Below are 70,671 nucleotides of genomic sequence, written 5' to 3'. Positions count from 1 at the left end.
TTCTCCTGTCACGTCAGAAACATGTTCCTGGAAAGATGAACGTCATGTATCTAACAGTTTGATGTAACTTATAAGTGTCAAGAACACAACATTTTTCATAATTATTCCAATTATGATCGAAAAACGATCTATTTTCATCGTAAACCATCAAAAACTGTACGAAAAAAGCGTATTTTTATTCATAGTTAAATGTTAAAATGGTGGCACGCTTCCTATATGTAGTTGTGGCATCGTGTACATATAGTGGTGGTGGTATAGAAAACTTGGAAAAGACTGATTATATTTTGAGTGTAACTTATTTTTGAAGCATATTTCATACCGACCGGCAAAATTACTCATAGATCAATGCATTGGCCTCATAAACCTCTCATAAACCAATGCATTTTGCAGTTGTTTATCCTTAAGGAAATCATGGTATATCTGATAAATTCATAATAAATCCAGTATATTAGCACAACATGTTGGGACAATAATAATTTTGGAGCCTTAATTTATCATGGAATGGGAACGTTTATCTTTGGAATACTCCTAAGAAGATCAAAGAACATTTCATAGAAGAACAAATATCTCCATTGTATTTATTTGGTCCCAGAGATAGAATTTGATTCCACTGCAACCCAGTTACTAGCACCTCTATGGGAGCACTTACTCTGGCGATTATAAGAATAGGATGGTTTGCTAAATGATGTTTTCGGCATTTTGAGAAGAGAAAAACATAATCAAAACACCAATGTGAGATGCGCTGAGAAAGTTAACTAACAAATCACTAACCTGTAACTCGCTAGAAATTAAAATAAACAAAACGGAAATTGTGCCGAATACTTTGTTTTCAAACAACCAGTATCGTTCGTATCAAACACGGGCTATTTGACGTGCCTGTTTTGAGTGTAAATAGTAAAACGATAAAGATGGAATGAAAATGACTGACCGCGTTCCATCGGACCTAGGTGAATAAGCTGTCAAAGGTTCGTTTGGTAGTAAGATTTTGTCATGAAATTTTTTATTTTATTGCAAAATCCTTTTTCTACGATTTCTTTCACAACATGCCTTCTGCTTTGAAGCCTTGCTCATGATCTAAATGCATACTGTGACTACTCGTGGGCTAACGAGTGCTTGTAAAGGAAATAATCTGGCAGCAATAGATCTTCTCCAAGTAGAATAAAACCAAATACTAGACATTTTTAATGGAAAAAGAAATGATTGTCACAATATGGCCTTGGTGATAAGGTACACGTTCTAGAAACAGATGTTAACAACTCGATCAGTTGAGCTATGATGGGAGAAGACCGGATATGTCCTTCATGGCGCGTGGCGAACCGAAACACTGCATGGGGGATGCAACGAAAGAAACATTGCAATTCCCCCCAGTGTTAGTTCTAGTGTTGTATTTGTTTGTTTTCTGTAGAATGCTTTAAAATTGAACAACAGATACAGTGTTCGATGAACAATGTCATGATAAAAAAACATTACACTTCAACAACATAACTACAACACCTCACGTCAAAGTCAATTTTTTATCAATTTTTAAAATAAGTCACAAGGGATTTCATACTGCGCTAGCCCTTCATTTAGTATCAGCATCTCCGAAACAAGCCATTGACAAAGCATCAGCACATCAATGAACATTTGTAAACTCAATTTTATGCGTGGTTCAGGCAGAGGCTCCAAAAATCTGGTGTAAAAACTTAACTGTTCACTAATTGGCATCTAAACGGGTACTGAGAAGAAATGCTCCTCGTTCTGATTCAAACCTGTTCGTCTACCTCGACGTCAATGCTCTACGTATAGGCTTCACGACCCGACCAGTTGTTTGTTGAGTCTGTGGGGTTGCAAGAAGATTCCAACATACACAAACCCATACTAAAGCATGTTTAAATATTTAACCAGATTGATGAGATTGACGCATGAGAGCCGAGTTTTAGAAAACCGCGAAGAACTGAAGAAAACTCCGTCCTCGTAGAGGACAATTTCCATATGAGCTATTTCAATATGCACTGGATCTTGCAGACAACCGCTTCTTTATCGAATATATGAATCAGTTAATTCTATAAAATACGAATTAAATTTATGTTTTTACATTAGCTAACATGGATCAGGTTGAGGTTGTGCAATCGTCGTTGTTCATGGCACCTGAAATTAATGCCGAATAATGTACAGTATCGAAGCTGTGAACATCGAACGAATCGACTAAGTGATACAGTTTTCGTCAGCATTTGGTTGTTTGTCTTCATTTTGCGACGTAGCTTACTTTATTTGAACAGCCTGCACCTCGCCAAGGAACAATGTTTTTTTTAAGGCGTGCTTTGCTTACGGTTGGCTCAAGACACAATTCTACGAATCTATACAGCTTGTCATCGTTTTGGTTACTTTATGTTGACAGACAATACTTTTCCAAGAAACCATTCTGTTTTTCAAAAACAGAGGGGCGTGTCCATCGGCCTTTCCAAAAATCTACTGCTATTCTCAGCCAACGTCATTGAAGGCCAACCAATTTTCACAACTGCAGCTTCTGCCGGCGTGGGATGTGCAACGAAAGACATGACATACGCATCGCTTTGCGCCGCCTAACATTGTCACGCGTCTACACGTTAATTGCTCAACCGATAAGTGGTCAGTACTTGACGCATGCTATTTCTCGACATTCGTCTAATCACGATGATGAGTCATTGAAATAAAAGCAATCACCCTGAAAGTGAACAATTATATACCAGTTTTCAGAAGATTTATGATGGTGTCCTTGTGGTGCGAGCAAACCTAATACTTTGGAATTCAGTTAGCTACTGTTTATTAACACCTTGTCGTCCGGAGTCTCCACAGTGGACCAATCACACTATATTCGGGTGATGACAGTTCTGAGGGCATCGTTAATAAGTGTCGTTCATTCTGCTGACGGAAAGTAATGAAACAACGATCATTACCGAACAAACCCTCCGGTATGAACGGTAAATTTAAATTTTGGACATTATCATGGAATAATATAAGAAATATATAAAATTCTTGTGCCACGGTGTTAGTGGTTGAACTCCTCCTAAACGGCTGAACCATTTTTAGTAAAACTTTGCACACATGTTCTTTTGGCATGAGAATAGGCTTTTAGCGATAGCTCATGTCTGGAAAATTTATATTTTTTAAATTAATTTCGATCATATATTGGTTCGCTTGCAACATATAAAGATTGTCTTTTCCTGTTTAGATGGAAACAATTCGGATCGTTAAGCAGTGTTTTCTCAAGTTAGGCGTGCTTCATCCCAAGTTTCACGTTCGATGTAAGAATGTGTAGTCAAATTGTAAGAAAAATAAAGAAAACCTTTAGGGATGGTAATCGATTGAACTATTTAGCTCACTTTCTGGAGAACCATCAGATACGAGTAAATCTTCTTGTAAATCTGTGGGAGGAGAAACACATTTGTATACGTCGCAATGAAATTGACCCTGCAAACATTTAGCGTACCTCAACGAAGTTGAACAAATCAATGGCGGAAAAGCCATCGGACAGAACGACCGGCCGCTGAGCGCAGAGCAGCACTTGCTGAAGCGTTTTCTGGTGCTTCGTCGACAGCTCGTACCAGTTGACGTGGTAAATTTCGTTGACGAGCTTATCGTTCTGGGTGGTTCAAGAAAGTGACGTGGAGTGAGCGAATGGATTTATTCTACCAGTTAGAAAGCGTGACAAACCTTAATCGAAAGATAAGTTCCCAAGGAGCAGTTGATGAAAAGCTGCATGGTGCATATAAGAACGATGGCCATTCCGGGGTACCAGGGAAACTGTGTGGATTGAGAAAGTGTACATGATTTTTATAAGTACTAAAAGCAATGGGCAGCTAACTTACCCTCACAACAATCGCCAGTGAACCGACGAGCTCAAAAATAATGCAGCCAAAATTGATAAAGAACTGTGTCTTCAACAGAATATCCATGTCGGTGACGTATCTATTTGGGAGCAGTGCGTGATCACCAGAGGGGTATTAGATGGAAACAATATGAATATTACTCACTTGGTATGTTCCAGATGCTTTTGTACGATGGCACCGATCAACTCTTCGATCTCCACATCACGCTGCCCACGTCTGTCCCCAGAATTGCACTCGACAAGCTGCGTTAGCCTGCGTAGGTAGATGATGATCAGGTCCATCTGGCCGGTAGCATTGACGATGAGAAAGAGCAGACAGCAGTCGCACGCCATCAGGCCGACGACACCCTCGAGGACTTGCAATGACTGATAGATCCAGTTAATGGCGAACCCGAGCGGACTGCGAAAGTCCAGGAAGGGTAGATAGAAACCGAACGCCAGCAACAGTTCACCCTTTACCAGCGGCATCAGGATGGCGTACGTATTGATAACGATGAACACTACCGAGAAACCAAAGGCCAGGATGCGGATGAACACCTTGCACATGGTAGCCGTGTGGAAGAGAGAGTCGTTCACCTCCGGATATCGAGGTGCCTCCTTAAAGCGGCGCATATTGTAGAGATGAAGATCGTTCAGTTCCGGACAGGTGAAGGCTTCGATCTTCGCCAATCCCTGTGATCCAAGTAGGCAAAGAAAAGGAGTGAGACTTTTTCGGACCACAGATTGTATTGGATAGGGAGGATATATAAACAAAGCCGTTAGATCTACCGAAAGAAGTTACACGAATTCGCTCCTTTAGGAATTTGGAATAACTTAAGCCGAAACATTTCGAAGTTATTGAATCGCACCTGTATGGCAATACCCAACGTTACGAAGCAGAACACGACATCCATCAGAGAACCCCACACGAGCGCGATGGAGTACACGTTGACGAGCAGGTACAGGATCAGATCCGTCACCAGAAAGATTAGCCGAGCATTCCGTCGCGTGTAGCCCGGCTTCATCCGCTCACCACCGCAGATAGCGAAGCACCGGATCAGAATATTGCACGCACTGTCGAAAAGCTCCAGCGGAGTTTTGTACTCCGCACGAAAAAGTGCCTCCTGGCGCTTCAGGTACCGGATCCAGAACTTCATCTTGAACCGGAGCAAGCCACGTTGAAACTGATCAACTCTCAGGTGGTTACAGTTTTCTTATAATGTGCAATTGTATATCCCATGTACACTTCTAGGAAGGTAGGTTTCCTTAAAGGTATTCAGCTAGCGGTTCTTAGTGAAAGAAACGGAATTGGTTATGAGGTGCTCATTAATTATAAGCGTTTCTTTTGTGCTATTAGACACCTGTTCAACCTGCAATGAATAGAATGTGGGAAAAGAATAGAAAGAGAAAGTTTAGTATGTGAGGTTAGGGAAAGTTAGGGAACTTCAAGTCATACTGATGAAATCTTTGTAAATATTAATATTTAAAAAATCAAATTAAATTAATGTCGAAATTTCAAGGAATTTGAAAACGTCTTTAAATTAGCTAAGGAAACTATTGAATTAACGATGTCAAAGATAATGCATATTTTTCCCAATGAACATTATTGAAAATTTTCTTACCGTATCATTAGAGAAAATTTGTGCAACGAATAGGTCGTCGGATACAGGTCAAATTAAGCATTGATTAATGTATTCATCATGGAAGATTTGTTTTGGTAAATTGTTTCGAACATTGTTGGTGCACGAGCTGCAAAACCGTGATTTATCATCGATTGCGAATCGGCATCAAACAACGCCATTGGCTGTGAGATTCTCCGGAGTCAATGAGAACGAGTTAACCAACCAATTCTTTGGCCATTCGTTCCGGTAGCGTCGATGATTCATTACCATCACGATCACGCTAAATGAAGCACTTAGTTATGCATCAAAATTGACGTCCACGGTTCGGTTGGCCAAGTAACCGGACCGATTACAACCCCAGACCGCGGCCTGCAACGTTCCGCATAATGATAGTAATCAGAGTTCGGGGGTTCGTTTTCGTTGGCCCTGGGTCGGACTGGTTTCCCTTTCGGCTGTCCTGGCGCTCGCAAGCATGCAAATTCCCCCTCGCCAGGCATTAGAGACGCGAAGGCAAATTTTAAAAGCTTCAATTACCACACACAAATGTAAGCTGGGAGTTTTCTTGCGCGCGCCCGTCTCGAAGAAACTCGCTTGGGCAACGCAGTTCTTACCTCGAAATCAATTTTTCATGGCATTCGTTGGATCGTTTATCATCGGACACCACCCCGAAAGTCGGCTCGAGGAGGAACGATCGTTCGAAGGAGAAATAAAGGACGGCGGTGGGCTCTTCTCGGAAGGCTGCCGAGAACTATGCTGCTCGGTCGCGTTTGAAGCGGTCCCTCGCCACCGCCCAATGCTCAAGCATTTTGTAGGTTTTCGCTCGCTTAATTGTGATGTTATTTATTGTTTATAAATTCACTTTTAACCACAGACATTACCCGGCCACGAAATGGAAACTCGGGAATTAAATTACAAGCAAAAGCAACGGGCGGTGCATCCTTACAAGTGATTCCTGGACGCGTCGAAGCGCTCGCCGGGCCGCGTTGGAGTTTTGGATGGGTTTGTTGGCAAATTAATGGCTTTCCGGAAACAAACCCAAGCGTCGCGGATCGCCACGTTGTGCTGGTGTTGTTTTAATTTTATCTTTTTTTCTTTCGAAGGTCCAACGAATCCTTGCGATGTGATCGTTACTTTTCCCAGCGTCCCGAAACCCAATCTCGCAATCGGGACTCGATTTTTGAGAGCGATAAAGATTTACGACCGATCACGATGCCGTTTTGATCTCACGAGGTGCAGCGGTGCAATTGCATTCCGGTACCGAGGAAGTATTGGCACCGCCAAGACGGATGGGCTGGCTGGGAATGGTGAAATAATTCAATTACCAAACCGAATCGCACGAACCACAGGTTCACTTCAGGGACCTGCACGCAATGTACGACGGTTGAGGGAGATTTTAAAAGTGTGATAGATTTGTCCGCCATCGCGGCGGTGCAAAGCCACGGCGAATGGCGTTCCGAACCGGTCCCGTCCGGTGTTTCGGATCGAGAGTGCGAAACATATTATTAAGAGATTTTACATTCAATTAAACAAGTTGTGATCGTAAACATTTTTATGCGCACCAAAGAACCGTGCCGAGGTGAAGATTTTTTCTTTTATGCTCATGATTTTATTTCTCTTCCTCTGTGCTCCTCGGGTGCGAAGCAGAAGTCAATGCACGCCAGGCTCTAAAGAGGAATTCATTTCTCGTACGTGCCGCGTTGGCAAACGTGTCTTGGGTGATGCGCACAGGTTACCGAGGTGGCATTTTATGACCGCAGTTTGAAGCTGAAACAAGTTTTACTAAAAAAATAAATGCCAACTGTTGCCATTTAAATTTCATTTATTTTGCTATGTTTGTAACAGTTGAAAATAATAATCATTTAACGAGTTCATAACGAAGTAAGAATGTGCTTGGGATAGTAAAACAGCAATCGCAACTCCACTGAATAGATTGACAAAAATATATAAAACGAGGAATATAAAGATTTTTTTATTACCAATTTTTTGAGGACCACGCTTGGACCCCAGGGATTCTTTCCTTGAAATCGTACAAGTCATCGATAACTAGAGCAGGGACTATAAGACGTTTAGTGAACTTTTGAGTTCTGACATGATGAAGTTAAACAGAAATAAGGCAAAAGTGTATAATTTGCAGTATAAAGGCAGATCGTTTATCAAAGATATTTAAAAGCTTTTAAAACCTATCGCTCAAATTAACTGGTTCTAATCAATCTATCAAATTGTCCACCTGTGCTAGTGTTGATAAGTCATTCAAGTTAAAAAACAACAGATCACCATCCTTTCACTTCTAAAAAGTAATAAAATTAAAGTAGTTAGCATTCTTAAAAAATCTCAAGTTCTTCCATTTCGAGGGAAACCTGAGATAAATATTCAACAATTGAATCGTTTCCGTACAGTAAACCTTTCGATGGTAGAATGTTGTAATAAACCATTCGTAACAAATGAAAAATAGACGAAATAGAGTGAAACTATTATTTTTCCGAATTCGGCTACGAGTTATAACTTATGATTTCATTCTAATTTAAAGCGGTCGACGATTATTTCTACTTAAAGCTTCAATTTTAATGAAAATTGCAATGAAATTAAAACTTGGAATAAAAATAAAGAAAAAATACCACGAATCTTTATGCTGAATTGGCGACACTTTCATGAAAGGCTCCAAATCCAACGTGAAATGTTTAGATTTTTGTGGCAGAAGCTTTCCATTTTAAATATTTACTCATGATTTTGCTTTGATTCCAATCAATTCTGCTGTAGAATCTTGGTTCGATCCGGTACCGAATGAAAGTCCTCCAACCGGCACCAAGTCCTACGCTTTTCCCGCGTGCCTATCACTTTTCCCTCTAGAAGTTGCTCCGGTCCGGCGGAAACGAAAAGCCGTATGCGAAAAGCTCCAAGTCATTGGCGACACTTCTCCGCGTTGCGGAATTCACCACCGTCTCAGCTCCGAGGGCCACCCGGTGGAGCCGATTCCTAATGACATTCTTCGTCCGACGAGCGCGATTGCTTCATTTTAGATTCTGTTTCGTCGTTTGGGGAGGGGGAGAGGATGATCCTGGCGGGACGTCCCGTGGTGGTGTGTATTAAGTTCGCGCGAAAGCTGCTTCTTTCCCTTTCCTTGCGGTGGAGAAGTCAGCACTTTCGCCCCGAAAAAAAAAAGATGGCTAGCAAAATCGGCTAGAAGGGCACGCAATACTTTCACGCCACGCGTAGCGCACGGTGTGGGGTGGAAGGTGGGCGCGGTAGCGATGGGGTTGGACGCCGACTGAGTGGGCGGAAGGCGGGCTGGTTGCGTTACATAAAGAATAATACAATAATATGGCTAATGTAGGCAGACTCGATGTCGCCTTTTAAGATCAGCAGAATTGTGCGCGCCATACGCCGGTGTTAGGGGTGAGCTCTCGAGGGCATCCTAGAAAGGGGGAGGGATGGAAAGGAGGAGCCGGTCTGATTGTCCGTCGGCCCGACGCACGCTTTCTACGTTGTTTTCTTCGCTGCTCCGTGGCTCGTGGAACTCGTGGATTCGGTCTGCCATCCAGCGTTCGCCATAAAGTTCGGCAGCTCTCGATCAAATGTAGATGAGTTGGCACCCTTCGATTGTGGGGCTCATTTTCTTTGCGGCAGTTGTGTCTTCCCTTCCCAGCCCGCTGTTTACGCGTGTCTCTTTTCCTTCGGATGGGTGGCGTGAGGAGGGAGAAGAAAAAAAATCTCCCAATCGGTAACAGACGGACTAAAGTGTCCGGTGACACGCTCGCGCGACAGCGTGACCCAGGACCAGGAGATCGGTGGGTGGGTTCGGGAAGGTGGACACCGGAACTCCGGGCGGGACTGGCAAGAGATTAAATGCCACACTATTATTGGCTGTTCGCGGCTGCTTCCTCGCTTTCTCTCGATGTCAAAGGACAATCAGGCGACGATCCGGCCCCAGGGGACGGTGGTTATGATGATGTTGATGGGAAAACAAAAACAAAAAGGCCAAACCCCGGGTCGGCCTAACGTAAGGGGCATGGGAGTTTCGTCAGCAGTTTTCTAATCAGTTCGCCGAACTATTATTTCATCGTGCTGCGAAGTGAAAACTCTCAATGATGCAACTCGTTCTAGGATGGTGTAGTTTTGGATTTTCATATTTCTTGGAAGCAGTAAGCTTTCCTTTTAATGGTATCGTGTGCATCCATGCGGATTTTCCCCCGCTCCATGAAAATCGGAATGTTCCTAAAAATAAACACTTCGGTTTAGAAGTTCTTGGAAGCACATCGGCATCATCCATCGGAACGGATGGCGCGTATAGTTTTAATTCGTGCCAAAATTCATCACTTGCTGGACACTACTTTGGCCATTCGGGGGATTTTCCAAGAATCTTTCTCTCCCGACCCAAGTGGTACCCGACGAAATGACTGTTTATTCAAATTCAATATGGCTCTCAGCAATTGCCCAAACACTCTGTCGGTGGCGGAACTTTCCGGGATTTCCATCCGCAGCGTTACTCGGACGAAGTAACTAGAAATCTCACCAGACGCTGCTGGATGATATTGTTGTTGGCCTTCCAATGACTCAACTCTAGGGCTCCGGTCGACATGCAGACGACTTTCGATGGCCGCTGAAAGTAGTTCCATGCCGTTCCGGTTTCCATTCCACCTCCTCATTCCTCCAACCAACTTCGTTCCACTATCGTTCCGTACATGTTTCAACGAGAATGAAGTGGAAAGTAACCACCCCCATCGGATGGACGCGCGGGGGTGGACAGGACAGATTCAATTCCATCGCCGCCACCAGTTTGGAGCAGCTTTCTTTTCTTCACCATCTTCTTGCATGTTGTAATGCTAATCTCCGCTGATTGTCAGCCCTGAGAACCGTCCTCGCCGAGCGCCAATGAGGGTCTTGGGATGAGAGCTACACTCTTACAACCCGGCCATTAGCAGGCAAAGCAGGGTTTGCCATGAGGGGTGGGAAGAGGTTGGCGCGAACGGTGCAGGGTTGGGGATCCCCGAGACTATCCAACGGCTTCGTTACATTGTCGCGACTGATAAATGGCACTTTTGGGAATACGCTGCGTGGCCGAAAGTGGCGAACATTCTCGGCCCGACGCGATTACTTACGCCTCACCCACACACACACACACGCGCGCGTCGTTGGTCGTCCTGCTGGAAGGACCTCATTTTTTTTCCCACCATCGCTATTTCGGTGCGGTTCGCCTACACGGTGGGTGTGTCGTGACATTTTAACAGGAAAGAAATATGCAAACTTTATTCATTTGTCGGGCTCGTGTCGGGTTCTCGGCTAGCCTTGTCTGCAGTTGCGGCCCGGCTGATTGGAGATTGGGATTTTCGGATGGCATTGTTGAGCTGGGAGATATTTTCAGCAGGGATATGTGGTTATAAGAAAAGCTCGCGCCTCATGTGAACAAATTTGAATGCATTGAATGGATTCATATAGATGGGTTAAAATGTGTACACATGGTAGAAAAACTAATTTTAATATAATTTCCAGAAATTCTTCTTTTGAAATCGTCTATTTTCGTTGACTTTCGATTAGTTTCGATCAATAATTAGATATGTTTTTTAAGTTGTTAAAAATATAGTTCAATTATAAGTATAGTATAAGTTCGTATTCATGTAGACAAATAATGTCCGATGGATCTAATAAGCAAATAAATAAGTAAAACAAATATGCTGTTTTTCCATAGTATAGAAGTGGTCACTTTTATACAAAACATAATGTTTGATTTGTACCTTGCTAAGGTATTTTTGTAAGTTCTTGCTATTTCTTTAATGTATATGATAAGGCCTTCGTATTAGATTTACATGAAGCTGCAACAGATAGTACACATGGAATTAAAGTTATTGAATACTTATTTGATGCTCCTTGACTATTGCAAAACTCTTAGTTTTGGTAACACACAGACCAAAGAGAATTCGAAACAAAGAAAATACATTTCATCATCGCTTTGGAATGAAAGGATTCATCAACATATGGTAAGAATGGAAAATTAATATTTTTATGATTTAGGGTCTACGAAATTATTTATAGCACCAGATATTCGGAAAAGTGTAAAACCAAAAGTCTGTTCAATTCTCTCTATAAACCAATATATTTTTAGCTCTTTCTATTGCGGCGAGGTTGGTCCTTGCTTGAAAACTTAAAAATTGAACCAAAAATAACATTACAGTGTTGAAAGGTAGGACAAGAAGTGGGTAGGTAGGAGAAGAACAACAACCATAAAGTGCATCTACAACCATAAAGAACGATTTGAGTTTATTCCCAATTCATTTATAAAAAATGACAAATAAGATTAAATCACTTGAAAATTGCGCCAAGTTCCTGCTAACAGCATCAAACACGTTGTGTTTATTAGCGGGGAATCGCGATCTAAATGTTATCAGATGCTAGGAAATCTTGCAATAACATTCACCATTTAGCGTTTCCCAAGAACGAGAGAGATTCGTTAAAACAAAGTTGGGTTTAAAATTACAAATTATTTCCCACGCCCCGGTTTTTCTCACCATCGCATTGTTTGCACTTTTGCTTCTTCCAGGCAGCAAGTGAATATTGCATAAAGTTGTTGAACGTGCCGTCGAAGCCCTTGAACTACTCATAATGCTTCCCCCCCCCCCCCCCCCCCCCCCCCCCCAATTCCGCCTCGCCCCGGTGGCCAGTCCTTCAGTCAGCGATGAGTAAAATCATGTAAAATTTACCACCGTTTGTGCGTTTGTATTTGTTTGACGAACGAGCGCAGGCGAAAAAGGAGGAAAAAAAATCAACAAAATGTGTGTGCAAAACAGGGAAGTTTTCCGTATTCCCGCGTGAAAAACAAGGGAAGCCCCTAGTTTATGTTATCGTGCGCTTCCCGGTCCGATTCGGATTGTTGTCCGGTGGGAGGTCGTTGGAAAGCGATGCTCGGGTGCAAAAAACCCGTTCAACCCTTCATCGGTGCTGCCCGAGTTTTCCATACCGATGGAGGCGCCCGGTTGCCATCTGGCATGGGTACACGTACGTGGGTGTCCACCGACACCACCGCCATAGCGCCGTGAAAATCCCTTCACATACGGAACGGAAGTGCACGGTGAACTTTCGACGAGCCATTCTCGCGGCCGATGAATAAATAAAATCCGCTCGGTGAAATTTAATATGCCTTTTGTTTATTTGAATATTTCATAATTAGACGCGAACGCCGGCCGAGCGGTGGTTGAAATTCGTGGAAAGTTATCAGCGACCAGCAGCTGGGGTGCTTAAGCCGAGCGGCGAAACTAGCGATCGGACTTGGGAACGGGTGTGTTTTGATACTGGAACGCTCTCAGTAATGGTAGTTCTGGGAAGCAAACTCGATTCTAGAGGAATTTTGATAGTCCTTCGAATATCGTTGGTATGAAGGTATTGTTCCGGGAAATATTATTATGAGTAAAAAGGGGGTGATTTCTTTGCCTCCATTAAAATGGTTCTGGTTGATATCCAATCAGTGATTATGTTAAATATGAGATTTCATAAGTATTTTTGAGTTTTAACACCTCGTTGAAAATAGTAAACACATCCGTCGAGTAAAAATCAAAATGGGATTATTTATTTCAACAAACATGGTTTTTCTGAAAATGGAAGATGGCTCATAAATGCTTCGTTTAATGAAGAGAGTGCACTTTACAGTCAATTGATTAGTTTATCTCATTAAGTAAATTAGTCCTCCTACATTAGAAGCTAATCTGGTGGAAATGAACGAGATTTCTTTAATGCATATGAAATATTCACATTCAAACCGGGATATTTTTCATGTTGCATCTATATTTAAAATACCCCGTTACGAATCTTACTGGGATATCCATTTCGTTGAAAACTATTACCCAAAAACACAGGCAGAATTGGTAAATATCAGTCTCGAGTACCTATTTCTGACAGTTGATTTCGGCATTGTCACGTTACTGTGAACTCCGTCCATGCTGCATAGTAACGTTGGCACCGAGGACACGCTCTGGAACGTCCTCGAGGCGAGAACGAATCGATGGCAATTAAATTATTCAACAAGATGCGCTTTCGAATTCAAATCATCATCACCATCTGCTCGAGCAGTTGGTTGAAATGCAGTTCTAGAACGATAGAGGAAAGGGTTCACAGGGGCAGGGAGTGAAGTTTCCGGCTTTCGGGAGTGGTAGTAATCGATAGCCTCGACTGCACGGTCGGTCGGGCCCGCAGCGGACAGTAAATTCTACTTTACTACCGTTCGCCGATGACAGGTGATGTGAGATATGCAGCCAAAACCGAGCATGACACGTCCGCCATGGGGCGGAGAGGAACGAAGGGAAACCTGGTGGATCCCCATCGAACGGTACTGTGTATTACTGTGGTATCAGGCGGTGACTATTGTGTTCCGTGGCCTCGTTGCAACGGCGATACATTTGGCTGGGAGGGAATACTTTACCAAACAACAAGATAGGCTGGATAACACCAGCCGGGATACGGTCGACACAGATTGGTTGCCTGTGTCTGGTGCCCACATATGGAGACTGCTCTGGCACAAATGACGGACAAATCAAATAAACGGCGACATAGACCTTGTGCCGGATTCGGTTAGGTGGAAGATTAAATTTTAACAATATTTCGTTACATTTCATAGACCTAGTCAATTTGGCCTGTCAATTTGGAGATTAATTTTTGGTACAGTTTTTAGCAGTAAGTTGTTGGGTAAAACGATCTAACGAAACCAGAAAAGATACTTCGTTGAACGAGCAGCAGTGTGACAGTTGAAAGCATAAGCTATATCCATTTTGAATCGATCCATAGAAAATAATGCTAAATAATGCGTTTATACTTATTTTCATTCTTTACTTTCAACTTACTGTTCACTTTAGAATTGTGTATAAGAACATTGAATTTTCTGTATTATGAAACCTTTCTTTTAGCTATAAGAGATTTCTGTTGTAAACGTTTATCCTTGAAATATGGTTTTTAGTAGCATATTTCTTTTAGTAGTATATTTAACATATGAGTGTAAGAAGCAATTTTGAGATAAATATTGAATTATCACAATGAAATACATACTTGACAGTGAAAAATGGACTTAAAACGTTTGGGTCACAAATGAATTACGATTATGAAATAGTTCAAACGCTGAACCAAAAAATCCTTCTTGTTCTGTATGCTGTGTATTCTGTGAGACATAAAGAACATCTTCACCAATGTTTATAGGATTTCGGATAACAAACTAGGATAATATCGATAGCAAAAAGCGTGATTTGATAATTACACTTGTTCATAGAAACATGTTTCAATTATTACACAATACTACGTCTCAATGATTTATCCAATAATTAAAATGAAATTAAATAAAATATACGTTTTAAATTGAAATCGAACCGAGTTGCAGAACTAACAGTTTCCTTAACTTTAACAGCAAAATGGAGATTCCCTTTAAGGTAGTTAACACGAGCCCCTCAAACAGATTGATATATTTTGTTTTTGGGGCAAAAGTTTCAAAAATAGAACGTGTGTGGTGTTTTGCGAGCGTAGTTGGATGAATTTATAATGACGGTGAGAGGGAACCTCCACCCGGCTCGGAAAGTTGTCCTAAGCAGGCGAAAAGACCGGAACAAACCGTCGATACGAACCGTGGGACGTACGAGATTGACCTCACGATCGGTTCGTGACATGCCGTTCGCCGAAAGGCTTCATCGTAAAAAGCTTGCAGCAAAAGCAGCGGTTTCATCGGAGTTTATTTGAAACTCGAACCCCGCAACCAAACGTTGGGCTTTCGGGCCGGTACGATTCACGAACTAATCAGCGTGGCCGTGATTGGAGGTTAGCTCGAGTGGATGCAACACGGGTCGGGCGGAAAGGACAACGGGTCGGTGGGGGGAAGCGTGCGGAAAGTCCTTGCGAAAAACGGCGAATCCCGTGTTCCCGTGGTTGGCGGAGGTAAACGGCTTTCGCGAGCGAATCCGCAACTTGAGTGTTGAAAGCCGTCCTTCCGCCCTGCCGCCCTTTTGTCACCCTTGCCTTTTCGGTTCGGTTTATTTTTCCCAGGCCGGGTGCGAATTCCTTTTTTCCCGCACACTAAGCCACAACCGCCGCGTTTCGACGCTCATAAACACGGAGCGAACACTGTCGTCACTTTGCCGGCGCTTTCGCAGCCGAAAAGTCGGTGCATCTCTGCAAACGTCACGGCATGCTCGCTCGCTGGTGGCCGAAGTGCGGACCGGAAGTGGAAAAGCCGGAAAAGCTAACAGTTCGAATTTGACTGTACAATGCATCGTATAATTGAGTTTCGAGTTTTGCACCGGAACCCGGCAGGCAGCGAAAAAGCTTCTGGCCGGTCCTATTTGACTTTAAATTTGGGTCAGTCAGAAGGCCTCACCCTGCGTGCACCGCATTCCCTTTCCCTCAACACCAACAACGATGGCGCAGTGGCGGAGGGAAACCGTTTGAATCACCGTCGACGGGGGCATGCGACCAACAGGCCTTTTCCCGGTTGCCGAAGGCCGACGAAGTCGTGCCCGGGAATGGGGCTGAACGTGGGGGAAAATACGCCGGATGTGCCGGGATCTCACTCGACGCTGGCGTCGCGGATGCTGAGGTCCAGCGAGTGTCCAGCGCCACGATGCCGGAACGTATTACGGTCCACTGCACGGACGGCTTCGGTTGGGCGTTCGGCTTCGGAGGAGCCTTGCCGGCGCTTTCGGGCGTATTCCTGTCGTTCCTAATAGTGTCAATCATGTTTCACTGTATAACCTCAGGATGGAAGACACATAACCTCTTATCTTATGAAATGACTAAATTAACCGGCGAAAACTTCCAAACAACATAGTTCCTGCTTTGAAAAATTATTTGGTTGGAAAGAAGATCCTTACGAAAAGAATGGAAAAGAATAAATCTCACCATTGATCGAACCATACGAATAAGCTTTTAATAATAAAAATGTATACCACTATGCATTCCGTCACAAAACATCTTTGCCCAGAAAACTACATCACAATAATAGAAGCGTGACATCTATTTCAAGAAAGAAAAATGCAGCATAGCAGCGGAAACGGAAGCCGTGTTTGGTGAACACGGGTGGGGAGCAAACTAGAATAAAACAAACAATAAAAGTTTGTCATCAAATTTAATGGATTCTATGAATATCTGCAATTCAATGTATCTCGCAATCGGCTGCAGCATGCATGTGCATCGAGCGTGCCACCGGTCGTGACGATGGGGTCGTCATTCTAAAACCACCCGCCCCCCCCCCCCCCCCTTCTTCACTCCACTCCCAGTTTGCTTGACGCCAACGCTTTGGCTTTTTGCGGGGGGAAAAAAAAGTATCCGAGGAAAAATCGAAAAATACCGAAATGCTGTTGGCAATCAAAACGAAAGCAGAAAACAAACAAGAAAACTCACACTTATCCCTACATAGGCCTTGCTCCAACACCGCATCGTGTCCATTACCCGCACGGACACTTATCTTGTCCCGTGTTCGAGCTGCCGGGGGGGTTTTCCCGGTCGAAAGGGGATGGGGGAATGCGAAGCGCGGTACCGGCCGGAACCGGAGAGGGATGATCGTAGTGGCAATAGTAAAACTTTTTCGCGTCCTAGTTTCGCGCGAGTTCGGGCAGAGTAAAGCGCATCAGTATGGGCCCGCTGAAGGCAGGCTGCCAGAAAGATGTATCCTTGCAGCACTTTCCGAAGCGACTCGGGTCGAGGACACGAGCTTGCGAACGCGGCTGTTTCGCACGATGAGAGCATTTTTTCTCGAGAGCGAGAGAGAGGGCGAAAAGGAAACAGAGAGAACAGCATGGTTTGAGTTTGGAAAATGGGGGGAAAATTGAAGGACCTAACTTCCCCTTCCGATGCAATTTGAGCTACAAATAGTTCGCTGAGTGCTCTTGACGAATTGAAATGAGTTACTCTTATCCTTTTTGAAGGTGTATTTAAAATAACTTCTAAGGTTATGATAGTAATCGAACAAACAAAAAAAACAACAAAAGTTATATACAGCGCATAGAAAATCAAAGCATTCATAAGTCTTACAGAGACTATGTCAAACATAACACATAAATAAATGGAGTTATTCATAACAATAAATTATTATTAAATTGAATTGTTATATACTTCAACCATTTTCAAAATTACCTAAAGCTACTAACCTGGACTTTTCGAATTGAGTTGCTAGTTATTATACAGATGCTGCTACAATTAGTGTTCCTAAATTGATCTATTACTCAGTTACTGTGCAACACAGTTATTGTTGAACGTATTTGGAAAATCCACAAAAAACCTAAGGTGTACATTTATAAACACAATTTTTGATAGGTGATTGACTTACTGACTAACAAATTATCCACATGGAAAGAACGTTTGGTATATTGACTTCTGTGAATATGCTACATACATCTAATCAAGAGATGCATCCAAACATCTCCAACATCAATGGCTTGCCAAATTGTGATTATTTACAGAGCTCATCAGCTTCGCAACCATGAGATGTCACTTCCTTCAAAATGGTTGCGGGTAGATTTGCTTGCCTCAACTTCTAACAAACTTCTAACATCAGCAAATTCGCAAAGTTTACATATTGAGTTTCTTCCCAATAATAAACAAATGGTTCGCTACGCCAATAAACTAATCTTCTCTTGGATTTCTGTTGATGTTTATTTTCAGCAGTGTATAGCCTTGGATAGCTGTATATGTGCAGTTAAAAATTCAAGTTCAGGTGTATTTCAAAGCAAGATTTTCAAAAAGTTGGTTTACGTGTCGGTTTCTCGCATCTTTAAACAGTCAACAGTTTCCGAAAGGACAATCACGCAGCACGTGGTGCTTCATTTGAACGGTTGATGCGTTTTGACAGTTGATAGAAAATTACCCACGATTGCTTTGATCCCCGGGAAAAGACGCAAAAGATCCCTTCCAGCTGATTGCCTGCGCTGACGGAAGCGGCTGACAGCTTCCAGCGTCGCTCGGGCGCCCTTGCCTGGCTGGGGGTGTCTGTTGCGTTTGCGGAGGGGTTTGTTTTGGTGTCGAGTTTTCCCGGCACTCGCCCGCATTTGACAGATCCGACGCGGACGCAGCCGCCGTACGGGCGACGGTTGGGGCGCATGTCCGGCGCAACTATTTTCATTCGCCTCTTTCGCCGTCCTCGAACGCACCAACCTTGGCCCCGAGACCGATGTGCGATGTTGATGTGCGGACTACAGGCACAGCGTTGTTTGCTCCTATCAATCCGTTAAAGGTCGCTTCTTTTGCCGTTTTTGTACCTTGTGACGTTTGCCGTTTCTAAATTGCCATTAGATTGAGTGCCCAGCAATTCCCGCAAGTGACTACGATGGATTAATTAATCGCAAAAGTCTGTGGTTTGCGTCGCTTTGGATGTGGTGAACGATGATGGCTGCATGATGGCCTCAGATGCACCAGTGCTGCAATGAAGATGCTTCGTCAAACGATACCCAAGTAGTTGAGGGAATAGAAGTGAGCCCAGTTCATCATTCAAGTAGCGAATCTATTCTTCGCAAGCTACAATAAATCCCCTGGAGGATGTGAAAGTTTCCTACAAGGCGTTTGAAGTAAGTGTCAGTGATTAGAAGACGGGAAGTTCCGCACAATATGGTATCAGTTGTTACCAGTTGTGGTGGATCGTTTTCGCTAAAGCCAGGTGCCTCACATGCAGTGTGATAAGAAAAAATTCCTCGGAAGTGAACAAAATAGACACTCCTTCCATTTCGTAGCCTCAAGGGCGACCATTTACAGTGTAGTGTCACGGTGTTATCAGTCTACCTAGCATACATTCCAACATGTCAGTACAGGTAAGTAACGTAGGAGCATCGAAGGAAAAATCCACCTTGCGCAGAAAAACCACAAAGGAACAATTTCTAACATACGATAAAACTCCCCTTAACCTTCACCCCAATAAGGGTGCAAGACTGCGTTTAGGGAAAGTGTTAAAACTATCCCCTGCACGTAAACATCTCTTTGTTATGCATTCCAGACCTTGCCTTGCATACGCACATAAGGAGATTATTGCAATGCATGTATACGCTCGTGTTGATAAGATAAACGGTGCATGATGCGTCAATACGACTATCCGCTTATCGGTATCATTCACTGGGGCAATAGCACACAAGTAGGATTGGGTAGAGCTATCGGTGCGCGGGTCTGTACAACTTTGTTAACTAGTTTAATGCCTGCACTTTCCATCTGGTTTTGGCCGGTAGTGTTGGCGCTTCCGCATTTTATCGACGTCATTCGTCCGTTTTAGCATCTTAATAGGATTATGACAGCTTTATGAGGCAATGTGGCATTTTCAATATCTGAGCGAAACTTTGACTCATTGTTATTTAGTTTTGAATTGGCTAGCATAACGTTTTGAGTTAGCTCTTACAACATAATCCTACTCGAAGCTTTTTGTACAAGATCTATTTCCTGCCTGAAGTAAATATTCTATCCAACTTTTGGATTGAAACCCGAAAAACATTATTTTGCGTCGCTAGAAGTGATAAAGCACAGGTACTGGTTTAAAGTAAAATACTCAGTAATGCTAACACACTTTTCTTTCTTAAGCATTTATCATTCTTAGCTAATGTCTCACACAAAATACCAACCTTATTGGTTGGTTCAAGTTATAACCAAATGATTCATCTACTGTACTTTCCAACGATGTTGTTTCCATTTTACTGGCATCGATTCCAGCAACGAAAAGCACATAAGCGACTTTTAACTATACGTCACGTGTAGCCAAATGAGCTACCTGGTTTGGAATCGTTTTATGACATTCAATGTTGTTTCCGCACGTTCGTAACACTGAACTATATTGCCGCATTTTAGAGGCAGCAGCGGCGGCTTGTTTAATCATCATCGGTTTACATAACCAACCAATGAGTTGGACCATGTCCAGACAGGGTTTCTGTAAACTCCGTCCCATTTCATTCCAACACGTCACCGACGGATGGATGATGAGTGAGGAAATGAAGATGATCAGTAGCACGCTTTACGGCTATCGCCAGTAGCTTCATCGTTCACTGCCATAATTCTCATCATACTCATAGATTTCATAGAAGTCGTAGTTGCCCGCTTTTGGAAGCGTTTGTGACCGCTGATTGGTAGTTAACGAGAACGGCCTGGAGGACGTTACGATTCTCATCGGCATATGCGAAATTGCTTCCGAGTCGTCGAAGGCCCGTCCGACATTATCATGGCCCCCCGATACAGCACTCTGCTTTTGCCTAATCGTTCCCAATTCGAGGTGGAGTTGGTTCTCGGTATTGAAGATAACGCGAATCGTTATCGCGACCGCACATCTGCACATTTGCCATCTACCGAGTACAAACAGCTCGCTAGGTGGTCGTGGCGGTGGCTTATGAATGGGCGCCAACGCCAACAAACTCCAACCCCTTGTTGTGACCCGCTGCGCCGCACTTACGCCGACAAATTGGAGCGCGCGCGCACATACACAATGCGATGTTGTACGCGGAAAGCGTCGTAAGCAGGAGAGCGCTGGTTAGTCGCCCTTTTCGTACACTGGCAACGTGCAGTGCGTCATCAGCTACGATCCCCAATTGTTTACAAGATGCCTGGCCCTATCTCTCTCCCTCGGGGCGGGAGATCACGCTGGCAAGATGATCACGCTCGCGGTTTAGTTCCGTGCGATTTGCGAACGTGACTAGAGGTGCTTCCGTTGGCGGTCTTGCGAGTGTTCGAGCGAGGGTTAATTTAATTCGTTGCGTGAAGTCTACGGTCTAGTAGAGCAGTGCACGAATCGAGTGAGAATTGAAATGTACAACAGCCGTGCTTGGCCGCGTTTGAGTGTTGTCTAGACTTGCTTTGGGTTTTCAGGGGAGATTGCGTTGTTTGGTTTGTTGAGGAAGTTAACTTGCGTTGCACGAAATCGAACGCACGGAAAAGGACGGCTTCCAAGTAGGTGTGCTGATGTTGGGATGGCACGCTCTACCTGCTTGCCTCGATCAGCTGTACACAATCTGACGTATGCTGTTGTTGTTTGGATGCGCTCGTTCACAGATGACCAGATACAAACAGGCGCAGTTTGCCGATGAGGACAACAGCAGCATCGGATCGATACAGATCAACGAGACGACACGCAGCCCTACGATGCACATCCGGTACCATGCGGCCCGCGGAACGTCGCTTTGGAATGCCCGGAGCAAGCTGGAGAAGGTGCTGATCCTGCTGTTGGCGTTCGCGATCGTGCTGATCGTGGTGCTGAGCAGCTTGCTGGCGAACGACACGACGCGCATTCTTCACGTACGCCCTCACGTGGGGTCGGATAAAGGTAGGCAGCAGAAGCAGAACCTATTTTTAGCTCAATGGCCGATGATCAACGGTCGCGTGCGAGGAGCGGACCATCGCTCGCTGGGAATTTACCCTTGCTTGTTTCTTTGCCCGCAGACCCCTTCGGTGTGGAGGAGCAGACGCCCTGCCTGAACCAGCACTGCATCTTTGCGGCCAGCGAAATTCTGCACTCAATCGACTGGAGCGTCGATCCATGCGATGACTTCTACGCATTCTCGTGCAACCAGTGGATCAAGAATAACCCCATTCCGGATGGGAAATCGATGTGGGGCTTGTTCGGGAAGCTCGAGCAGCAGAACCAGCTGGTGCTGAAGAACGCACTGGAGCGTCCGCTGGCCGAGTTCAAGTCGAAGGCGGAGAAGAAAGCGAAGCTCTACTACCAGTCGTGCTTGGACGAGGATGAGACCATGGAGAAGCTCGGAGCGGAACCGTTGCAGAATCTGCTGCGGCAGATTGGCGGTTGGAATGTGACGGCTAATGCTAGTGGATTCGACGTCAGCCGGTGGTCGCTTCAGAAGACGTTGCAGACGCTTCAGATCAAGTACAATATGGGTGGACTGTTTGGTTGGGCCGTCGGTGAGGATGATCGGAATTCCAGTAAGCATATCATACAGGTGAGGATGGTGCTAACGAAGAAACCACTATGGACGAGATCCTATTGATGCTTGTTTGTCTTTTTCACAGATCGATCAAGGAGGACTCACGCTTCCATCGAGAGATCACTATCTGAACAAAACCGCCAACGCAAAGATACTGACGGCTTATCTGGAGTACATGACCAAGGTGTCGGTGTTGTTGGGAGCGGATGCAACCGATGCCCGGCGGCAGATGGTGCAAGTTATCGAGTTCGAGACACTCCTGGCGAATATAACCACACCGCAGGATATGCGCCGAGACGAGGAAACGCTGTACCACCCGATGTCGCTGACCGAGCTGCAGGAGAAGGCACCGTTCATCAACTGGCAGGAGCACTTCGAGGAGGCGTTCCGGTTGGTGCGACGAAAGATAACCGAGAAGGAACGGGTGGTGGTGTACGCTCCCGAATACCTGGAGAAGCTGAACGTGTTGATGAAGGAGTACACGGCTACGGATGAAAAGAAGACGTAAGTGTGGAGTTGTCGAGTATGAACCAATCGATTAATACACTGTACTGTTTGATATTCTTTGTAGCATTTTAAATAACTATCTGGTGTGGCAGACGGTACGAACACTCACCGCTTGCCTTTCGAAGGCTTTCCGGGACGCGTACAAGGGCCTCCGGAAGGCGATGATGGGCTCGGATGGGGGCGAGGAGCTCTGGCGCTATTGCGTGTCGGACACGAGTAACGTACTGGGATTTGCCGTTGGAGCGATGTTCGTGCGGGACGTATTTCACGGTGACTCGAAACCACAGGCCGAGGACATGATCAACCAGGTGCGGGATGCGTTCAAGGATAACTTCAAGAACCTCGCTTGGATGGACTCGGAAACGAGACGGTTGGCGGTGGAGAAAGCGGACGCGATTAGCGATATGATAGGTTTCCCTGACTACATATTGTACGCGGAAGAGTTGGACCGAAAGTATCACGAGCTAAAGATCGAACCGACGAAGTACTTCGAAAACAACATCAACTATAATGTGTATAGTCTGAAGAAGAACCTGGAGAAGCTGGATCAACCGGTCAACAAGACAAAGTGGGGCATGACACCGCCGACGGTGAACGCGTACTACACGCCGACGAAGAACCAAATCGTGTTCCCGGCCGGCATCCTACAGAATCCGTTCTTTGATATTAAAAACTCGAAGAGCCTTAACTACGGAGCGATGGGTGTGGTGATGGGGCACGAGTTGACGCACGCTTTCGATGACCAGGGCCGGGAGTACGACAAGTACGGTAATCTGCATCAGTGGTGGAACAATCACACGATCGAGCTGTTTAAGAACCAGACGGAGTGCTTCAATCAGCAGTACAGCGCATACCGGATCAACGGGAAGCCCATTAACGGGAAGCAGACGATGGGCGAAAACATTGCCGACAACGGTGGTCTCAAGGCGGCTTTCCATGCGTACGTCAACAACGAGCGCACGAGCTACACCGACACCGACACCCTGCCTCTACCGGGGGTCAATATGACCCACCGGCAGCTGTTCTTCGTTTCGTTCGCCCAGGTATGGTGCTCGTCCGTCACCGATGAAACAACCACGCTGCAGATCGAAAAGGACGCACACTCCCCGCCAAAGTACCGTGTCATAGGTCCACTGTCGAACTTGCGCGAGTTCTCCGAAACGTTCAGCTGTCCGCTCGGTTCGAGAATGAACCCGTTCGAGAAGTGCGAAGTGTGGTAGGCCCCCATTGGGGAACCCTTGATTTGCTTTGCGTGAAGGGCATTGTACTACTTATTGCCAAACATGTGGCGATACAAATGAGCCCCTTTGCCATCTTTCTTTACGGTTCGGGGACTATGGGGTCGCTTGGGAAACAACATTCCCTCGGCTATTCCCGATATAGAACTTTGTGGTTTTTGTATGTTCATGATGTTGCTTGTTCGGGAACAAAACATGCGCTCTAATGTGCCAAAATATCTTTCGAACGGGCGCGAAACGGAAGTGGGCTTAGATATCAGTGCCATCTTGGACGGGTCATGCTGATTATATCAATTAAAAAAATAGCACATCTAGGCTAGTTGGAACCAACATTTCCCAATCGGTGTCGGTTTGCTGGGCAAACATGGTTGCCCCAAACTTATTGCAAAGCCGCTGGAGGTGGTAAATAGAATATCTATTTTTATTGACATTCTACGAAAGAAATCCAATGGGAAAATGCGAAACACGTGCGTGGTATGTGTTGCTAGACATTTTACGGTATTAGTTCGTTCCGCATGTCTCCTACTACTATGAAACACAAGATTTATTGATATAGAAAACAACTACTTAATGCGCATAAGGTTATTAATTGTGATTGTATCTTAACTGAGCAAAACCAAAATGTAGCAGATAAACCAAATATGAGGAGGGGGGATGCACAAGCTGGTGCAAGATATGTTCAGTGCCGTGTCAGCGCCAGACTCAACGCAACCTATCTTTCGCTCGAGAAAGGAAGACTTGATGGTAGTGGATTGTGGATGTTAGTGGGTAAGAATTCAACGTTACTGACGAATTACGATGATGTGAATTCTGATGATATAGATGAAAGTATAAACATTTTGTACGTTTAAGGGCAAACATGGACACGCACATACACTCTTACACAACCTAAACACAAATAAACAGAGAAATGAAGTACTACTTATCCTAGAATGTACAACTGTTCCATAAAGTGTGTTTTTGTTTGTCTGATATTATGGAAATTAAAATTGCATCGAGGTAAGTATAATTTTCATTAAACAACGAAGCACCGTACGGTAAAAATTTGAGAGAAGATGTTTCATTTCATAGAAAAGAGATGCAACAAACAATTATAATATATAGTTTGAAAAACAAAAAATGTAAAACTTTTTACATTGATCAAAAATCGCACTGGGGTGTTGCAAACACCTATCTACCTTGTTTGACTTTTGCTCTTACTAGTTCATGTTAATCTATTGCATTCCGCTCTACGAGTTGCACAATTGTGCCTCATAATGTTCAATAAAGCGTGACATAAAGCGGCATGAAAAACTGTGTTTTAACAAGAATAGAAGTTTATTTACCTAGATGGACATGTTATACTATGGGGTTACATATAAACGAACAACGAAAACACGATTATTTTTGTTCACTATTTATTCTCCCAACTGTTCCCCATGGGTATGTTGATTTTTTTTAATCTGGCAGTTGACAGGACAAACATATTTTCATGGATTTTATTGATATCTCACCATATATCCATAAAATAAACCATACAATTTTTGTCTAGTAATAATTTGTGTTTTGGAGTGAACCATTATTATGTTTTGTTGTAAAATGATTTGCTAGTTGATTAAATGTAAATTTTCTCTAGTTTATTTCAAGTAAGAAGTGGATGCAGTATACTTAATTATTTTACTTAATTAGTGTGTAGACAAGAATCCAAAGTGTGAAGATGAGGATGAATTTCTATCTTCGTAGGATTCTGAACAAATAATATCTGTGTTTTCGGATGTTTGCTAATTTGAATGAACTCCCAAAATCGATATCTTCCACAACACAGCTGTTCATGGAAATGATTTACTTCATGGAGTTCCAGAGTGACCGTCCCGTTATAAACTCCCCCACACGAGCTCCTCGATCCAACGAAGAAAGGGAGCCACCCTGATGAAGCGCAGTTTAGTACAAGTTCTCTGCAGGACAATGCCTACCAATCGATAGGGACCCTCGCCACCGTCCGCGCCCCGCTCCTGTACCATCACCATGGGCGCCAGCAGTTCGTCGTAGCATGGGCTGTCCGGCCGCACACGGTGATGCCCCCGGTCCAAGGCCTCAATCCCGGCGACAGAACCGTTCACGGCCGAGTAGAGAAAGATTTGGCCCAGAGCACCGTCGTCGGCACCGGCCCAAAGGCACACAAACTGACAGGTGGACAGGCTTGGAGGAAGAAATATCGTTTCAATTTTGCAGCCGGACAATGGGAAAACAAATCAATTCCGGCCGATTTGCCGAAGGTCCTCGGCGAACTACTTACGGTACCGGGCGTTCCAGCTCGATTAGTGCGAGATTGCTCTGGTCCGGCGTTTCGCGGTCGCCAGCTGCCGGCGGGTTGTTGACAAAATCCGGGTGTTGATGGAATGTCCGTATGCCGCAGTCCGTCGCGCGACCGGCCGCCTCCAGGATAATGAATTGTTTCGCCGGTGCTGCAAAGTTTTCACACGAGGACATTGAGTTCAGTTTATTTCCGAACGCCCATTGCCTCCATTTCCTTATTTTTCCAACGGAACCCGAGGCGGGGGTTCCGAAAGTGATTTATTTGGAGCTGGTCGATTTATTATGTTGCGGTTGCGAGGGAGATGCATCTACAACCTTTCCTTCCTGGAAGGATCTGCTCCACTTACCTGCGCCTTTGTTCGACGGAACGGAGCAGCTGGCCGGTGTCAGGAGAAACCGGTCACTTATCAGCACGGCAAAGCAATCAATCACCAGCCGGGGGTATCCTTGAGGAAGCTCGTCGAAGTGGCTGCGATCAGGCCTCACGACGTACGCCAGATATGAGAGGTCCTGCGAGAGGTCGTCACATTCCTTCCGATACCGACGGCACCCTAGCGAGGGGGAGAGGGGTGGATAAGTTTCAATTATTGTGCCACCAATCGTGCCAAATGGACCAACCAAGATGAAGGGAATCTTTTTAGTCCATCAAATTCGATTGATCTTGCTCACTTTGTTCGCTGACCCTTTCCATTCTTTCATCCACTCTCGAATCTTGAGTGAATGGACGTTCTCGTTCCGGGACCAATGTGGCATCGGTGTCGGTGGACAGTGTTACTCCTTCACGCTGGGTCACGTGCTCAATCCAATGGCGGTACTTTGGGATGCTGACGAATCCGGCCAAACTTTTGGTGTCGCAGCGAAAGGACTGCCCATCGGCGGTGTCCTCCTGCAGGCCCGTGAACGATACGATTCCGAACGCCGTCCAGCTGCCGTTGATGATGGCCACAAACGCACCTCCACTGTCACCGTTACAGACGTTCGTGCCTGGTCAAAAGTTTCCTTTATTTAGAGAACATTTTACAGTGAACTAAACAGGCGTCTTGAACCGAAGTTGTTGAGTAAAATGAGGGATTCTATAACAGTGATTCTTAAAAATACGATTTGTTTTGCTCATACTAGATTTTGCAACATTTTTTGGTTCAGTTTAGCCCGTTCAAAGTCATTGCTATATATTGTATCAGGATGGTTTAAAGGCGTTGGTTCTCGTGACCGGCTTTAAAATATGTTCTTAGTTAGACACTAAATATTCCTTGCCTTAATTTTTTAAACTACTCATGAGTAGAAGACACTCGATTTGTTCGGAAAATGTGTATGAGCATAGTCAAGATTGTTAAACAGTATGCCTACAAACACTACACAATATACTAAACTTACCATTTTGCCAACCAGCACAGAACATTCCATCGTACAGCACGTGAGCAAAAAGGTCCGGATCGCTTTGCAAGCAGGGTAGGAAATCGATGATCGGCATTGCACTGGCTCGAAGTGTTCTTGCAAGTAAGTGGTCCTCAGTACGGCCCCAGCCTGCCACGATTCCACGCCGCGGCAAGCTAGTTTCTCCATCCGGTAGGCAGATCGGTTGCACGAACTCACCGAACTCGACAACCGTACGGAGTGTCAGAAGAGCCACGTCATGTCGAGGAGATCCAAGTGAGTAGTTCCCATGCCGGACGATCCGCTGAACCTGATGTTCTTGAGAGTAACGCGCCAGCACGAGCAGGTCGTGCAGTCCAGCCCGAATCGTCAACTCACTAGCGGCCAGCTGAAAGCCACTGGCATCCGTTACGCAATGGGCGGCCGTTAACAAGGTCCGGTCACCCACGATAAAGCACCCACAGACGTAGGAGGCACTAGCTTGGGCTCGTTCCAGTCGGTAGAGCGCAGCATGCCACGGAAATTGTCCTGGCCAGCTGGGCTGACCGCGAACGATCGTCCCAGGGACCGCCACGAGTCGGGTTCCACAGCGAGGAGGTGGTTCCACGAGGTCGACGGTATATTGACACAGCAGAAGGCCAAGCGATAGCAGAGCGATATGTAGGAGAGATTCACTGGAACTTCTCATGATGGCACTGATCGACTTACTGATCGATCGAAGGTCGCGATGCACGAGTGGAGGAGGATGATGTGAATTATGACAACGCACGAACGCACTTTATTTGTGGGAGAATCGAGCATTTAATGGAGTAGGTGTTAAATTATTATCTTTATGTTTTAATTGAATTTAAAGTCACAAGATGCGTTGAGGAGCAGACCTTTTGAAATTAAGTTAATGTTAGAATTTTATTACCAATGAACGTTGGAACGTTTGATTAGAATTTTATCACCCGAACTGAACGTTTTAGTTCCAATTACAAATTTTATAGATTCCTTGAACTGGTCAGTCGATTGGTGGAAACACTTGTGGCATTATGCGGATGTTATTCGACACAATTAAAATGTCTACTGAACACATAATGATTTTGCTAACTTTATTGAAAGTATTTTATTGCTTTAAAGTTTACATTGGAAGATTGAGTTATTTTTCGAATAGTTGAGTTTAGTTGTTCAATTAGCGTGTAAGATATTGCTTGTTATAATTTAAGTAAGAGATTTAGTTATTTTTCTCACCATTCTAATCTCGTATTGTATCTTATGCAAAAACATGCATTGCATCAGTGATCGTTCGGGCTTAGGGAATTTTTCGTTTCTACCTTAACCTATTGGAAACAGAAAAGTTTTTACTTTGATGATAATACTGTTTACTTTCTGTTTAATAATTATTCGCAATACTCAGTTCGCTTCCATCCTCTGAACTAAACGGATGCGTATTTAATTGCTTCATCAAACAAAGTGTTGTAGGGATTGAGCCGAGATAAGATAGAAATTAAATAATTGATCGAAACAAACAAATGAATGAGTGAAATTATTCGCAAGCTAGATGGCAATGATAATTTGGAACTATAGCCTACTTGAACGGAGATAGATCTGCGTTTGGATCAAAGGAAAAAAGTATATATATTGAAACGAGAACAAACGAAGAGCAGTCTTGTAAGAGAAGTTAAATTGAGCGGATGAGATTAAGAAAGAAAGGAAGCAAGAATAATATTGTCGAACTTGGAGTTTAAAATAAAAATTTATAAATGTTTCGTGGAGATCACGACAAGTGTCAACCGGCCTGGGTCAACGCTCGGGTGTATTTAGTCCACCGAGCAATAGCAGTAGTGTTGTGCAGTGTCGAAGTGTTGTGTAGCCTGGAAGTCTGTTGTGTCGCTCGAATTAGTAGCTGTCCGGTGCCCAGCGCCTGTTTGTAGAAGCTTCTGCGTGCCATTCTTGGGTAAGTCTAAAAGTATCGTTTCATAGCTTCTGCTAAGTTCATAACATTTCATAACCTTTTGGGAACCGACCCACGAGTGCTAAGTGCCCGGATTATTTTACAAATTGTTTTGTTTTTGAAATTGCGTGGCTTAATGTTTGACGAAATTTGTTCATCTTTGCTCGTTGTCTCATGTTATCAGTATAAGTAGTAAATGTTATACGTCGTCGGACTACCAGGCTAAATATCAGGCACTGAATAGCCGAGCAAGACAGACAAGAAAGCTGAAGAAACATTAATACGGCTTTGCTGTTCAAACCAAATTTAATAATAACATTAGCAATACTCCACACTTAAACACCGTCCGCAGATGAAAGCTTTGGTTTACTGCATCGGAAGCTTAAACCAAGAACAGATGAAAGGATCGAAAAACCACTTTACCGGAACCAATCATATCCATTGTCGATCCTTGACACTGGGGGGAAATTCTGGCACACTGGTGGGGGATTTTTAAACCATCCCTCCAGGCTGTTCCCCTTCGCCTAGCTACCTTTCCACCGGGGAAATGGAAACCGATTTGTTTACCATCCCATTCGGGGCCCGTCAGTCTACGCCGGCATTCAGTTTCCTTTGGAGCGTCGTGCCACGGTTCGGTAGTTTTCTCACGTTTTTCTGATAAAGCACCACCTGATGGCCATGGTAAGAGGGGGTGGAAAAGGTGATGGTTGGAGGATGGTTTTCACTGGGAAGGAATTGCTGGAGGCCGTGATTGCCGACGCAAGCAAGCACCGGAGCTCGTTTGCGCTTGAGAAATGGGACGTGCAACAATTTGTTGTTCCTGTATGTGGCTGTGCGTGTGTGTTTGGGAAAGCAATGTGGAATGTTGTTCCTGACGTGTGGAACTCACTCGTCCCTGTTCGTACCCTTCCGCCAGCTCACAGATTTTTGTAATGCATTCCTGCAGATGCCGTTTGGCATTTGAGACGAAGCGAAGGCGTCCATATATTTGGCTTTTGGGGTTGGAAACCCGGTTCCTCGTTTGGCAAATAGCAAACCGATGAAGACCGAAGAAAAGTGGGTTGGAAACGGGTGGAATTTCATTCGGCAAGACTGAACGTGGAAGCTATCAGTGAAGATTTCCTCTTCATTAGACCAACGAACGTAACGAATATGTTACGGTTTCGGTGGACTTGTTTCCCGAAACACCTGACCTACCCTTGGACAAGTCCGAGTAAGATGGAAAAAAGGTTTGGAAAGAGAAAGGGGGAGGGAGAGATTCGAAGGGATTATCTATCAATTTCAAATTTAACTAACGAACGGGCTGCAATCAATAGTTGCTTTCGATTCGATTTATTTTTCCTCTGTCGTTATCTCTTCGACGTGGCTGTCTGCTTTTCCGCCGAGGAAAACCTGCTGTGGGATGTTTCGCTCCGTGGGTATTTTTAGCTGGCCAGTATGTTTGAAAGGCTGGTCACGGTTTGCGTCCCGGTGGTAATGTTGTAGAGCAAGTAAAGAAGATACTGCTTGAAATGTAACCGATTTGTTTCATGGATGATCAAGGGTTTGATCTGTATGGTTTAGATTCTACTGTACTTTCTTTTACCTACTTATCAAACCAAAATTTGAACCTAAATAGTGTTTCTGTAAAGATTTTGATTGTTTTTGTAGATTAAATTGTTATGAAAATCTCTGTTGATTACGATAGCACAAATTAATAAATATAAATTTATTTAAAGTATATTTAATTCAATTAAAATCAGAAATAAAAATAAATAGGTAAACAATGAAAGGAATGATAATATAAATGACAATTGCTATTACTTTTTGTTTTTTTCCATCACCTCAAATATTTTAACGTAATCAATAAAAGGAAAACTGTTCAATTTTCGCAGTCTAACTGATCCCTGTTGTCATTTTTCGTCGGTTGGCGGTTTCAATTAGCAACAAAGTTTCATTTACGCCATACAACAGCATGTTTTTATTATGTGCAACGACCAGATTTTTTTTCATAAAGAGGATTGGCAGAAGCAGTCGATCATTGCCACATAAAATAATTTAAATATTAAACTACCTAAGCCTAAATGTGGCGTATCGCGCGAAGCGAAAAACAAACCCGAAGGCCAAGGTTGTCCGTCATGGTGGCAGTAATAAATTGAAGCACTAAACATGTCCAGCCCAGGGCAAACGCGTCGGACCTACCGCAGCGCGGTTGACAATAATTTCGAAAAATCGCCCCAAGTGCAGTTTTAATGTCTCTCGTAATACTCTTGACAAGGAGAAAATAATGTGCCCGTGTTACGATGGTGATCTGGGTGATGGGCCGGTTTTTCGTTTTTTTTTGTCCACACCATTTCCCGAGCACCATCAACGATTGGGGACCAAACGGCTGTGAGACGAGAGGATGTTCGGTGATGGTGTAAATTTTATCGAAAAAGCATTCCGATACGCGCAGAAACGCATTGTCCGAGCGATCGTCCGCCGGCACCGTTGTTGGCGTCGCGTAAGAGATTTTGTATTATTATTTCCCATTAGCATTCAAATTGACCCCGGCACGCCGAGGCGCAACCGATGATGGATTACGTGGCCCGCGGAAGCTGCTGCATCTTCTCGCGATAGAATGCTTGCGTCGTAGAAGCGCGTCGAGTGAAATCCTTCAGGTGCCAGGAGTTCACCCGAGAATGGAGATGGACTGAGATGCCGAAGAAAAAACCAACGTTCCAACAGAGTGACGGAGCGAAACGCGAGGCGTTCGTGCGAAAGGATTGCGCGGAACATAAATTATAGCGCCTGTTTCGCGATGCACTTTTTCCGGACCGATGCCTTCGGGGCCGTTTCGGGTGGACGGGATGGTCCGCGGAAATTCATCATCCGATCGATTACACGCCGACAATGAGCGATCGATAGGGGAGAGGATCTTCTGACGCGAAAAGGGAGATGAAGAAAGTGGCGAGAAGTCGAGGATGCCTCTGTCAGTCTCTTAATGGACTTCGGAAGAACAATACTGCACTATGGGAATCGGAAGTTAAACTATAAGTCAAGTTAATAATTTATATTTATAATGATGTTTATTTTATGTTTGTTTTATGTTTGAAATATTAATAATTCTTTCCACCTTACAATAAGAGTGCAAATTTTCCGCTGTATTACTTTTTTCATGATGTTACTGGTTAACTTAACATTTGAAACCGCAAACAGTCCATAGCTTGTTGTATTTTTTCACTTCTCAATTCGGAACACACACAGTGCGTTGGCGAAGAGCGCTGATCGGACGCACTCGATTGTTGGCTGCGGAAAGTTTTGTTTACTGTTTTTTATCATGTTAATTTCCATGCTTGGCATGCTTTAATGAGTCTATTAGCATAATATCGTGCCGACATCATAAATTGCAGCCCGAACGAGCGGTGCAGGTTGGCTTCCGATCCGGTCGGTGCATCTTCACCGAAAGCAGGTGCGGAAAGGTGTGGCCTCTTGAATGAGGGGGCGGGCGGGCGCTAATGTAGTTGTTGTTATCCCCGACGGGATGTTGACGTTGGTCGTATCCTACGGACATTCGCCATCGCCTGTTGCGTTCGCTGGCTGCCGATGCACCGTAAGGGTATGGTAGCTTTTTTTTTTATTGGGAAATTACAACCAATTTAGCAGAATGTATTTTCTCTCTTCTACCCGAAAGCAGCGAGCAAGATAACAAAACCGAGGGACCTATTCCCTAGAGGGTGGGCTTGAGGGTGGACAGGCTTGACGGGAATTTTAATAACGGTCATAAATATGTCACGTCGAAATAGCTTCGATTTTGGAACACTTGTGTTGCAAAGGGTTCCAAAAAATATGCCCTCCTTTTGACGAGCCCTGAAATCGAATGAACTTCTTACAGATATTGTGTATTGTGAACGCGGTACAAAAAGCGAGTGGAAGGCGGCGGAATAATTTTAAAGCATTAAAACCTCATACATCAATCTCTCGAGGGATCTAAATCATACTAATAAAGCTATAATTTTCTCGTTTTTGCCAACTGATTGGAACCACCATAAAACTTGTGCTACTCTAGATTAGATATTGTCAAAATGGCACATTTTTAAAAGATTTTAATCCTTTCACGACCAAGGGAAATATTTTTCCCATCTACAAAACTCGTTAATGTTTGTTCAATTATTAACAAAACGATACTTTTGAAACGAAACATCAAAGAAAACATTATGTCAAAGGCCTCAAATGTCTTTCTGAACGAATAAACAAAAAAGAACTATTAAAATTAATTGCCCAAAAACCAAACCATTCGTGCGTTCAACCAACAACAAAAACTTAGTATTTGGCAAGTTGATGAATTTATTGTTTTTTTCATAGAAATGGCTAAGATCTTTTTTTAGAATGTGGAAATTTTTTTTGTTTGTAGTGGAAAGCAAATGAAATAAATTCCGATATCATAACTATACTGGTCATTTATTGACTTTTATGGTTCATAGGGAAAAATATTTCCCATGAAATTATAAAAAACCTACACATACTGCTAGGGTTTTTCTGGTGATATTCTCTTATTTTACACCCCAAATAGCCAAAATATTGTGTTGTATTGCCAATTTTAGGCTTGAATAGCTTACGGTCGTGAAAGGGTTAAACAGTAAATTAAGTATTTTTAAAAGTTGGCCATGGCCAAAATTTCTTTGGGTTTAAGTTATTAACTTTATGTTATTTTTAAGAAAGTGCCTTAAATGTTTCTTGCATTTTCATAGTTTGTAGTGATTGATATAAAAGTGTACAAGTTATCACATATGCCAAATGATGTAAATAATATGTTTGAACTTTTTATCCTTCAAATGTTTGTGCAATTGCAAAATAACTAAATTGAAATCTGTCAAAATCAATATTTCTTAATTTTTTTATTTATATGATTGTTTTGTTTAATGCTAATTCATTTTAAAGTGAACGCCTAGGTTAGATTAAATATTTAAAATACTAGATTTTGATTAGTAATTTTCAAATTTTGAGTACATAAAAAAGTAGGTAAATAATCTTCAACCAGATAATACAATTTTGTAATATGGAGGATAATTATTTACTTATTTGATTCCCCCTTAATCGATGACCGAGACATGTTTGAAAATCTCCTTGCTGTTGAAATTGAGGTTTCCATTAAAGAGAAAATCAACACATTAAGGATAGCTGCTTCGTTTCATTCTGCCAATACGGAATCTGGATGCATGTTTGGCTTGGAACAAAACCAGAGACAGAACAGCTGATGGGTAACTCGAACGGCCAAAGTGCAATTGCAATTGCATCGCTGCATTCGCTCGTCGCCTGCTGCCATTTCTGTTTATTTAAATATGCAAATAACGAATCGAGGGAACCAAATTTACGAAAATTGCCCCATTGCATCCCCCACAACAATAATGGAACGCTCTCTCGGCTGTGGCTGTTGGTCAGAAATGGTTCAATGTTTCTACATCGTCCGGAAAGTGGGCACATCGAAACGTCAACCGACGTGCGTGTGTCAGTGATCGCCGAAGTATGCAACCGAAGCAATCATCGGTATCGTTCTGGAGAGCGACATTCAAGATCGAGTGAGTGTGTGAAACGGGGGCAAGGCAGGGTTTGACGCCCACTTCCGGTTTGGACTCGTTGACCCCTTGATTAACCGATCCGCTTCGATCCGTTTGTCGTGGAATTGTGCGGTGTGTCCTGGATCGTGGTCTATAATTGGACCAATTGTAGGGGCCGAGAAGGATGAGGTCTCGCGGCTGGTGGCTTCCGGTTTGCGCCGTCCTGCCAGCACCATGTGCTTTCTCGCTCGGAAAATGCACCTCGCAAACGATCATTCGAAGCGTTCGCAGGGACGTCGAAAGGATACTTTTTATCTTTCATTTCCTCACTCACACGCTCCCTTTGTCACTGAATAGAAAAACGTTTCAAAAGGCCTACGGTGTGACCAAGCTGGGGCAAAATGGAAAAGCCGTTGGAACAGGGAGAACGGCGAGGACGAACCGGAGAAACCACATTCAATCCATTAAACGATGCTTCATGACGTTGGGGTTTATCGTGCGGTTGGTCGATGCCCGGAAATGTGTCCGGCTCGACTCGACGGCCCGGGATGTGTTTGTACTTCGCATGCTTTCAGCTGGTTTTCCTCCCGAAAACCCTCGCCTAATGGGGTGCCCTCACGTGGAGCACCATCGATGGGGCAGCGTTCGGTTTGCGGTCGATAGGCGATGTCAGAACAAATCGTCGGCTCTGTTTGTGATTTTGAAACGCATCTGACACGCTCTTGGGAATGGCTGCGAGCCTTCACGGCTTTTCCTCGGCTCGGTGGTGGAAAGTTAGGTTGATCTGGCTTATCCAATTTTTGTCACCGCCCCGTGACAATTACGAACCATCGTCCGGAAGGTGAAAGGGCTGCCCGCAAAGGGACACTCCCGGAATCTAATGGTTCTGTCTACGGTTTCGCTAAAGTTTTGTTTCGGTGAAAATTTAAACAATTTACATAAACCACTTTTATTCTGCACGTTGACGAAGTTTATTCCTGATGGTGGCCAATGTTTTTTAAATTACTTTTGTTATGCTTGCTCTTTAATGCCTCTTTTTTTATATTTTCATTTCTTTTGTTCACTCTAGGGTGGACAAATTGATTTTCCTTTAAAGAAAATAGAACTTAAGCAAATCATTTAAAGAACATCTTTGCTAAAAACGATGGGTCAACATGGTCGGCTTAGGAGATAAAAGGACCTAATACTAATGTACTTTAATCAAAAAAGAAGTTTTCAAGTAAAGTTTTCCAAAAAGGAGTTTAATATCATAACTGATCATTTTTATGTTGGTTTTGATAGTCTTCACCATTCTTGTTTGATGTCTTTGTATTTATAATCTTTTGACGCATCTTTATCTCTTTTCCTCATTCACAAAGAGATGAAAAAAGTTGTAACATATGAAGCGAACAGAGAAAACGAACAGAGAATAAAAGAAGAACAAAATAAGAAACGAATAACGAAATCGTTAAAATGTTTAAATCGGTAGATTCATAATATTTGACACACGGCTGGGTTGGTAACATGGTTGATGATCAAAGCTTGATTTCATAACCAAAGAATAAGAATTTAATAAAGAAGTAGAATTACAAAATCATAAACCTGGTATACTATTTTTTTTTTAAATTTTAGTAAGATCTTTTTAAGTTAGATCTTTTTCACAAGAGATTATTTCCTGATAGACAAACACATTTGCTGTGCGTTACATTTCACTGGCGAATGATTATCATTGCCCTCGTTCAATATCACTCCGCTTTTCCGAATCAAATTTTCATATGCTAGCAAATTTATTTTTCTCTTTTCATCTATGCAATACCAGTGGAGTTGTGTTTTCCATACCCCTCTATAGAGGGTGAATTTCGATTTTAATGTTCTCCGCGCTGGTCATCGAGTGAGTTGTTCCTTTCTATTTAACTGGCTCGCTGTTTTTTTCCTACTTCTTGTTTTGATGGACCGTGAACCTTCGGGCCTTTTCCTCGCGAGCCCTCGTTGGGTGGTAGAAAAACTTGATAAAAAAAAAAGAATCTGCCAGTCGGGGGAGGAAAACCCCAAATGATCAGAACCAGGCCACAAGAGCAAAAGCGACCGTCTGGTTCCCGGAGGAAGAATAAATGCTTGTCATTATTTTTAATATCGGGCCGAAAATTGAAATTTTCCTTCGATCAATCTTGCCCGGGCCGCGTTGAGGGGGTAGTGGGGACACGGTCGGCCGTGTGCGGGATTGAAATGAGAACCTTCATCACGCCAAAGGGCTATAGCGAAATGGCGATTTTTGATGGCACGAGCCCTTTTGATGTTTCCGTGCTCGGGTAATGCGCCATGTGGCTCGTGACCGGAGCAGGTGGCTTCGCGGAAAAGGGGTTTGCCAGCCGATACTCGGAAACGATGGACAAATCATCGTCCATCTGCCTAGTGAGGCTCAATTCGAGAAGCGGGGCAAATTGCTTACGTAGATAGAAATGCCATGGTCGCGTTTTAGTCGGAAGCCTTTGCTCCACTAAATTTAGAACCAAACAGTTTCGAATCTACGCAAAGGGTTCCGTCTGGGCATCCTTCGGAAGTATATGGTTTTGATGCTGGGCATGAAAAATGGCCCGAGCCTTAAAACTCTTTGCACACAGACCGATTATCTAGAAGATTAAGTGTATGTAAAACTGACCCGTGCGTTAATAGGAATCTTTTTTTGAGCAACTTTTCATGGTTAAAGCTGATGGTAGCGAATTTAAATTGACATTTTTAATATGTTTGAAACTTATTTATTATTTCTGATTATACTTTCCTCACTCAATGAGAATATAAAAGAACAGTACACTGTGGAATAGTTGTTTCTATTTAATAGTGAATGGTTTAGTTTATTTGAAAGTTTCAAATAGAGGTATCATTATTTTTTATTCTATTTGTTCTTGCTCCACTTGTGCAAAACCAACCTAGTTTGAATGCAAAAAAGATAATTATTTCGCTATAACATATAGTCAGATATGCTTTAAAGTTTTTTTACAGGCATACAAGTACTCCTCTCTATCTTTTTTCTTGAAATTCGTTTCTTTCGTACATATATAAAAGAGAATCCTGATGATCTTCATCAAACAATGTTATCTCGATTCGCATACATCTCGACTGCGCGAACACGATGCTCCAAAAGACACCAGACCGTACGCAAGATGACGAATTATGTTCTTGCCGAAAATCCTAAGTACTCGAGGCTACCATAAGGCACCGAAACAATATGCTTGCCTTACCCAAGTCGAGCCCCATAAACTTGAAAACACATCCACGTGGAGGCGAACCGATGCCGGCGGAAAGAAAAATCCACACGCCGCGACGCAATGAATCGCAAGTTGCTGCTGCTGGTACGAATCTGCTCGCTTTCATTGGCCTCGTCAGAGGCGTTTGTAACTTTCGACAATATGCTCCGGAAGACACAGGAAAGATGCGTGTATGTATGTGTGTGTGTGTGTGTGAGTGTACGGCCGAACTTCGGGTCGAGAGGAGCAAGTTTTGTGCAAAGTAACTTTTGGCAAACATTTTCATCGGTTCGGGGTACCGATAGAATGAAGTTGCAACCATCGTGGCGTGGCGAAGCGAAGGCGATAAAACCTTAAACACCCCCGGAACATGCCTTTGCTAACGCCCTTGTTAATGACCCGGAAGTTCGTTCGCAGGAAGTCAGGTTCGCATCGGTGTTGTAGTTGCTGGAAGGCACGCAGTTTACAATGTTATCGCCGTTGTTTGGGCCACTCTGCTAGATCGTAAAGTTTGTCTCACCGTTTATTGGCTGAAAGGGGGAAGATGTTCGTTTTGGACACTGGGCATGGAAGGTGCATCAAACACAAATATTCGTCTTTTAATGTTGCAATAAATAATACTTAAAATCATCCTAAGAAGATGATCATCAATTAACACTCTTTAAAAGCAGTAATTCATCGCTCTTTAAAGGTGAACCAAATGGTATCCGCCTAACCCTATAACACTCTACCATTCCAACACAAAACGGCCAACAACAAATCCGGGAGGATTGTGAAAAACCACCAGAGTGGTGCCTATAGAGTTCCACAAGTCTTCTGCTTTGGGTAATGCTGCAACAAAAAAGAAAAAAAGAAACAAGTCCAAACTCTTTCGTCCCACTAAACCCGAATGGGTGGAACGTGCTCCCGGGAAAGGGAAAGTCAGCCCGATCGTATCGCAAAACCGTATGCACACAAGGCACACCCTGCGCACCGGCACCGGCATCGTTAACAATTACGATTACGTGTGTTATCATGTTATCTGTTTGGCTAATAAGATTAAATTTAACGTAATCTCACCTAATCCTTCTGCTACTTTCGGCGCTAGGTCTGGCGCTCGAGGCGCTGGAACGGAAGTTCTAATTATTTTCTTCCCTTTAGCCTGCCACGGCTTCGGGGACTTGCGGCTACGAACCGTGTGTGTATGTGTGTGTTTGTGTAGCGGTGATTGTTGAAAAGATAGTTGGAGCAGGGTAACCATGTTGGCTGAATCTGGTTCCGCTGGCGGATGCCGGTTGGTTCTGGCGGTTCAGATTGTCAGCTTCTTTGTCGCCTGGAAGGTCCCTGTTGGAAGTTATTTATTCTTTTTGTTTCCAAAGGACCTCATTTGATTGACATAAAGAGCTAAGCTGCCGGGTGGTACACGGTTGGCCACTTTCCGAGCCAGATTACACGAACCCGACGGTTGCAGCCCGTTAATGAGGGACGCCACGTCGGCCACTGGAACGTGGACGTTGCCGGGAAATTATTCTCACGACAGTGACGTTGATAGTAATCGGTTCGGACGAGTCAGATTAAGCGTTTGTTCAAGGGAAATTCATTTGAGCTGGACCATTGTTGGGGATTCGATGCCGGGTTTTCCCCTTCATGGTGTCTGCTCTTACTCTTGCTGAAGCTTCTTGCAGAGAAGGCTCCTTATAGGGCCGGTGACCAACTGTATTTCCCATCTGCATTTATAACACATAAATTTATCTGCATTTAAAACAAACCACCCCGGATGGGAGTGTTCCTCCAGCCGGTTCGGGGAGACGCATTCCGTGAACAACGCGGCACAAAACGCCAGCCGGACGGAGTTTGCGGAGTTTTGCAGAGTTGAAGAACACATTATAAAAATCTCCACAAATGTGTTGGCGCCCCATTGTCTGGCGTTTCTCGTCTCCAAGAGACCCCTCCGTCGACTCCGTCGGACGTTCACGCGACCGAGCATGTGGCCTCTCGTTCTTGCATTCGCCACTTCTCTTCCATCATGCTCGTAGTCTCCATCTTTCTCTTTCTATATTTCTTATAGACAGACTATTCGAGAGGACATCACACGGGGTGTATGTAAATCCTTTATTTATTCAACATTTAGTCGAAATTGGTGCACTTATTGTTATTGTGATCAAATTATACCGTATCCTAGCAGCCAACGGCTAGACTGCTCTGGCCTTTAACTCCAACTTTTGCCGGCTGCTCCTGGTCGAGTGGAAGTGTACGGAGGGTTTAGGAAAGGTTTGGACGATTTGCAGCGGTGGGGGGGTTGGGAGGAAGGTGCGAAAGAAATAGCGCAAGATGCGACACACTCTTTTCGCAGTTCCAGCCAAATGCGCTGCGACGCTTATCGAGTGGAAATTGAAATGATTACTACAGCACCCAAACATACACCGCTGGAGGAGCTGGTAAGGGTTGTTAAAAGATGACCAGGCCAGACGTTTAACTTCTGCGGGAACAGCGGGAAGATCAGGCCGACGACGCAGGCAGGACGAACTCGTGCATCGGGGTGCCCCGGACTCCGAGGCCGGTGATTTGGAACAGGGCACCGGCCGGTGGCTCCTGCGGCGTGGTCAGCTCCTTGGCGGCCGTCGTTGCGAAGAGGATGTCCAGGTTAGGTCCACCGAACGCCACGGAGGTAACCTGGGCAACGGGCAACGGGATCTCTTGAACGATTTGGGCCGTCCTGCCGAAAGCGGAACGAAACGTTGAAATGTTTCATCAAAATATTGTATGTTTGATAAAACGAGGTTAAAAGACCCGGTTACACGAGCCCATGCTGATGTAAGAATTTACATTAGAATCTAGTATAGTTGTGGGAAATTAAGAAAATCAAAGCCTCAGTCCAGTTGGAAGATTGGAGACATTTATCGGGCCGAAAAAAAGGAACTTTTGGCCACTACAGGCTTTACCACAGGGATATGTTAAACATTGGCTGGAAATAATTTGTAGCACTGTCAAGTACTTCTAAAATACGGTTTATGAACCGTTATCATCGTTAATTTCATTTTGGAGATCAGCTATTCAAAGTGTTTGGAACTAACAATCAATCAATCAATCAACCACGCTATCAATAATTTAATAAATCAATAAGCAGAGTAGTTTAGTGGAGTCAAGATAGACACTGCCTTTAAATTCTTCCCATAATAAACAAAAGATGCCCTAAGTTCAAATGATTTAAAAATATTTGCTCGTTTGCAGAACTTTGCATGAATATTGATATAATATTTAACTTTATACTGTGTGGGATTTGAATTTTTCGTTTCTTAAATCAGATAAAACGAAAAAGAGAAGAAGTTTGGTTTGGACATTTTTGAAATATTACTTACACAGATTGGGAATTGAAATGTATGTTAAAACATTTCTTGTTATCGATACAACATATTAGATGTTATAGATTATATTTAGATTGAATGTACTCTACTAATTCATTTTGTCAGCGTTCAGTTCATAATTCTTAAATTCTCTTTTCAATTGTTAACTTCTTCACTTGGGTACTTTTTTTAGTTGAAAAACAACTTTGAGGTGGAAACTATTTCCTATCGATCGCAGAATTCGAATCTTGAAGAACGCCTTTCTAATTCCTGACAACGCAGCACTTGGATCGCCTTTCGCCAATCGATAGCAATCGTACAGTACGTCATGGTTAAGCGAAAGATGAAGACCTTTGAGCCCCAGAGGGTGGACTTACTCTGGATTAATCTTGATGATTTTCGAGCCGGCAAACACGGCCACGTACAGGTTTCCGTCCGCATCGCTCGTCATGCCGTCCGCAATGAACTCCGTCGATGCCTCGTCATCCTTCAACTTTATCAGCACCCGCTCGTCGGCTGGCGAGATCCGATAATGGAACGCACATAGGGAAACACATGCACAACGTTAGAGCCGAAAGATAGTCTGCCGGGAGAGCCAAATCGCAGTGGCCGGGTCACGCTTGCTTACCCAGATTGCCGGCCGCATCGACCGAGTACTCTTTGATGTCGAATGCGAACGAGTCGATATAGTAGAACTTGTTTGTCCGCACACTCCAGGTCAGCCCGTTGGAGATGTGTACCTTGCTCTTGAGCTGCACTATTTGTCCACCACCGTCCAGCCGGTACAGCTTGCCGTCGTCCATCTCGAAGTGGTTCCGGGAGTCCTCCGCCAGCATGGTTCCGGCGTACAGTCGCCCCTGGGCGTCCACCTTGCCATCGTTGAACCGGTGGTCGGTCTCCTCCTCGCCCAGGTCGGCCAGCACCTTCCCGAGCGTGGCTCGCTCCGACCGGCCATCCCAGCTGACCAGCACAATCCTCCTCCCACTGCCGACGACGAACTCACCCCGGCGTCCCTTCACCGGAATGACGAACGACGCATAGGTACTGCCCTCTGCCGGAACACAGTCGATCGCACATCACCAAACAACATTTTATAACCTGGCCGAACACACCCCGGTGCCTTACCAATCGACGCCGAGTAGGTTTTGCCCTCCTTCCAGTCATACCGGTGCAGCGTGCTGGTCAGGATACACACGTAGTACAGACTCTGGGACTCGACGTCCCAGTGCGGCCCTTCGCCGAGCTCCAAAAATGGACCAGGCAGCACGTCAACCTTCACCTCGTTGGCCATTGACTCCAAAATTGTACCTTGGTACAGCTGCCAAAATTAACTGCTCGATCAAACAACTATGAGGTGCGCGTAGGCTAAGCAAACATGCCGTCGAAAGCTTATCGGAAACTGATAAAATTGCCCCTAAGCAGCCGTTATCGAGTCGATAATGCAGAAGTATCCATCAAAGCAATTTGATTAGATTTATTCAATATCAATAGAGTTGGCCACTTGCCGTACCTTTGCATGATAGAGATAACAGGGTCTTTATTATCAGCAATCGACTTCCGGAATCTGAAACTCGCTGTGATTAAAGGAACACAACTCTATTACTTGGATCCAGAAGTTTGGATAAAAATGCTTCTGTCAGTAATAGATATGTTAAGTAGAACTTTTTAATAGAGACTACTGGTACTTTGTGTGTGTGTGAATGTTATCGTTACCGCCCCTCGTTGATGTGTCAAGGATGTTATGCAACGATCTTCTATTTATTCCAGATATACTTTTAAATAACATGATAGATGGTTTGATCTATCACGCTTCTGCTGAACCCAATGGCATTACTGTCTTGTTTTCTTAAACACTTGATGAGCTGATGTTACCAGTTTCTTCGTTTTGTTTGCAATCTGTATTGAACTGAGTATTGAGAAGCGAACCGTTTTTGTTTACCTTCCTTGTAATCAATGCGATGTAACTCATATCTGTGCGACTGGTGAAATGCAAATAGACACTTGCAAAACCTAACGTTCAGCTTCAGTGCTTATCAGGAATCAAACAATTTTCTTATCAAAGAGCTTTTGACAGTATTGTTGGCTATATAATATCGTTCGAAGCAAGCGCATTCGCACAGATCGAGCACGGATAGCGACGATGGCCGAGAGTTATAAAGTGGAAACAATCCCGCCATACACGGAGTTGGGTGAAGGTCCTCATTGGGACATTGCGAGTCAGAGTCTGTACTACGTGAGCCTTTCCAATGGGTTGATCTATCGACTGGACTACAAAGAGAACAAGGTGTACTGTGCTTCGATCGGTGAGCTGATTCGTCACGCACTTGCCCAAAGTGTCCGTCAAAGGCTGATTTGTGATTTGGTTCTCCTGCAGATGGCACCAAGCAGGCCTCGTTCATCATCCCGGTGAAGGGCCAGCGGGAGTGTTTCGTCATAGGCGACGGCGGTCGGCTGTTGATGATCCGCTGGGATGGGCTTTCGAAGAAGGCGAGTATCGTGAAGGAGTTGGCCAACACCGGTCCCAAGGATACGCAAAACCGGTTCAACGATGGTAAGGCGGATCCATGGGGTCGACTGTACGCCGGTACTATGATGCATGAAAGTTTCGGGAGTCCGTTTGAGAACGCGACTGGCTCGCTGTATAGGTTCTGTCCGAGCTCTGGCAAGCTGGTGGAGCAGGATCGGAACATTTACATCTCGAACGGACTTGCCTGGAACCGGCAGACGAACAAGTTCTACTACGTCGACTCGGGCGCGAACAACATCAAAGAGTATGACATTGATCTGGACGGAAATCTTGGTGAGTGAAGTGTAAGCTGCACCGCGAGTTGAGCCAGTGTTTGACATATTCTTCCCATCTCCTAACCGCCAGTCAACGGGACGATTTGGTATGACCTTAAAGAGCCTCAAAAACCGGGTAACGTTCCGGCCGGCTTCGGTGATGGTATGACGATCGACACCGAGGGCAACCTTTTCGTCGCCATATTCAATGGCTACAAGGTGCTGAAAATATCACCTCAGTAAGTGATCGAGGGAAACCGAGTTGATCTCCAAGGTTTGTGGGATTGAGACGATAAAACTGATGTTTGTTTTTCAATAGGAAAAAAGTACTGCAGGAGATCAAGATTCCGGCCCAGCAGGTAACATCGGTTGCTTTCGGTGGTCCAAAGCTGGACGAGCTGTTTGTCACAACGGCTTCGTTGACGTTCACCACTCCGCAAAAGGATCCGGCAGGCGCGACGTTCAAAGTAACCGGACTGGGAGCGAAAGGATACCCGATGGATGAAATCGACTTGTCCAAAGTGAAGACGCCATGAAGTTACTCATTTCGTCTTAATTGTTTTTTTAAAGCTTTTCAATGTTTTAACAATTTGTTTTTCTTCATTTTGCAAGTTAGACGAGTTAGAATTTCTATTGATTTGATCATCGATTCATTCATATCCTTCTTGGTTAGTGAAAAACTAAAAAAAATCGTGCCTTCTGCATTACTTTTCGTGATTTTATATCTTTAAGCGCAATAAGCATATTTATCTTTTTGTGCATCTTTTATGTGTTTATAAACCAACCAAAAAGGCCGTAATCTACACAGTTGAATACATACATTGGCTAGGGTTAACACTGGTTTCAATCCTATTCAACGTTTTTAAATTATTTGATTGCTTTATTGTTTTCGAACACATCCTTCTCGGCGTCCAAGTCAACACGGTTGTACGAATGGTTGAGTGTCTTTGCTCGCACAGCAACCGTCTTGAAGATTAGTAATTATTTTAATTAATTTCTCTGCGCTGTCTCACAGAGAATTCCACGAACACCGAGGCGAAAGCGCACTCACGAATTAGCCATACTCGCTTCGCAAACAAGACAGATTTCCGCTGTTTGATCTGATCCTTCACCGGGCTCATAGATACAACTTTTGCAAACACGCGCACCATGGCTTCCGCAGCGGGACGAAGACTTTATCCCACTCCGCGCGGACCGCGTGGCGAAGTGTTCTGACTGAAAGATGACGAATCAAAGAAGTATATGGGCGCACCTCGTTCCCTTTGACCCCGAGGCGTTTGCCCAAGACAGCGGTGCGACAGTAATGGAGGCTGATGATTTATGAACAACGTTCAAGCCGTAATGAAGCAGGGAAAGATTTTTGTTTTCGGAGTGAATTGGAAGAAGACGGGCAAAAGAAACTCGATTTCCCAATGAAGCACAAGGACGCAAGGACCGGTTTGAGGGAAAAGTTTTGCTTTAGAGCTTGTTCCGCCGGAGCTTATTAAATTATATTGTATCCATTTAAGTATGCAACAAACAAACAGGACGGTACTAAAATTAGCAGTTCCAGCGAGGGTTAAAAATTGTCCCGACAGTTTCGTGCACTTTTGAAGCGCAAATAAATTAGTCAGACATGGAGCCAACCCGGGCGAGAATCTCTTTTTTGTGCACGTGTCCTTTTGATTCGGGAAAATCTAAGCTGGACACAAAAAAGGAACGAAAAACGTACACAAATTGGTCATCCATCCGGAAAATGGTCAAAGTAATTGACCCCTTGCCGTTACGGATCAGGTTTCGCATGCCTGCGGTCGCCATGAATCATCGCCACCGACGAGCTGGCCATGTGTTACGGTGTGTGTGTGTGTGGTTGTGTGTGACTTCCCGGTTGACGGCACTGGTCAAAGGATTGTTTCCCTGCCATTTACGTTCACGTTGTCCGCGTTTTTCGCTTTTTCCACCTTTTTCCTTTGCCACTGTCTTGCTCTCTTAGCCGCTCTATTGCTCCTTCGGGATGTCCGCTGTCGTCCGGCTTTCGGTAAATATTTGCCTTTCAGTCCACTGCTCCGACGGCGATATGATTTACTGCACCAGGGTTTGCAAAAGCTAAGCAGTCGCAACTCCGGAGCAGTTTTAGCAGTAGTTGCTGAGTAGTTTCGCGCTGATTTATGGCACGAAAGAAACTTATAAGCTTAGCTTTAGCTAAATGCTTCCATGCCCTCCCAGGCAGCACTCATTTCCACCGGCGAGTGGAAAAGCTACTTAACTTCTGATGATAAATCCAACCCCGGGAGCGAAGGTCACAGGATTCCAATTCCCTTTAATGGGTTCCCGTAGTAACAAGGACAGCCGAAGGATGATGGATTTTTTTCTTCTTTCCTCTTTTATTTTCGAATCCCACCACCTGCACCGTTTTCCACCGATCGGTGTTTTTTTTCCTTCTTCCTTCAATCGGTTTCCCGTTTCCCTGCCCGCGAATGGAATTGAAATCTCCATCGTCCATACTTGTCACTTACAAGAGTACGTTCTGGCTACATTTTCCTGCTTCGTTCCTCTTTTCTCATCACTTTTATCGAGCATCGGGCTTACAGCTTGATGATGCACTTTATCGCCCGTTGCACTTCCTCTCTATCTTTTTCCCTAAAATGGATACTTTGTGCCGGAGCCAAAATGAGCTTAGTACTGTCCAGATCCATGTACGCTTCATGCATTCCCTCCCTCTTCCTCCTCTTTTCCTTTTCATCTTGCTCTGGAGAGTTTTCTTTTCCGTTACTGGCTCGAGCTGAATGAATTGATTATGAGTAGTAATACAACTTCCGGACAGTGATGGATTAACAGGTTTACTTACTGCAATTGAAATTGATGGCAAGAGCTTTCAGTGCGGTTAAATGGCAGCAAGTGATCGCTCGACTCAAGCATTAATTTTGTTAAAGATAATAAACCTAGAAAAAGAGTACGTATTCTTTTCATGAAATTATCGCATTGTTCAATCGCCTCGGAGCAAATATTCTTTAGCTTTTAAATTGTTTGATTGTAAACAAAGTGCTTGCTTCTTGGGCTAATCCAGACTCATACTCTTAAATAACATGATAGATGGGTTGAGCTATCACGCTTCTGCTGAACCTAACGGTATTACTGTCTTGTTTTCTTAAACACTTGATGACCTGATGTTACCAGTTTCTTCGTTTTGTTTGCAATCTGGATTGAACTGTGTATTGAGAAGCGAGCCGGTTTTGTTTACCTTCCTTGTAATCAATGCGATGTAACTCATATCTGTGCAAATGGTGAAGTGCACAAAGACACTTGCAAAACCTAACGTTCAGCTTCAGTGCTTATCAGAAATCAAACAATCTTCTTATCAAAGAGCGTTTTACAGTATTGTTGGCTATATAATATCGTCACAAGCAAGTGCATTCGCACAGATCAAGCACGGATAGCGACCATGGCCGAGAGTTATAAAGTGGAAATAATCCCACCATACACGGAGTTGGGCACACGTCCCCATTGGGACATTGCGAGTCAGAGTCTGTACTACGTGAGCGTTTCAAATGGATTGATCTATCGACTGGACTACAAAGAGAACAAGGTGTACTGTGCTTCGATCGGTGAGCTGATTCGTCAGGCACTTGCCAGAAGTGTCCGCCAAAGGCTGATTTGTGATTTGGTTCTTCTGCAGATGGCACCAAGCGGACCTCGTTCATTATCCCGGTGAAGGGTCAGCGGGAGTGTTTCGTCATAGGTGACGGCGGTCGGATATTGATGATCCGCTGGGATGGGCTCTCGAAGAAGGCGAGTATCGTGAAGGAGTTGTCCAACACCGGTCCCAAGGATACGCAAAACCGGTTCAACGATGGTAAGGCGGATCCATGGGGTCGACTGTACGCCGGTACTATGATGCTTGAAAGTATTGGGAGTGCGTTTGAGAACGCGACGGGCTCGCTGTATAGGTTCTGTGCGAGCAGTGGCAAGCTAGTGGAGCAGGATCGGAACATTTACATCTCGAACGGACTGGCCTGGAACCGGCAGACGAACAAGTTCTACTTCGTTGACACGGGCGCGAACAACATCAAAGAGTATGACATTGATCTGGACGGAAATCTTGGTGAGTGAAGTACTGCACCGCGGGTTGGGCCAGTGTTTGACATATTCTTCCCATCTCCTAACCTCCAGTCAACGGGACGATTTGGTATGATTTCAAAGCGCCAGGTAACGATCCGGGCGGCTTCAGTGATGGTATGATAATCGACACCGAAGGTAACCATTTCGTCGCCATATTCAATGGTTCTAAGGTGCTGAAAATATCACCTCAGTAAGTGATCGAGGGAAACCGAGTTGATCTCCAATGTTTATGGGATTGAGACGATAAAACCGATGTTTGTATTTCAATAGGAAAAAAGTACTGCAGGAGATCAAGATACCGGCCCAGCAGGTGACAGCGCTTGCTTTCGGTGGTCCAAAGCTGGACGAGCTATTTGTCACAACCGGTTCGATGGCGTTCACCACTCCGCAAAAGGAACCGGCAGAGGCAACGTTCAAAATAACCGGACTAGGAGCGAAAGGATACCCGATGGATGAAATCGACTTGTCCAAAGTGAAGACGCCATGAAGTTACCCATTTCGTCTTAATTGTTTTTTGCAAGATGTTTAATGTTGTACGATTTAGTTTTCTTCATTTTGCAAATTTTATGAGTTACTCTTTTTACAGATTTGCTCCTTGATTCATGCTTGTCCTTCTTGGTTTGTGATTTTCAAATCATTCAACAATTTGAGTAATGGTTTTCATTATTTGCTGTATTGTACAGCTTTAGGAGAAATTTTAAAACTCTCGTGTCTTTTTAGTTTTTACTTTCTTTTTACTTATTACTTTTAAAGTTTTTTGTCTTTAAGCGCAATAAGCATATTTAACTTTTTGTGCATCTTTTAAGTGTTCTGTATGGCCATAATTTACACAGTTGGATACATAAATTGGGTTTTCGAACATATGGACAAGTCTGCTTAGTGCAATTGAAATTGATGGCAAGAGCTTTCAGTGCGGTTAAATGGCAACAAGTGATCGCTCGTCTCAAGCATTAATTTTGTTAAAGATAATAAACCTAGAAAAAGAGTACGTATTCTTTTAAAGAAAGTCTCGCATTATTCAATCGCCGCGGAGCAAATATTCTTTAGCTTTTAAATTGTTTGATTGTAAACAAAGTACTTGTTTCTTGGCCTATACAAACACAGCTTAAAACTAACACAAGCAGAATATAAACTTAACTAAATTCACCTTAAAAAATGGAACTTGGGACTTATCCCTGAATTGACCCTGTAAACAGTGTAAAATATATCAGTCAAACAGTCTAAACACGTTTAAATGATGTTGAGGTAAATTGCTGTTCAAACACTCACTTTTATTTGATGTAAATTATCCATCGCTTCACTTGGCGAGAAGATTTATGGCGATTGTGGGTTATCCGTACCTATCGTTTCTTACGATTGCGAGCGTTGTTCAATACATCATTTAATAAACTGCCTGCGAAGAACCAAATCCACCGTCAGGAGTTGTGGGGATGATTGACTTAAGTACTGCGGCATTATTGTGGTGATAAATTTTCCCAAAGCAAATTACCATTTCCGTGCACGTAATTGATCGCTTTATATCACCCGCTCGGTACGTTCGGGGGCCTTTCCGACGCGAACCTCTTGTTTTCGGCACTCCATTTCACCAACAAGACAAGAAAAGAAGGAAGGAAGCAAAAAAGGTGACAGCTCGGTGAGAAAAAGTGTGTTTATCTTTTTTAATCTCATCACATCATCTTGCCGCCTGCCGATCGGTGCCCGCCGTGTCTTCGTCCCTGCCATCGTTGCTTTCGTTCCCGCAGATTATCCCATCCCATTCGCGACTCCCGGACGAGAACGACGCTCAAGCTTCCCGAACGGAAGCTGCGCCGCTCAGCGCTTCCTTCCGTTCACGGCGGCTCCGAGGAGGGACATTAGGGTTGGGACGGGTTGGTGGTGTTTGGGGAAATGAATGATGAAAGTTGCCTTCATTGAAGGTTATTATTCATTTTACACAATTTTTCTTCGGCTCCCCCGCACTTTTTCCCAGCGCCGCCGGGTCGGCAAGGGAGAATGGGGAAGCGCTGGGAAAACATAAAACGCAGCGCTCATCAGAAGTCGCACCGAACGAGTGTCACAGCTTGTCCTCGGCGTGTTCCGAGCGCTCGTTACGGGCGCAAGGATGAGCTTTGAAAAATTTATGTTGTAAACATTTATATCTTATTACGTGTAAATTATTTATAAGCTGTAACCACATTAAGAAACAGACGGTCCCGCTCGAAGACAGGCCACATTGCGGCGGGAGAAATGGGAAAGCTTACACTTAGCGCATGAAACGGTTCATCAAAATGATCGCTTCGCATTTGCAGATCATTAAATTTGTGCGGTTCGAGGAAAAGGTTGGAGTCATTTTCAATTGTAACCAGAAGAGCATATTTGATTAAAGAGGTAATTTTACATTGAACTTCTTAATGTTTGTGCTACAATAAGTGGAGTTGGACGACTCCAAAATGTTTCTTCATATTTAGATAAATTGAAGCTGTAGAATTAAGAAAAAGCTGTAGAGTAACAGTAAAAAAGTTAATAACAAAAATTGCAACTAGGCTGATAAACGTTTTATTAATTTCCATGTCTAGGAATATCGATAGGGGAATAAAGCTTTATTTTTTTTATATGCATACTTCAAAATTTATTGGACCTTCTAATAGATTATTTAAGTATTCTTGTTTCTTGTTTAAGAGTGGAAATGATCCACTTCCGTTATGATCACTCTTTCGCCTAACGGAAAATTTGTGACAAATAAACCATATTGTTTCCTTAATGTTGATTTTATTATTTGTTTGTTGTTTAATCAAATTGTTGCGTTACTCAATTGTTTACGTACTTTAGAATGCTTGCGTTGGTGAAATGATAACATGCTTTAGTTTTTAGTTGTGCGTTGAGTACTATCGTTAAGCGTTACCATTTATAACTTATCAACTTCCTGAGCACCCTAAGCACTTCACGATACTCGAAAGTTTTGTTTTATTTACGCAATTTTAATTGTATTGCAGAGAAGGTACGGTTTATTAATGATTAAGAAGAAAATTTGCATACTTCATATTTTCCGGTTTCGTGCATGGACGGTTGTAAACGGAGCGGACGTTAAAACATCGTAAAACCCCACTACGCACGTATCGGCGAACCCTTTGCACGGGTGCTGATAATTTTCCAGCTCTCGCCGACAAAACCCTTCCGAGAAAAAAAGCGTCAGCGGTACAGCGGTAACGTAACAAGTTCAAGTTCCGGCAAACAAATCCTTTGAGACAGTTTTTATTCTTTTGTTGGTTTTCTTTCCCACCGGCACACTGAATCGTGATCTGTCGAACAAACTCGCGGGCAATCTGCCATCTCCGTAGCCTCCACTGGTACGTCTCCGTAGCCTCCACGTGTTCCACGGAACCGCTCCAAACAATGATGGCCAGCACGTCCGGATGACGGTGCATAACCGTTACTCTCCCAAAGGTATTGCAAACGAAAAGCAAAATGAAAGCAACACCCGGTTAATGTAGATTTTAGTACCTCACCTCGTGAAAAGAATCCTCTGGAGGCTCTTTTTCATTAGCGGAGAATGTGAGAAGGATAGGGAGTGGAGAAAGGGAGGGCCTGACCATGGTTGAAACTCCCCAGAGGGCCGTAGAAAGCAGGGCTTCCGCACACACCCCCAAAAACTCCGGACATGAACTCCGGATGCGAAGGAATTTATGGAAAGTAGTCAAAGTTTAGGTCAGCTACGAGAGTGTTGCGCCAAAAGCGGTTGGCCTTGTTCGACCGTGTTCCACCCACGACCCCGGGGGTCCTGTTACGAAACGCACCGGTACCGGTGGGTGGTGAATTTTATTCCCCATCTTCCTCTATCCCCAACTCCAGCCTTCTTTGCGGGGTCCGTGGTCGCCCAAAATTCCGCTACGTCCTCAGGTGGTCAGTGAATATGATAAATCCTCATAAATCTCTCGGCCGAGGCGGAACCTTTGCCATCGGAATCGTGACCCAAGTGAGCTGACCGGAGGAAGGCTACGTAATTTGGCCAACCCCGTCACACAACAGCCAGTCCCTTCCTCCCTGTATGCTATGGTACGAACAATGATGATGTCCTGCTATTAGAAGGTGCTCACTTTTCCTTCCTCAGCGGGAAGTGATGATTTTGCATTTTGTCTTTTCGTACTCGGGTGAGTCTTTCTTTGGGCCGCTCGACGCTGACATCCTCCAACGAAGTAGGTCGTGGTGGTTCAGAGTTTTAAAGTTCTGAAGGTTTAGAGCGTAGGAGAATTTTTTGGTTACTTCCATGAGTATCTCTAAGACACCGACCGGAAGCGGACCGATCGTAAGAGGAAAATTTGATAAAGTGTGGACTAATAGGACAGGGTAGGACCTCCATATTGACCTCTGGTTCACTCCCATCCGGTTGGCTCTCTTCACTTGCTTAATCGGTGAAGTTTTCTCGAATAACGGCGCCTCCTTTCGCATGGAGCAAGATTTATGCACTCGAAATGAGCCCCCGTAACCTCATTCCTACCTTATGTTTTGCTTTCGCTTGCCCCACGCATGCCTAAGTGCTTCAGCTCAGGAAGTCCGGCCTGTCCTTCATGTGGCTGATGGTTTTAGTTGTAACTTTGAATGAGTGCAATAAATTGTGCAGCCATTCAACCGTGGGGGAGCCTCCAAGAGTGGACGATCATAATTATCGGTGGCACTGGGGGAATGGTCACCGGAGGGTGCCAAAGGGTGACTGTATCTGTGTGTGTGTGTGCGTTTGCTTAAGGATACGATCTTCTGGGGTAGAAAGCCTCAAGCCGAGCTGCAGAAAGGAACGACGGCGCGGCGGGAAATTTATGCAGGGAATTACTTTGCGTGTTGATTTATACGGACATAAGCTGTAAGGTTCGTGTAAGGTTGGCTTTTTAAAGCCCATCGCCACCCTGCCATCGCGTCTCTGCCATCCGCGTTGTAAACTTCCTTCATGCCAACATTCTGGGGGCTCGTTCGATCGCTTGCATGAACCCAGCCGTTCGCAGAACGTCTAAAAATGGACATTGTCATGCTGGCTCCTCTGGAAAGGGAAAAGAGGCTCTGTGGGGCTTCCTTTTCGGGAGGGGGCAAGCAATGTGTAATTTTTGGCAGCAGCTTACATTATCCCGCGTGCAGCCAGCCTTGGCCCACCCAAGGCGCCAGCCCCGGCCGTTCGCGCTCAGCTCCAGCTTTCCCGGAAGCGGCTGCCGGACGGAGTGTTGTAAATGTTGCAGTAGTTAATAAAATATTACTTCTTCATATCGCCCGATAACCCTGCGTAAGTCGGAAATTGGTTTTTGGCAACTGCTGCCCTCGGTGCTGCCGGTGCAGGCTTTCGTGTCCGGGCAGATCCGGCGACCAGCGAGCAATCGGAAAAATGTTCCTCTGTTGTGCCAACGTGAGCCTTACACTGCTGAAGATGTAACCGTGGATTTGGTTGGGCTGTGCGTAAATTTAAATTTAATTTCACTGCATTCATTGCATTAGATTTGATAACATGCCGTCCGTGGAGCTGTTTTACCGGCTAAGTAAATGGTGCATTTGTTATCTGTAGTTACTTGCGGTTATTTATCGGTGAATTATGTGATTTAAAATTAACTTACTCAAGTTATGTGGCACTTATTTTATTTATTTGGATTACTAGGAATTTTAACTCCAGCACAAGCATAATTACAACACAGATCATAATTATCGCAAACAACTGGGCAGGCATTAAAGCACTCCCGCGGATCATTCTTTTCTCTCGACTTCTGTTGCAATTTGCTATTCGGAAAATACTCTGACTGCTGTTTTCCGCAAATCATTCTGGATTGCAGGCGACAAATGCTACGCACGGAGCTGTAACGAACCTCGGGCTCGGGAAACCGTCCCGTCTAGCTTTAAAGCTGCGGCGAAGTTTTCACTTAACTATCCCGAGCTGGCGCTCAAATACAATTCCCGGAATGTGCTTGGTATAATTCGCATGACGACAAGACGAGGCACAAAAAAAAAACGCAGGGAACGATGCAAACCCGCGTGATGAAAAACGAGGTTTACATGGTTTATGGGCAAAGTTTGGGACGTGGCGTGCGGGATGGGAGCAGGAAATAAAACATATCGGTTGTAATTTTTATGTACTCACAAAAACCAACTGAAGCGAGCTAGAGCTTACGGCGAAAAGAGGGGGGCACGTGGAGTGGCACGGTTGGTTCACAAAACAAACTGACAGCACTATAAAATACTATATCGGATATTTTTTTTATAGTTAGCTCGTCTATAGAGAGGCGGAGTTTCCACTACTGGAACGCCAAAATGGATCGAGAGTCATTCGACCAAAACCCGGGACTGGATGGAATTTCGCTTGTGGAAGTTTATTATGGCACTGAATGCTTAATTAGTGTGTCAGTTATGATAGGAAAAATAGAGGGAAAAGCAATCCAACCGAGGAATTAGAGGAGGAAATCCTCGCAGTAAAAGTATTTGGCATTCAGAGGAAAAAGTTTGCACACGCGCAGCTGCAGCATTCAATTGTGGCGGCACAGAGTGATGGAGTGAAGAGAGTTGTTCGCAATTTCACTGTATTTAAAATCAAAATAAAGGAAGTTGGTTGAATGCACTTACAGCGCATCCAAATTATAGAGAATAATGTACTGATTAAATAACGCATTGGCTTCAATTTAGGTGATTTTGTTTAAGCCGTTTCAACAGTTTGCAGTTTAATTAACATTAAAACAGTATGATTTTTTCACTAGCTTATCACATTCACTATCTAGCCCAATACTAAGCTGAAAATTCTTACGCAACGATTTATGTTACATTTTAATTTAAACTGAATGTAACTTGAAACTTCAACTTGCAACTTGAGTTTGTTAAATTGATATTGAACTTTTCTTACAAGAGTTTAATTTTACAAAAAAAAACCTAATCGTCCAACAATTCAGGTCGTGTGAACTTTATACTTTTTTATTCATTGACCAGAGCAACTTATAAATAAGGAAGGTTTTGGCTCTTCAAAGGTTAGTTTTTATTGCTCTGGGAATCTTGGATGCTTTAGCCAGGGTAATTAATATTTATCCAAAACAAACTCGATTTTCAATATTTTTGTCTACTCTTTCTTAAGCTATTGTAGGGTCGCGTATAATTCATCAAACCTTACTCAACAATGAAATGATCATCTGATATTCCTAAATTGACCGTTTCGCGGATGTATGAATTTTAAATAACGGTTAGCTAAAATTTAAAAGTTTGTTGATTTTAATTTTAATTCAAATGTAAACGATTCTTGGATTTTTTTCATGAAAACCTGTTTAAAGAGATTGAACAAGTTATAGCCATTTACGAAATTTTTTTCTGCCAATCTTTTCATTCCAAAATCTTTGTTTTAAATAACTCAGAAATTGAGAAGGAATTGATTATGCAAACAAAAAACAAAGTCAGGTGAAAGAGAAAGTTATCCTTCCTGAAGCGGACAGTCTCAACGCGTTGTTCTACATGTTTTGGAAATCAGATTTTACGATATGGTTCGTCCCCGGCCGGGTCGTAAATCAATAGCAACATCTCACTTATCGGCGTTCGATGGTCCAGGAAATGGTGCCCCGCACCGAACATGGATAAATCCCTCCGGCGAAGGCAACAGATGTTGATAGTGATACGATAGAATCACTTTCCATCAGACTAGCCGCTTGTTTGTGTGTGTCCACCGTTTGTTTTCCAGCACCTTCCGGTATCCCATCAGATGCCCGTATGACAACAGTGGATGCTTCCATTCAGCGATCGATGTTTATTGATATTCGGTCCGAAATGGAGAAGAAGAAAGGCGTTCGATCGGAAAACAAAAGCGAACAAGACAAACAGACATCAGCAACGTGCCTCAAATGCACGCGCATATATCACACGGCACCGGTTGGATGCATCGTGGCGGTGCAAAGTGCAGCACGAGCCGCGCAGGAAACGCGAGCGGGGTGAAAAATGGAACCGAATAAAGATTCTAAATTTATCGATCAGTCAGCGCATGGATAAATCGTCCGCTTCCTCGAGAAAGGGAACGAGAACAAACACCAGCCTCCTAAAAGAAGCTAATCCCTCAGCCTCTTGGGGGATCTCACAAGGCGTTCCCGGTACGCCTTCGGTGCAGCTCGTTATCGTCGTCAGCCGGCTGATGCTTATAAATGAGCCAGCCCGTGGACAGCGTTGGAGAAATGGACGCGATAGTTTAATTACCCCGGGGTCGCCGGAGGTTTTTGTTTGTCGCCCGGGATCGGTTCCCGTGCTTCGTTCATTAAAATGAGTTAGTCCACAAAGTGCACGGTTGACGGTGGCCTGCGCGTTGGGGTGTGTCATTCATCTTGGCCCATGCCGAACCGTGTTTTTCCCTTCCCATTGGCATGTGGTTGCAGACGGGCGGCACGTCGTAAAACATAAGACGACACCAGAACACTCCGACAGACGTTCGATCACGATCTCGTTCTCCAACCGCCGTTGGGTTGTTCGTGTCTTCGGGATAACGTTCTGAACGGGAGGGACGGTAAGGGGTCGCTAATGTTGTCGAATTTGAAACTGATATTCCAACGACCATTCGATTCGATCGAACACTGCTCGGTGGTACCTGTTTCGATCATGGGCGGTTAATGGGTGGACAAGATAATAATGGGCAAAGGTAAAGATGTCGCCTGCTTTGGAGAACGGTGGAATGGAACGGCTCGAAGATGAGTCATTTGGATGAATTTTAGGGACGCTTAGGTGTGCATAATGGTTATGTTGAATCGAACCCACCGTGAATGGGGCTTTTAACTTAATAAGATAATACACGTCTTTGATGCATTATTAAAGAGTTTGTATAAATCCCACATGAATTATGAACTTGACGTATTGAACGAAAAAAAGGTTTTTAATATTTCCTTAACCACTTGTATACAACATGTTAAAACGGTTATGAATTTTAGAATCTGGGTAAATATGAATCTCAAGCATTCTCCCTACAAGAACATTGATAGAATGATACGAATTATTATTTAAAATAACGAAAAAAGAAAGAAATATTATTTAAAATAACGAAAATATCCTATGACCAACATTTAAAATATATCAATTGAGTTTTATCAGACCCCGACTCAATGACACAGTCATTAAAAGGCCAACATTCTAGAAAAGGAATAATCGAAGTTGATGCATTACAATAAAGATATTATCTAATTTTAAATGAGGCCACAATTAGATAATTGAATACACGGTCCGTGGTCCAGTTAACCTTTTCGCAAATATGTCTTGGTATTCGAATCAATTGCAATGTGGTTTTACGGCTCGCTTAATGCTTAAGGATTCCTCTATTCTATTATTTTTTCACTCGCCAGATAACTTTCGTGCTTGTGCATTCCAGAACTTGCGGTTTCTGATGTTTGGTTTAGCGATTGTTGATGTTATGTCTGTGGTCATGGTGTAGATTGCGATTGGTTGTGGTTTACTTGAGCAACAACAATGTTATTCAAATGGGTCAAAGTGTAGCGCATTCAATTAACAAATCACTTTTGCACAATATCCCATCGGTTTGCATTTCGGATGCAATTTGATTTGTAAATTTGAATTGACCATAAATTGAACGAATATTATACTATCACAACCGTGTTGTGCTTATACAAAACTTAAACATCTGTTTCCTTTATTTTGGCTTTATTTTTTATATAAATGTTCAATAGTATGTATAAGTGTATCATTTTTTGTAGATAGGCGTGAATTCCTTTTAGTTTCACCATTCATCCCATTTTGGATGATCTTCATAAATATGCTAATGAACATGCGAAGAGCTCTGCAACCGCTTTAGCGAAAACGTTCCACTTTGCACATCGCTCAATTTCGTTAAATACAGTTTTTTTACCCATGAACTCGACCAAACTCCCTACACCACCACCCTATAGCCGCCCGCCATCAACAAACAACTCTTTCTCCGCGCGTGTGCTGCCGCCAGGTTTTGTTATGAAAAGTACGTGCCACCGTGGGCAAGAAAAGCGCGCATATTTCAAGCTCATCAACTTTGCGAAGCGACCTCGAGCAGCGTTCGAGAAGCAAAGGCATAAGGTTAGCGAGATTATGTTGTCCTAGTGAGACGAACGAAGTGGAGCAAAACAACGACCGCGGGGAGCGGGTGGACTTTGAGAGCCGTCGTTTGAAGTTCATCGTTTTTGTTTGAGTGTTTTCATCGCGAAAGACAACATCCGACCGCGTGCACACGGAAGAGCATAGCTTCCTGTTTAAGGATCGCCGCTCTTGTGGGTGTGCGGTAAAAATATCTTTTTCGAGAATGCTTTCTATGCGTATGTTGCAACGTCATATACAGGATCAAGAAAGAACACAAAATAGGAAGATAACAATCTTGACGTTAAATGTTGAAGTAGAACATTTAAAAATTGCATATTAGTTGCATTTTTTCAATAATTTTGTTGATTTTAATATCTTGAAATTATACAAACTTTGTGTGGGGCTACAAAAATAAACTTAAATGTAACAATTCCTGATTACTATCAGAATAGGTGTTTAAGAAATTTGGTAAATTTTAAAAGAGTAAAAGAAATATAGAAAATGATAGAAATGATAGAAAATTACAAACCTTACTAAATAAGAATTATCTTCGATACAGTTTAAATACAAAAAGTTTCAATATTTTTCTATGATTTTTAAATGTATAAAATATAAAACACCTCAGCCAGTGATGATTCGTCCCGATCGAATCAATGTCGTAAAACCGCTGCCCGGGAAAAGCGTTGCATAGATCAACGCAAAGCCCAACATAAATCATTTGATTAGCTAAATACAAGCTAACCTAGAAAAACGTCCTTCCTTGTCTTTCTCTGTCCTGTCTCCTTCTAGTGGATGCTGCGAATGAAACTTCGGGGACGAATTATGATGGAATTAGCGTATCTCGTGGGATGGTTGTAAAACACAAACACGCACATACACACATTCGCCCTTCAGGCAGCCGTGACGAACGATCGGTTTCGGGTTCGAGGATTATGTAGTTCAATGGAGCATTTTCTATTTTTTTTTATTACTTTATTCCCAACCGAAATCACGCGTTTGGGCAGCGCTCGAATGGAAGTGGAGCGAAATAAAATTAAGGAAACAAGACAACCGGTGAATTGTAAACTTTGGCAAGAGCGGGATTTTTCCGGGCTCACCGACCGGTGCACAACAGCGGGTTGTGTTCCCGCATGGGAACGGATGTGACGGAATCCGTCACGGTCCCGCGCGCTGTTCCCCGTTGGGATGAGGCTTCGAGTTTTACCATAATTCGGCAATCAATCATCCGCGCTTAACCATAAACCATATTCCCTTTTGGGCCTAACGCGACGGTGCGATGTTGATGATCGCGCTGCGTGTCGATCGGAGAGTGGAGGAGTTTTCCGGATGCTCCAATGTCACGCTGCCGGTCGGAAGGCAATAAAACTCGACTGCACCCCATAAAACCCCGATTGACCAGATTGGGTGCGTGTTTGCTTAGCCGACCGCATGGGTCTGAGCCAAAGGTCCTGAGCCGGTTTTTCTGAGGTCGAGAGAGTGAAGGCTAATTTAAAAATATTGAAATTTTTATAAAATAATAAGAATATGCTCTAATCTGATTTTCAATAATAACAAAATTTGGTAGCTAAATTCCAAAAAATGTAGAAAATTCTGTCATCTCTGATGTTCTTGCCTTGCATTTTAAAGATTTCTTCTCCATTTTCATGTACGATTAGCAACCAAATGTACCGTTATCAGACCATATTAGTCACAACATGCTGGCACAAGGCTAATATTTCACTCGACGATGAACTGAGCATTACTCATCCACGAAAGAATCATTTGCACAAGAAAATTGGTTCTTAGGACCATGTGAAATGGCGACGAAACGCACGGAGCGGGGTGGGCAGTTTGGGTCGACAGTTTTCAGTAGGACACCGGATTATTGCTGTCCACGAAGTGGGGATTTTTTTTCCTCCTTCTCTTCGCAGCCCTGCCGATTGTCCGCGAGGCCGCTATCCATCATCTTAATGGTGGCCATTAATAGATTTAATGAGCAATTTGAGCGAGTAAATTTTAAAAAGCCTCCTGTTCTTGCTCCTTCCAGTGGCGGCTGGTTGGACAGTGTCCGATCAGGATGGACGAATTGACCAGTCTTTTTGCGCTTTCTTTCTCTTCCGAACTACATTGAACGGATGCGAGTATGTGCCATGCTTGCTTTGTCTATTTTTGCGGCCACTCGACGATAGTTATATTTTTAATTCGCCCGCCAGAGGTAGGGGGTTCAGCTTTCAGCAGAAATAATGCAATTTAAAAGTTGATGAATAACCCTTGGACACTTCAGCGATTGACCCCGGCTCGGGTGGTCAGTTTGGCCATTTTGAAGCACTTCCCGGAAAAGTATAATGGACCGAGTCAATATAGCGCTCGGAAGTAATCGGCTCGAAAGGAAACCAATTCCGACTAAACGATCGTTTGACACATGGGCCCATCATGAAAAGATTTTCGGATGTCAAAAAACAAGGCCTTTCGCCAATCGCCGACCAATCCCGATTTATTTATAGCGTTCTGTGTAAATAGTTCGTAGCTGAAAAGAGTGTAGCATAATATATTATCAGTAAAGCAAAATGAGGAGCGCAAACGTTTCATGGATGTTAAGTTTCGCTAGTTTTAATTTCTAGCAAGTCAAAGTAATTAAAGACCAATCAATAGGAACTTTGTTCGAGAATTAGTGTAGCTTGGATTTTTTAAAAATTTTAATAAATTACGAAAAAAAAATTAATTAAGGGCTAAATTGTAGATGACAAGTATAAACCATCAAACAAGTTACAAACAAAACTAGATTATGGTCGAAATCTTTACACATTGTATTTCTTCAGTGGTTGGGTTAAAGAAGATAAAAAGAAAAATTTTGAATTCAGGAAAATCGAAACATAATAGCCATACTCCTGAATAAAGGCGATTAGGAACTATTTGCACACACTCAAATGCGTGAAATTTGAATTTAAATTAAAATATAAATACTTAACTTGAAGTTTCATAAGAATGATTGGCAGAAATAAATATGTTAATACCATTCTATTCGAACAAATAAGAATAAAACAACGTTTGTGGATATAGGACATCCATTTACTTCTGATTTCAACACAAACAACGTCTGTTGCCATGGAACATTCTTTCACTTCTCATTTCAAAACATCTTTCGATAAAATCAAAAGCAGTTCCAGTTTCCATCGACACCCATTGTACCGAAGTTATTCTTGTACCGGAAGAAACACCTTTCTGTTAATCAACCCAGACCCCGAGTCCCGTTTGCTGGCTAAGCCCTCAACAGCGTTGATGACAGTGAACAATGTTTCCTTTAATGGCTACTCCGTCGTACATTTCTTCCGGCCCTCGGATTGCACCTGAATGAAGAATCGGGGGATTTCGAAGGAACGGTCCCCACCAACACGAGTGGCAACTTCTTAAACCTCGCTCCTCCCGCGTGGCCCGGGACCGGACTGTGGAGTGGATTGAAAATTAATGCCCATGCCACATTCTGCCTCCGCCATTCGGTTTCAAGCCCCAGACGGAGAGGCTTTGTTCGAGGAAAATCGAAAGAAAAAAGCAATCTTAGCAGTCTAGTTGACATTTGCGTTGATGATATCGTTTTGTCCCGGTCCCTGGGTCGCGTTCGGAGAGCAAATCCGGTTGACAGATATTGATCGTACATCGGATTCCGGAGCGGACGGAGTGGTTGTCTTGGGCCGTTGGAAGAGTTGGTATTAATTTCGTAGGTGTACGGGCGGCAGAATCTGGATTGGAAAAACGGGGCATCGTCGGCCGTCACCAGGGATTGCTTTAGTTGATCGTAAAGTTTGATCGTAAAATTATACGGAAATGACTTTCGACAGTTAATTAAATAGAACCTCATATCCTGCGATGCGTTGGGCACGGGATGACATCAACATGTGCCTGCGTCACATGCGCCGCCACTCCCCTAATCATCCCCCCCACTCGGTGGTGTAAGAAGTATTTTTGTTACCAATTTATTTTTTCCTGCTTTTGCGGGAATCGCTCGATATGAAACAGTTCAATTTTTGATTCCGTGGTTTCCTAGTACAATGTTTGTGCTTTCTTAAGAGAGGTTGGGCGGGAAGTTTTTCTGTTGGAAACGTGAAACACGTTGTCAGAATGTACAGAAACTTTGATCGAATCGATTCCATTGGCATTTCGGACAAGGAGGGTACAGTGTTCCGACGACGGCGTGGACAATCTCTTCAACGACGACGAAGACGACGAAAACGGAGAAGATGTTGTTGATGATGATGATGTCGCGTCCGTGGTTGACGTTTGAGGATGTCAACGCACCCAAACGCACTCTATTCGCCTTGGGATTGTGGAAAAAGTGGTGGAAATGGTGCTGAAGGTTGTGGTAATGTAACGCTTAAAAAGTTCCGAGGGAATTGGCCAATTTCGGAAGCACGAGTCCAGTCGCAGCCGGTCGGCGAACTGGCTCGAAGACGAAGTTTTGACCGAATTTTCTTCCCCACTTGCGTTGTAATTATTCAATTTCAGTTGTCCGGCGGTAGCGGTGGACCGCGATGAAGTCCGTAGTAAATTTCCATAATTCGTCTACCCGCCACCCCCACAACATGGGTGTCTCCCTTCCCTTCCCAAACTCGTACCACCGAGCTTTCTTTCTTTTTCCTTCATGGAACATTACAAAAAATGATCTTACAATCTTCCCGCTCGCGGTGGGCGCAATTCGGGGTTTTGGGGGATTTTCTCCATTTCATTCAAGCCCGGGAACACTGCCACTCCTGGGCCAGGGGAAAGTCCTGGTCCTGGGTTTCGTGGAGACAAAATCTTCATTTATTTTCATTACCATTACACCTCATAATGACTGTTATCGCGTGAAATAATTATCCTAATTAGCATAATTCAGTAGCATCTTCTCTCTCGATGCCGCGGCTGAACGGTGTACTGTACAGTACAGCTCATTTCTTAGTCTGTTACAGCGTAACGACCACGGTTTTGGTACTTTAAGGCGGAGTAGTACTGTATTTTGATACCGTTTTTGTGGTTATTACACTGCACTAGGGTTTCTTTTTGTATTGGAGGAATACGTAAATTCCTCTTAAAATTCTTCCCAGCAATACTATTTATTTTTCTCTTTTATTCTGAAGGATAAAAGCAGTGTTAAATAATATTTGTTACTTTAACCTTGTAAGTACAGTATTTAATTTGATTCATTTCACAGGTTTTGTGAAAGTGTGTGTTGTGAAGTGAAGTGAAGTTTTTTTGCTGGTTGATTCAGTATAAGTTTATATACTTGAGCATACTTTCCAAATCGTAGTGTAAAATACGTAGTACTAATTCCACTTTTCATTATACGCAGCAAAAACAAGCGTGAATCAACATCTCATCTATTTGTGCTTAGTTAATCATAAAGCCTGTTTTCTGATGCCTAACACAATAACCTGATAAACCCATTACTGTCGTCTAAATAAAATGGTTAACCAGACATGAGAAATGAGTTTCTTAAATAAAACGCAAAAATTCGCCACGCATCATCTTTTTTAGAATAATTTGAACATAAACAGTAGCACTTTTGCAGAAAAGTTCTTCGGTTGCACAACATACAGATGCAGCGATGGCTATTTTAAATTATGGATGGTTTGGTGAAAAATTATTTAATAAAATGTGTTTGCCAATCAGAGTGAGAAAGAAGGTTTCAGTAAAAATTGATATTGCAACATTTTACGCCACCTATACTAACGTGATTTAACGGACCGAACCAACCCTTCAAAACAAACAAATTAAACAATTAATCCAATTAGGTCCTGCTGCAAGTGACAGCTTGAACCGTTCACCACCACATCATGCGGGTTCATTTTATTTTGTTCCATTTTGTCTGGATCGCCATTTATTTGCTCGCCTCCATGTTCTGCCGTTTGTCAAACGGCAGTGTTTGTGTCCGAGAAGCAACAATTCACGACCGACAAAGCCCTCGAGCACTAAAATAAACACTTTAACAGCTGAATGGAAAGCCGTTGTTCTGCGCGAAAACCCCCCAAAGCAGGATGCTTCATTAATCTAAAAATAACACGGTTGTGGGAAAGACCGACGGTGGCCCTACCGGGTGGAGAAGGAGGAAAATTACTCCAAAAAGCAGTTGCACAAGTTGCAATTGCACCGTGCAAACTCGGCTTCGCCGGCCATCGACGATCTAGAACATCTGCAGAGCGCGCCCAGCGAAGCAGCTTGGCAGCTGATGTCGACTCGAGTGGGGGTTTGGCTCCACCCGAAGTTTTTCCTCGGGGTTAGGCAAAGGATTCTATTTATTCCTTCCCGTAACAGTTTTGCGGAAGAAGCGGCTTTTTTCGCTCCCCTTCCAAACTTTCTTCCGGTACCATCTATTGATAGAACGATAACCGGTGCAATGAGCATGTATGAGGCCATGATTTAGTTTTATCGCACAGTAGCAAAAAGGGAAGCGGGATGGTAAAAGGTGGGAGGTAGCGTAGGAGACAAGAGGTAGAAAAATCGACCTAAATTTTCACCCTCACGCCTTTCGCAAGAGGCCCATTTCCCACACGCCGCGTCTACCGGGCGCACACTTTCTTAGCCGTTATCCGGCGAGATACTTTTTCTCGAACCGTTTTTCTTGCGCCTTGCGGTGCGGATATGCTCTGACTTTGGTTTTCTTGCTGGCACCTCTCTTTCTTTTCCTCTTTTGTGCCCTTTTTCTCCCGTTGCCCGAATGTCAAATTTCCGTTTTATTTTTTCCCAAACATCCCACTATGCCTCCTTCAGTCCGTTAGGAAATCCATTTTCTTGAACGCGGAAGTATTTTGCCCGGTTTTTTTTTTTCTTCCAAACCCTCCACCCGGGAAGCACTTCGCGCAGGGATGTTGCTCCATTTTTCATTTCACCAATCAAACAATTCACGCTTTTCCACAGCTTCACCGTGGGATGGATTTTTCCACGTCAACCACTCGTCCAGTCACTCGCAACGGGAGCTAAACCGGTGCGTTTTGGTGAATTGTTTGTGGATTTGTGTTTGTGGTTATCGTTTATCATCGCTCCTTTCGGGCTGCCTCCGTCTTGACGGGTGCAAGAACGAATGTTCCTGTTATCGGAGAGAGTGGAAGTGTGGAAAAGCGTGTTAAAAGAGGAAAAAAACAACCCCATCTTGATCGTCCTTCCGCGAGATTATGTCAGAAGCACACGAGCGTCCGACGCTCCGATTTCTTATTGTGTGATGTTTTATTTTATTTTACTTCCTCAAAAGTTCTTCTACTTTCTCCCTTTCTTCCACTATCTTGCTCTTCTCACGAGATTTTTCTATACCGGTGCCTTCTCTGCTGCCGCAAAGTGGCAAATTAAATCGTTTCCCATCGGTTCGACGTGCTCTAGGAGCCTTCCCCTTGGGAGGTGGAAAAGAAAAACAAAGCAAGAACCATTTCCTCCACCTTGCAGACGGTCGAGAACTACGGGCACAATTGATAGAAATGATTAAGGAACTTTTGTGGCGAAAGTTTGAGCGATAAATTGCCTCGAATGTCTCGGTGTAGGTCCTGCTGTTGATAGTTCTGTTTTTAAATTTACGAATATTAGTTTCACAAAAGCAAGCTGGTACTTGTCGAAACGAACATTCTGTGCTTTTACAATTGCATAAACATTTTTAAATTCATTCAATAAGTTACTCCTAGTAAAGTGCAGAGTGTAATGTTTGCTAAACATAAATTGCAAGCCAAATTGTTGACCAATATTTTGCATCGCATGTTCAATGTCTTATCAGCAGCGTACCAGGTACATGACCTCATTTTATTCATTTTCCTAAAAACAAACCATTACAAAGTGGAAAAATCGAAATAAAGGATTCCTCTTTCCTTAAGTTTTTCTAACTTATTTAGATTATGTTGTAGATATTTTTATTATTCAATATTTACAACCTATAAGCATTCAATATTTATAGTTTATGTGCAAGTAAACCGTTTTGTACAATGTTTCACGGAAAGTTTAAGACTTTTCTACATCTTTCCAAGTTACAATTTTACATCGATCGACTGACTTGTTCCGTTTCATAAAGTTTAATACTCATGTAAATTTTCTAACTTTCGCGTGTTTCTTTTTCGTTCCATGGAGGTAGCTGGAGCTGGTGCGGCATCTTTGAAACTGCAAGTCAAACTTCATTAAAAGTATCACTTAGAAAACTTAGCAGGCCGCAATCATTCACACGCCCCTTTTGCAGCCTCCAGGAGTGCCCTCGTCCACCTGTACACTGCCAGTGTCATCTCGAAAAACTGTCCTCGACAACCTGGTAATGTTCTTGCACGGTTTCGCGTAAGTATGTAGAGTGCTTCGCAGGCAAACTGATTGTGCCATTATTTATGAGTGTAATAAAAATTAACTTTCCACCCGTTGGAAAGTTTCCACGGCCGCCAAGAAGCCGTGCATCGCCCAAGGTACTGTGCAGAAGTCGATGCTCTAGTTATGCTTCCGTGCCGCGTTATGCGTGCTTGGCCAAGATATTCCTGTGCATGGGGATCGGGAATTTAATTTTTACATCTCTCATTGCAAGTGCCCCTGTCGAGTGCACCATTGTAATGATGGCCATTAATTTTACTACAGGCTTCATTATTGATTTTAAATCCTTCCAATGCCTTCTCAGACCTTCAAAATGAAACACTCATGACGGTAACGTCGTTGTCTTAGGGGTGTAGAACCTACCCACACGAGAGCTTCTTTTCCCTAAGGATCGCTTATTTTTCCGAGAACCAAAACCAAACAGCGGATGGGTTTTGCCCACAGCGTTGTGGAAGAACTTCCCACTTCAAGCATCGTTGGATGGAAAAACCCCAATTTTGCTGAAAAACGTGTCAGAAACTTCTTCAACTCGATTGAACTTTTCTAGGGCGATGTTTTCTGAATTCGTTGTTTCCATCACTGCGGGCTGCCAAAAGGCAATACTGCTAGCTTAATTAGATTGTTTTTGGAGGAGGCGTCATACTCCCAAAGCCAACCGTAGGGAGAATGTTTCGAAGGGATCGCCCTTAATTTTCAGGCCAACAATATTGTAACTATTTAAGAAGGGGTTCTGGGTTGAACTGTTTGTTCTTAAAACTTTTGTATGATTTTTATGTTAAATTGGTTTATTTGATACAGTCTCTTGCAGTGCCCTTTTGCAAAACTGTTAAAATTCGGAATACGTCACAAAGGGATGGATTGTATGACAGAAAAACGGGAAATGTTTATCTTTGTCTATATTTTCCGATAAAGAGATCACAGAGATCCAAAACAGATGCTCAAGAAACTCATGGAATAAACTAAATAATTAACTCTAGAGTTTTTAACATGAAATAGTATGCACAGAGAAGAGTAATAGAGTGTATTTAATTTTATTCATTAGTAAAGATGCTGGTTTTAACTCTATTGGCCAACAATTTTAAATAAAAAATGTAAATGTGAACAAAACATGTTGCAAAATCAACACAATGAAGGCCTGAGATGATAATTTCGTTAGCTCCATTACCACGAAATACCAGGAACATTGACAGTTATCACATTTATTTGGTTAAAAAGATTCAATAAACAAATAAGTGGTGGTAGAAGATGTAAATGCAGTCACACCACATATTTTCACTTTAAATAACCATCAAGCATGATTCAACATTAAGCGATAGAATCACGCAATGATCACTCAAATGAGGCAGTCCTTTGCATATTCACCAATTCACACTTGCACAAACATACGCCTGAAAAACGGTAATGAAAATTTCTCGCCAAAATTCAGCGTAAGTTGAATTTAACCCTCGAGAGAAGGGGGAAAAAGTTTTCCACTGCTACGCATAGCCGAACTCGTGTCGCTGTCGGCGTGTGAGTGTTTGGATTAATTAGTGCAATGTGGGTGAAATATGCTGCAGCATATGTGTCCACCAAGCGCCTGAGCGGGAGGTCGTAGGAGGTGCTTGGAGGAAGGAAAATTTGCCGGAAAATCACCCGGTCGACCGTTTTGTTGCTGTGTTGCTTATTGCAGCTCCCAAATATTTCGGTAATTAATGAATGTGATAAATTATCCCGCCTGCTCCACCCAGAAGCACCTTGTCGCCGCTGCCGGAAAATTGCCGTGACCCTTTGACACTCTGACACGACCGCGATCGACGGGCGCGTGTCACCCCACGAAAAGAACAGATCTCGACTCGCAATCGATGACGTTTGTGTACCGAACCGGGTGCGTTTCGGAAAATGGCGCAATAAATTTCGTCTCCACTGGGGATCATCATATCGGGCTCACAAGCTAACGCATCATCCCGCCGTTGTTGGGTGGAAATGTGGGCCACCGTGAAGAGCAGCGAAGCCGTCGAGCCTGGTCACCATTCCGAAGGGCAACTTTTCGGGCGACACTGCAGCTGCACTGATTAGCGTCGGTGGCGAAAGTCACACGGCTTAGGAAAACAGAGGAGCGGAAAGAAGGGGGGGGGGGGGAGAGCCGGTTCAACAGCTGGGTACGTTCCGGGATGGATGAGACTCGTAACAATTTATCGGAAGCATGGGAGCGCCGACATTATCCAACATCATTACCATGCTGATTGTTTATGTGCCGTTTGGTGATGGAATGGGAAAAATGGGGGAAAATGCGGAAGGGTTCGCGCTCCGACGGTCATCACTGGCACCGTCTGGTGACGAATTTATGGCCTTAGCACTAGAAGGAGTTATTTTGACGAACGTAAATATTTGAATGTTCTGTGCATCATAACAATAATCGTTGGAAAGTTAATTAATTAGGTTGGGTCCTTTAAAATGGATTTACTCAAACTGACTAGCAAAATACGTTGTCACAGGTGGCATTGACAAAATCCAGACAGCATTGAAAGAAATAAGAGGAGACAAATTCCAATAACAAGTGAATTCATTAATCCCAAGAGTTCAAGGAGGATAATAAGCATTGCTCGGTTATTGGTTTAAAATCAATCCGTTTATAATGAATCTTAAAGTCTTTGATAAGCTTATATTTTTCAAGTCAACAACCTTCGATTACGTTTTGAAATCAAGCATTTGCAAGGCGTGCTTATTTGACTCCCAATATGCTTTCAAACAACACAATAATTATTTTCAAATCAAACTAAATACTTTGTAATACTTTTTTTGATTGTACTGAAAGCATAGATCGACAATCAACGCAGAATAGGATGTGTCACTAAATGCTTATTGAAATTTTAAATATCTGTCCAAAAGAAAACAAATCAACAAAAACGGTCGGCAGTTCAACAGATGATTTAAACAAAATCCACCAAAAAATTGCAAATAGAATATTTTTATTAGTGAACAGTTGAACACCTTTTGATCATTTGAACACGAAGATTATAATTTGAACATATTTTTGAAGACTTTATCAAAATGAAGAGAACTGATCATTAAAAATGGTTTGTTGGGCATTGTTTCATTATTTCAATAATTTGTTCAATAATGTACGCTATTTGATAGTGAAGAACATTTTCACGAACATGTTTTACCTTTTCTTCGTTTCATAAAACTGTACCATGCTATGGATGTTTACTCTCAAGAGATAAAAGGTTCTTATAAATAGATGAAGAATAGTCAAGCATTATAATAAAGAAGATATTTATTGGAAGAGATTTTTGAATACTCTGTAACATTAAAAAGCATTCAAGTGCCTATAGTTTCATGAAACAATGAGCTTTCAAAGAATCGAAACAATTGTTTCGTGGTTTCTTAAGAAATACCCAAATGCAGGCTGAAATGCAGGTTGCCGCTTTATGCAGTCAAATGAAGACTTCTGCAATCAACGTGATTCAACAAACTGCACGATGCACTTTGCCAGTGGATGCAGCAAGTCCAGTGTTTCTCCGTTCTGCTTCGAAAAAGGGTAACTCAAATTCCCCTCCACGGACGGGGAAGTTTGTAGCTCAAATCTCCTCCGAATCTCTTTTCGGCTCGAGCATAAAATTTTATGTTGCGCTCTTCTCTTGCCGCTCGGAAGATGCTCGCCATGCTCTCTCGCGGCTTCCCGTTCCTTCGTCATCTTTTCCATGTTCTGTGTTATGCTTCCTCGGTGCTTGCCCTTTCCTCGCCTGGTCCTCGACTGGGCTTGTCTTTGAACGAGGGCAAGCATGTTGCCAGCATC

General features: G+C 43.5%; 6 protein-coding genes across 6 annotated transcripts; 3 read left to right on the top strand and 3 right to left on the bottom strand.

The window, feature by feature from the left end:
- Positions 1-3,335: 3,335 nt before the first annotated feature.
- LOC131293203 (odorant receptor 4-like) lies at positions 3,336-4,854 on the bottom strand. Its single transcript, XM_058321283.1, has 6 exons — positions 4,699-4,854; positions 3,996-4,522; positions 3,831-3,930; positions 3,676-3,765; positions 3,452-3,604; positions 3,336-3,386 (listed from the first exon to the last, which is right to left on the bottom strand). The coding sequence occupies exons 1-6, from the start codon at positions 4,852-4,854 to the stop codon at positions 3,336-3,338; spliced, it is 1,077 nt and encodes a 358-aa protein (XP_058177266.1).
- Positions 4,855-19,196: 14,342 nt separating this feature from the next.
- Positions 19,197-24,034, top strand: LOC131281002 (endothelin-converting enzyme homolog). Its single transcript, XM_058310255.1, has 5 exons — positions 19,197-19,208; positions 21,418-21,688; positions 21,805-22,322; positions 22,393-22,811; positions 22,879-24,034. The coding sequence occupies exons 1-5, from the start codon at positions 19,197-19,199 to the stop codon at positions 24,032-24,034; spliced, it is 2,376 nt and encodes a 791-aa protein (XP_058166238.1).
- Positions 24,035-25,905: 1,871 nt separating this feature from the next.
- Positions 25,906-28,409, bottom strand: LOC131293202 (transmembrane protease serine 9-like). The gene is made up of 5 exons (XM_058321282.1): positions 27,722-28,409; positions 27,017-27,331; positions 26,695-26,898; positions 26,328-26,496; positions 25,906-26,230 (listed from the first exon to the last, which is right to left on the bottom strand). Exons 1-5 carry the CDS (start codon positions 28,407-28,409, stop codon positions 25,906-25,908), a joined length of 1,701 nt encoding a protein of 566 aa, XP_058177265.1.
- A 12,439-nt stretch (positions 28,410-40,848) lies between these two features.
- LOC131293201 (regucalcin-like) lies at positions 40,849-43,011 on the bottom strand. Its single transcript, XM_058321281.1, is given in 4 exon segments — positions 40,849-41,092; positions 42,098-42,236; positions 42,349-42,771; positions 42,846-43,011. Coding segments are annotated over 4 exon segments (972 nt in total).
- An 849-nt stretch (positions 43,012-43,860) lies between these two features.
- Positions 43,861-45,037, top strand: LOC131293200 (regucalcin-like). The gene is made up of 4 exons (XM_058321280.1): positions 43,861-44,023; positions 44,095-44,520; positions 44,593-44,740; positions 44,821-45,037. Exons 1-4 carry the CDS (start codon positions 43,861-43,863, stop codon positions 45,035-45,037), a joined length of 954 nt encoding a protein of 317 aa, XP_058177263.1.
- Positions 45,038-47,922: 2,885 nt separating this feature from the next.
- On the top strand, positions 47,923-49,086 carry LOC131293199 (regucalcin-like). The gene is made up of 4 exons (XM_058321278.1): positions 47,923-48,085; positions 48,157-48,582; positions 48,651-48,789; positions 48,870-49,086. Exons 1-4 carry the CDS (start codon positions 47,923-47,925, stop codon positions 49,084-49,086), a joined length of 945 nt encoding a protein of 314 aa, XP_058177261.1.
- Positions 49,087-70,671: the final 21,585 nt, after the last annotated feature.

Source organism: Anopheles ziemanni, chromosome 2 (assembly GCF_943734765.1).
Source record: "Anopheles ziemanni chromosome 2, idAnoZiCoDA_A2_x.2, whole genome shotgun sequence".
Lineage (NCBI taxonomy): Eukaryota > Metazoa > Arthropoda > Insecta > Diptera > Culicidae > Anopheles > Anopheles ziemanni.
This window is presented reverse-complemented; position numbering and strand designations above follow the sequence as displayed.

What these genes read in the sequence shown, in the direction of transcription:
- LOC131293203 (XM_058321283.1), bottom strand. Translation starts at nt 4,854, where the DNA reads ATGAAGCCGGGCTACACGCGACGGAATGCTCGGCTAATCTTTCTGGTG. An exon ending in AAGCATCTGGAACATACCAA is followed by an intron (nt 3,931 to 3,995) that starts GTGAGTAATATT and finishes GCTCCCAAATAG; the next exon opens with ATACGTCACCGACATGGATA. An exon ending in CACTGGCGATTGTTGTGAGG is followed by an intron (nt 3,766 to 3,830) that starts GTAAGTTAGCTG and finishes CAATCCACACAG; the next exon opens with TTTCCCTGGTACCCCGGAAT.
- LOC131293200 (XM_058321280.1), top strand. Translation starts at nt 43,861, where the DNA reads ATGGCCGAGAGTTATAAAGTGGAAACAATCCCGCCATACACGGAGTTG. An exon ending in GGTGTACTGTGCTTCGATCG is followed by an intron (nt 44,024 to 44,094) that starts GTGAGCTGATTC and finishes GTTCTCCTGCAG; the next exon opens with ATGGCACCAAGCAGGCCTCG. An exon ending in TGATCTGGACGGAAATCTTG is followed by an intron (nt 44,521 to 44,592) that starts GTGAGTGAAGTG and finishes CCTAACCGCCAG; the next exon opens with TCAACGGGACGATTTGGTAT.
- LOC131293202 (XM_058321282.1), bottom strand. Translation starts at nt 28,409, where the DNA reads ATGAGAAGTTCCAGTGAATCTCTCCTACATATCGCTCTGCTATCGCTT. An exon ending in GGAAAGGGTCAGCGAACAAA is followed by an intron (nt 26,899 to 27,016) that starts GTGAGCAAGATC and finishes CCCCCTCGCTAG; the next exon opens with GGTGCCGTCGGTATCGGAAG. An exon ending in GAGCTGGAACGCCCGGTACC is followed by an intron (nt 26,231 to 26,327) that starts GTAAGTAGTTCG and finishes TCTTCCTCCAAG; the next exon opens with CCTGTCCACCTGTCAGTTTG.
- LOC131281002 (XM_058310255.1), top strand. An exon ending in TCACGTGGGGTCGGATAAAG is followed by an intron (nt 21,689 to 21,804) that starts GTAGGCAGCAGA and finishes CTTTGCCCGCAG; the next exon opens with ACCCCTTCGGTGTGGAGGAG. An exon ending in CCAGTAAGCATATCATACAG is followed by an intron (nt 22,323 to 22,392) that starts GTGAGGATGGTG and finishes TCTTTTTCACAG; the next exon opens with ATCGATCAAGGAGGACTCAC.
- LOC131293199 (XM_058321278.1), top strand. Translation starts at nt 47,923, where the DNA reads ATGGCCGAGAGTTATAAAGTGGAAATAATCCCACCATACACGGAGTTG. An exon ending in GGTGTACTGTGCTTCGATCG is followed by an intron (nt 48,086 to 48,156) that starts GTGAGCTGATTC and finishes GTTCTTCTGCAG; the next exon opens with ATGGCACCAAGCGGACCTCG. An exon ending in TGATCTGGACGGAAATCTTG is followed by an intron (nt 48,583 to 48,650) that starts GTGAGTGAAGTA and finishes CCTAACCTCCAG; the next exon opens with TCAACGGGACGATTTGGTAT.